This window comes from Triticum urartu, chromosome 6 (genome assembly GCF_003073215.2).
Source record: "Triticum urartu cultivar G1812 chromosome 6, Tu2.1, whole genome shotgun sequence".
NCBI classification, from domain to species: Eukaryota; Viridiplantae; Streptophyta; class Magnoliopsida; order Poales; family Poaceae; genus Triticum; species Triticum urartu.
The window spans coordinates 173,969,689-174,041,777 of record NC_053027.1 but is presented as its reverse complement, the minus strand read 5'-3'; the positions used below and the strand labels follow the sequence as shown (position 1 = coordinate 174,041,777).

Genomic DNA, 72,089 nt, shown 5'->3' with positions numbered 1-72,089 from the left:
GCACAGCCATCTCAACAGTAACCCCGAGTCCATAGGAACAGTGAAGGGGCTCGGTAGATCCAGGATAAGAAGGAAATATCCTGACGGTGCAGAAATATTGGCTTTGATTAAAGTCTCGTAATTGCTCTTCAACGGTGTATTCAGGATACCAACGGTAACCCGTCTCAATCATTACCCGGACTAACATAGCAGTATGACCGGGCACGTCGAGGCACCGGGTCAGGCGAACCACTTGGTTTTGAATACGGTTGGCCATCTGAAAGCACAACCACAATGCAAAGACATCAGAATTTCTAGGGAAAATTGGACAACATAACAGCTGTAAATGCTCAGAAAAAGATTTGAGACATCCACAACAGTTCGCAATACCACTCAACAACATCATATTAAGGTTCTGATCCAATTAGCAACATACTAAGAATAGTAGAAACTGAACTGGGACTTGTAACAACAATCCTATAAGCTACTACGGATTAGTAACACGTGAACCTGATAGAAAAAGAGAGCCTAGTCCTTAACCCACGTTGAATGAGAAGAGAATGACTCAGATCAGAGGCATAGGGTAAAGGAGTAAAAGAGCCTTACGTTCCCTCCCATAATCAATTCCCCTACATATAACTAAAGCATTTCTAGACTCGACATCGACCAGCTTGGCTCAACGAACCTACAGGCAGTCCGGCTCTGATGCCAATGCTGTCAGGACCCCGATTCCAAGTCACATCGATCTAGCCGGTAACACCTCATATCACTTTGTGGCCTCACGCACGGTATCTCACGGGTGTCGCCTTACCATGGCCCGGGACCGTTTGCGCCTTTTGGCTCACGTATATGATAGTGTCGCTAGCATCCATATGACAGAGAACCCGGGCCGACATGGCTAGTCGTGAACCCAAAGCGGCACAGACCTATGGAGACAGGCATACATGAATCACATCGAGCATGTCGGTCATCAGCGAGTGATTCCAGGCTGTAGCACTGGCTAACAGGACTCCGGGGAACCCGGGCTGTAGCAGGCTAGGCAGGACTCTGGATATCGCCGTGTGACATTTCCCCGAAGGGACAGACATAGGAACGAAGTGAAACACATGCCGGCCAGTCAAGTGTCCTGAACAGTAGTGCTGGGCTAGCAGGACTCCGGTGAACCGGGTTGTAGCGGACTACTATGGCTCGAGGAACACTAGACTACATTTCCCCATAAGAAAGGCTGCCAAGGATAAACAACTAGATTGTCGGATCCCACTCATACCAAGCATTTCAATCATACACACAATATGCCCGATATGAGTACATACAACATAGCATCACAACAAAACTCTACAACTCAAGTACTTTATTTAAAGGCTCCAGGGAGCCATACATAACATGTTCATACAGATAGGGGTCACATGACCCGACACTCAAGTCATACAATCATACAAGAACATGCAGAAGCAACTAGTCTGAGTACAGACAATAGAAAGAAAGAAGGCTTCTCGAAGCCTGTCTATCTACATAGGGCCCTCCATGGCCAGGATCACCACCTGGGTGGCTAGTCACTCGTCGATGTCAAGGTCTACGTAGAACCCATCGGAGGGGGCGGTGTTGTCGTCTGAAAACAGTAATTAAGCAAACATGAGTACAAAGGTACTCAGCAAGTCTTACATCAGAACCTACTATACATGCTTATTCTCAAGAAGGTGGTGGGTTATTGCAGCAAGCCAGCTTTGACTCTTGGCTAAGCTATCCTACGGAACTTCACTAGTAAAATAGTTTTCGCACACGAGTCCACTACTCACCAACACAATACTCCACCGGGAATCCTCCCTCGTCATCCTACGAGAGGGCCATCCTCGGTACTCACACTTATCTTGAGTCTTTTAGTAGTATCAATTAACTTGTCTATGAACTGTATAGGCAACCAAGTAGTCCTTTACCGCGGACGCGGCTATTCGAATAGTTTTATACCCTGCAGGGGTGTACTTCTTCATACACGCTTTCACCACTTACCGCCGTTTACACGACATGTACTCGGCAACCTTCAAGCGGAAGCCCAGCGAGGGTGTCCGCAACGGCCTACCTAAACACTTAAGTCTCTAGTCCAGGTTTATCGCCTATCCAGGTTCCATCCGCAGGGAGTCCGGCCGAGGTTTCCACATACGGCCCCGAACGATGTGAACAGGGTTCCCGAGACACCAAACGGGTGACTCGGTACACCGTGCCACGGTGTATCTACCGCAACATAGCCCACCCCTAGGGTCAGCGCTACGCACGGCCGCCAACACATAACCTACAAACACCAGAAACTATTTGCAACTCCTGGACAGAGTACTAGGGTGATTAAGAAGCCGAGAGGGTCCATTGGTTTCGGGCCCAATGTACGGTAGTAACTGCATCTTAAATCACACATACAGATCTCAGTTCTTATGGACGGCCTCAATGAAACAACCCACCATGTACTCCTACATGGCCTCTCATCGATACCTTTACCAAAACATGTTCAACACATCTCTCATATTACCGACATAATCATACACTCTAGCCCATCACCCAGATGAACCAGACCTGACACAACTCTAAGCATAGCAGGCATAGCAAGGTAGGAATCACATACATGGCTCAAACAACTCCTACACATGCTAGTGGGTTTCATCTAGTTACTGTGGCAATGACAGGTCATGCAGAGGATAAGGGTTCAGCTACCGTAGCACACAGTAGTTTGAATCGCGTTGTCTTAATGCAGTAAACAAGAGCAGAAGCGAGAACATGGGTTTGTATCGGAATGATCAATGGGTTGCTTGCCTGATGGAGTGGTAGTGGGATACTGCCCTTCAGTTGGATACTCGTGAATATCCTCGGAGGCAGAACCTACCATGAAGAACACATCAGAACACAATCAACACATGACGATATGCAACAATATGATGCATGCTATGACATGGCAATATGAATGTGTCTTGGCCTAATGCAAGCTATAACAGAAAGGAATGTGCTTATTTGAACCAAAGGTTCAAATGTTAGTTCATTTAACATAGCCACATTAGTGCATTACCTTATTCTGCTTAAACAGCAAGGTTAACTTGTTTTGTCATGCATGAAACCATTACAGATGGATAGAGTTGAATTTTTCTGATCATTTTTCATATATAAATCTTTGCATTTGGAGCTATGGTTGATTTTCTATGATTTTTAGAAGTTTTGATTATTTTCTGGAATTTCCTGTATAAGAATAATTCCAGTAATTTAATTACTGCGTCAGCATTACGTCAGGGTGACGTCAGTGGTCAACGGGGACGTCCAGGTCAAACCTGACTGGTGGGTCCCGCGTGTCAGTAGTTAATTAAACTAATTATTTTTAGTTAAAACTAATTTGATTTAGTTAGCAGAGGGGGGCCCACTTGTCATTGACTCAGGGGAGTCAACCTGGGCCCACCCAGTCCACGTCAGCGGTCAAATCCATCGGTCAACGGGTCAAAGCCTGCCGGCGTTTAGCCGCCGGGGAGGCCAGACGCGGCGGCGTGCTGCGGGATTTGCCCACAGGGCTCCATTTGCTACACGGAGAGCAGCTACGGGCAGCTGGTGCTCGCCCGCATCCAGTCGTGGTGATGGCTTGGCCAGGGAGTGGCCGGAGCATCGCCGGTGACGAGGTCAGGCGGAGGCCGAAGCTCGGGCCAGCTCGTGCGCGTGGCTGCAGTGGCCTAGGCGGTGTGGCGCTAGCACCTACAGCCTCTACGCGGCGCGAGGAGTGTGATGGACACAAGCCCGTGACCAAATGGTCACCGGAGCAATGCCGGCGACGTGGTCAGGCGGCGGCGCGTTCGGGCACAAGAGATGCGGCGTCTACGGTGTTCTAGGGGCGAAACGGAAAGCACGGGGAGGTTCAGCAGCTCACAGAGAAGCCGCAGGGAGGGTCAATGTGCTCGGGGAAGGCTCGGTGCGGTCGGAACGGCGACGGCGATCTGGGCGGCCCGAGGTTGAAGACGACGGCGGCGGGGATGATGCAGGGGATCCGGCGTCGTGTGGCTTGGCTAGTCGGCGTAGTCGATGATGACGAACCGTCCGGACACGGTGAAAGGGCGCGGGGACGGCGTTGGACGTGGCTGCGGTGGCGGCGGCGACGGTGACGTCTCGGGCGACGTCGGGGAGGGCGAGAGAGAGGGGCCAGAGGGGAGTGCGGGTGTCTGCGAGGTCGGGAAGAGCGAGAGGGTTCGTCCCACGTCGACAGCTCGACGAGGGGAGCGGCGAGGCGGCGGGCAGCTGCGTGGCACGCATGCTGTGCTCGCCGTCGAGCACCTGGCTGCCTGCCTGGCCGAGCCAAGCAGCTCGCTGGAGCGGTGGCTGGGCTGAGCCGGCAGGTGGGCCTGGTGGGTGGCGCCAGGTAAGCCTTTCCCTCTCTCTCTTTCCTGTTTTGTTTTCTTTTTTCTATTTTTTCTGTAGCTTTAGGGCTTTATTAAAATACTAAAACGTTTCCAAAAATCCTGAAAATAAATGTGGGCTCTGTTTAGAATATATCCAACAGCAAACATTTATTTCCAGAATTATTTGAGCATTTAAATTATTTTATAGCATTTAAATGCCCAAGTTCAAATACTTATGATTTAATTCAATGACCTTCTGTTGACCTAGAAAATTGTGCACCAATTTTGCCAAAGGTTCTAACCCAAGACAAAGAGGGTGAACTTTTTAGAAGGGCATTTCAGGTTCATTGAAAATAATTTTAGTAAACCCTAGTTGTTTCCGAGGGGGTGCTGGGGGTTTCTGCCTTCCCCATTTCAAATTTAAGAGGAATTTAAACATGATGCACACTCTAATGCTTGAACTAGCTAGGGTGTGACAAAAACATCTCATGGTGTGAGTTGGAGTAGACTGAAGCACCGATTTAACCAGTACCTCTCTTACTGCCTTAGGTAGTCCTTGACCATTCCATCCAGATACCTTACCAGTTGCGCATTCCCTAACATATCTGAATGTGCCTTCTTTTGACTTGCCAACCAGTGTTGGAAGTCCAAGGTACCGCTCACTCAAAGCCTCGGAGTTGATCCCAATAGCTTGCTTGAGTCCCACCTTATCCTCATCTTTGCACCCTTTCCCAAAGAAAATAGAAGATTTCTCAAGGTTTACCTTCTGGCCCGAGGCCATCTCATACTCTGCCAAAACATCCCTCAGTGTTCATAATGTTGTTTGAGAACCTTCGAAAAACACTATACTGTCATCAGCAAAAGGCAGGTGTGTTACATGGGGGCCAGTGCTCCCAAATGACACTCCTTTGATCTTGTTCTCTCGCTATGCATGCTTCAGAAGAGCAGAGAAACCTTCCACACATAATAGAAACAAATATGGGGAGAGCGGGTCGCCCTGCCGTAGGCCCCTAGATGGCAAAAAGCTCCGAGAAACTCCCCCGTTGAGCTTGATCGCAAACCCTGCAGAAGTCACACACCTCATAACCATAGCTATCTATTCCTCCGCGAACCCAAGCTTCCTCAACATTTGCTCGAGGAATATCCACTCCACCCTATCATATGCCTTCATCATATCAAGCTTGATAGTGCATAAAGGGTTTTTCCTGTTTTGTGTCCCGATCGCATGTACACACTCATACGCTACAAGGACATTGTCCGTGATCAACCTCCCCGGCACAAAAGCACTCTGTTCCTTTGAGATAAGGACCGACAAGATCACCTTCAATCTATTTGCAAGAACCTTAGCAGCAATCTTGTATAGGACATTGCATAAGCTAATCGGACGGAAGTGTGTTAATAACTCCGGTGAGTTAACCTTGGGGATCATGATGATTACCGTATCATTAAAAGAATCTGGTGTCACCATGCCGCGTAGGAAGTCCTGCACGGTAGTGCACACGTCCTCCCTGACCAGCCCCTAGTGGCGTTGGTAAAAAAGCGCCGGAAGCCCGTCGAGGCCAGGGGCTTTCGTTGGACCCATTTGGAATAGAGTTGTCTCTACTTCCGTCTCCGATATTGCAGCCGTAAGCATCTCATTCATGTCATCTGATATCACCCCCACAAAGAGATGGAGTAAGTGGTCCGCACGGTTAGACCCCTCCGAAGTGAATAAGTTGTGGTAGAAAGCTGCAGCCATCTCCCTCATCTCATCATTTGAACTGCACTTGGACCCATCCTCCCTTCTTAGAGCTCGTACTGTGTTTTTCCTCTTCCTGTGAGATGCATGATTCTGAAAGTATTGTGTCTTTTGGTCACCCTCTTTCAGCCACCCTACTCTGGATCGTTGCTTGTACATAATTTCCTCGCGCTCATAAACAACTCGTAGCTGGTCCTCTGTTTCTCTGACGTCGGCAGTTTGGCCAGTGCCAAGTGCCCTTTCCTTCGCATATTTTAGCTGCACTTTCAGTTTCAAAATCTACCTTCTCACTGATCCAAACACGCGGCGGCCCCATCGCTGCATATCCCTCGAAACCCCTTGGAGTTTCTCACAGACACTCGCAATATTTGTACCTCGGCCGCCAGCCTCAGTCCAGGCCTTCTGCACCATCTCGTCATACCCATCATGCCTGATCCACATTTCTTCAAACCTGAAAGTCCTTATCCCCCCATGTGCCGTGTCTGGAGATGTCTCCATAGCACGAATAAGTAGCGCTACATGGTCGGACTCCTCCGTTATTACATGTTCCACCGCTACCTCAGGGAAAATTGCCAAAAAAACCGTTATTGCATGTAGCCCTATCCAGTCTGCATTGTATATTATCCTCATCATCACGTTTATTGTCCCACGTATAAGGATATCCTGAATAGCCTAAGTTAGCTAGCCCGCAGTCGGACAAGCATTCATGAAAGCCTTCCATTTGTGTGAAACTCCTCTGGTTCCCTCCTAGTTGTTCAGCTTGCTCAAGAATCTCATTAAAGTCTCCTGCACATAGCCATGGTAGCTCATCCTGAGTACGAAGGAACCGTAGCGCGTCCCAACTCTTTTTGTGCAGCTCCGTTTTCGGCTCGCTGTAGAAACCAGTGAATCTATAGGCTTTGCCATCAATGTTAATATGTGCATCAATGAAATACTGATACCATGGTCTGATTGTAACTTGAACGTTTTCTCTCCACCACATCGCTAGACCACCACTCAAACCCAAACAGTCAACTGCTACCCCATTCCTGAACCCTAGACTCCACTTAAGCCTCTCCATTGCACGAGCCTTCTTTTTTTGTTTCATATAAAAACACCACCGCTCGGTTGTAGGACCTTATCAGGTCTCTGAGTTCGCCAACCGTCGAGTCCAACCCCAGTCCTCGACAGTTCCAGGCAAGAATATTCAATGGGCCCGGCGGCCCTGTGTGACGCCCGGATAATCAAGCTACAGTAGACCTTTGCTAATGGTGCCACGTCACCTCGGGTACTGTTGATAAAATCGAGTTAGTTCAAAAAGATTCAAATAAAAATTTTAAATATAGGCAAACAGTAAAATTTTCAAATATCAAAACTAAAATGTTCGGGTTGTGTCAAATAAATCGTAAGTAATTATGGTGGAGAAACCAAACTTTGATAAAATGTTTAAAGGCTCTAAAAACAATTAAAACAGTAGTGAAAACAATTAAACAAATGCCTATTAAATTTATAAAATGCTAAAACTATTTTATTATTGGTTAAGAATTAATCTCACAATAGTTTGTTGATAAATACAAATTTAGGCACTAGTGGTAATTTTTTTAAAACTAAAGATAAAAGATACTACAAAAAAGGAAATAAGAAAAGGAAAAGGCAAAACAAATAAAAGCAAAGGGGGCAAACACCCCCCCTTGCTGGGCTTCGGCCCAGCTGTTCACAAGCCCAACTGGCCTAGCCGGCCGGCCCATCCACCCCACTCCCTCTCCATAACCCCCTACCCACTCCACCGGTCAACCCACCGACACCCCCACACTCTCCCGAAAATATCTCCCCTCTCTCCCCCGATTGGATCGAGATCGAGAGGAGGAGGCCGCCTCGCCGCGCATCGCCGGAACCACGCCGCCACGACTTCGTCACCACGCCGCCGTCGTCTCCATCTCCTCCCCGAGCACCGTTGCCCCGAACCCTATAAACCGCCGTGAGGACCGCACCACCCTCCCCCTTTCTCCTCTGCCCAGCGCTCACGCTCGCGGCGCCCCGCCCACGCGGCCCGCGCCGATGGTTGCCTCGCGTCCGTGGCTGCGCGCGAGCTCGCGACGCTCGCAGTCCGGCCCCCCCCCCCCCCGTGTAGCCGCCCGTGTCGTTCGCCCGCTCCTGCCGCGCCCCTGCCGCCCGTGTCTGCCCGCCTCCTCTGCCGCTGCGCTGCTCACCCGCCTCGCGCCCCACCCGCTCGTGCTAGTCTGTCGCCGCACGCCTCTGCAGCTGCCCTTGCTCGCATCGCCACTGGCCACCGCCCCCACCCGCCGATGCCCGCCTGCCGCTGCGGCCTCGTCGTGCCGGCCATCCCCGTCCGCGCGCGAGCGATGCCGCCGCCTAGCTCCCCACCGTCGCGGCCTCGGTCCCCTGAGCTCGAAAGTGAGCTCGGCCCCGTGCTCCTGGGGCTCCAAGGGCCCCATAAGCAGACCCACGCCGCTCGCCGTACCCCTTCCCCACGCACCATCGCTCGCCTCGTTCGCTGCTGCCGACCCCTGCAGCTCCTCCGCCAACAGCAGGGCCCCGCCTCCGCACGCCACCCGCACCGGCGGCCGCGCCCCTACCGCCGCCGTCCGCTCCACTGGCCGGCCCTCCCCTACCTCGCCGGCTCCGGCTAGCCACGCCGCCCCTTGCCGCGGCATGCTGCTCCGGCCGGCCGGCCTTGCCCCCTCGTGCTGGGCGCTGGGTACGCCCCGCCCGGGGCCCGCAGCCCCGCTAACGCTAGCGCCCGTTAGGGCCCCCTCGGGCCTATGACATGCAAGCCCCACGCCCCTGTTAAAAAAAGAAGTTAAAAAAATAAGATTAAAAAATATTAATAATAATAAATAATTAGTTGGTTAGTTAATTAATCAATTAATTAACTTAATTAAAGTTTGCTTAATTAACCTAACCTGCTAATTAACTACCTAATCTTTAATTAGTTAGGTGAGTGTATGACAGGGGGACCCCACCCCTGTTGACTAGTCAACATTGACTGGTCAACTGGGTCCCTCTGGCCCACCTGTCAGTCACTGGGTACACTTTTGTGTACACTGTGCTGGGTGCGCCTAGCAATTTAGCAATTATTTTTCGAATTAAAAATAATTTCAGAAATTAATAAAATCTTTAGAAAGTCATATCTTTTAATCCGTAACTTGGATTAAATTATTTTCAACATGAAAGTTGCTCAGAACGACGAGACGAATCCGGATACGCAGCCCGTTCGTCCATCACGCATCCCTAGCATAGCGAACACGTAACTTTCCCCCTCCGACCCATCTGTCCGAAAATGCGAAACACCGGGAATACTTTCCCGGATGTTTCCCCCTTTCACCGGTACCACCTCGTACCGCGTTAGGGTACACCTAGCATCACGCTTTGTCATGTCATGCATCGTCTTGCATTTGTTTGCATTATATTTATTGCTTCTTCCCCCTCTTCTCTCGCTAGACACCGAGACCGACGCCGCTGCTACCCAGTTCGACTACGGTGTTGACGACCACTCTCTCTTGCCAGAGCAACCAGGCAAGCCCCCCCTTTGATCACCAGATATCGCCTACTCTTCTCTATACTGCTTGCATTAGAGTAGTGTAGCATGTTACTGCTTTCCGTTATTCCTATCCTGATGCATAGCCTGTCCTTGCTACTACTGTTGTTACCATTACCTGCTATCCTACTGCTTAGTATAGAATGCTAGTGTTCCATCAGTGGCCCTACACTCTTGTCCGTCTGCCATGCTATACTACTGGGCCGTGATCACTTTGGGAGGTGATCACGGACATATACTATATACTTTACACAGTTACATTACCTGTGGTACTGTTCGGAGTTGGGGGCTGAAGGGGCAGGTGGCTCCATCCCGGTAGAGGTGGGCCTGGGTTCCCGACGGCCCCGGACTGTTACTTTGTGGCGGAGCGACAGGGCAGGTTGAGACCACCTAGGAGAGAGGTGGGCCTGGCCCTAGTCGGTGTTCGCGGATACTTAACACGTTTAACGAGATCTTGGTATTTGATCTGAGTCTGGCTATTGGCCTATACGCACTAACCATCTACGCGGGGACAGTTATGGGCACTCGACGTCGTGGTATCAGCCGAAGCCTTCGTGATGTCAGCGACTGAGTGGCGCGCGCCGGATTGGACCGTAAGCCTGCTCTTGTATTAAGGGGGCTAGTTCTGCTTCCGGCCGCGTACGCAACGTGCAGGTGTGCAATGGGCGATGGGCCCAGACCCCTGCGCCATAGGATTTAGACCGGCGTGCTGACCTCTCTGTTGTGCCTAGGTAGGGCTGCGACGTGTTGATCTTCCTAGGCCGGGCATGACCTAGGAAAGTGTGTCCGGCCAAATGGGATCGAGCGTGTTGGGTTATGTGGTGCACCCCTGCAGGGAAGTTAATCTATTCGAATAGCCGTGATCTTCGGTAACAGGACGACTTGGAGTTGTACCTTGACCTTATGACAACTAGAACCGGATACTTAATAAAACACACCCTTCCAAGTGCCAGATACAACCGGTGATCGCTCTCTCACAGGGCGATGAGGGGAGGATCATCGGTTAGGATTATGCTATACGATGCTACTTGATGCTACTTGGTGAACTTACCATCTACTCTCTCCTACATGGTGCAAGATGGAGGTGGCCAGAAGCGTAGTCTTCGACAGGATTAGTTATCCCCCTCTTATTCTGGCATTCTGCAGTTCAGTCCACATATGATACCCTTATTCCATTTGATACCCATGCATATGTAGTGTAGCTCCTTGCTTGCGAGTACTTTGGATGAGTACTCACGGTTGCTTTCTCCCCCCTTTTCCCCCTTTCCTTTCTTTCTGGTTGTCGCAACCAGATGCTGGAGTCCAGGAGCCAGACGCGACCGTTGATGACGACTACTACTACTCGGGAGGTGCCTACTACTACGTGCAGCCCGCTGACGGCGACCAGGAGTAGTTTAGGAGGATCCCAGGCAGGAGGCCTGCGCCTCTTTCGATTTGTATCCCAGTTTGTGTTAGCCTTCTTAAGGCAAACTTGTTTAACTTATGTCTGTATTCAGATATTGTTGCTTCCGCTGACTCGTCTATGATCGAGCTCTTGTATTCGAGCCCTCGAGGCCCCTGGCTTGTAATATGATGCTTGTATGACTTATTTTATTTGTAGAGTTGTGTTGTGATATCTTCCCGTGAGTCCCTGATCTTGATCGTACACGTTTGCGTGTATGATTAGTGTACGATTGAAACGGGGGCGCCACACCCTACCTCGCAGGGTCCACCGCTCTGGTGTCAGTCTCGTCAATACGGTCAAACACACTAGACGTCTTCTGTCTAGTATCACGAATGAAGGTATCATTGCCCACTTGCCTGTCAGGATCGCCTTTAGCTACCCAATGTTGATTTGGCCTCCTCTTCCTGTCCTTACGATCATGCTGATCCGGGATCCTCGAAGATCTTGGCACATATTCCTGTCTAGGTAGCCGGACGTACCTACCACTGACCAGCTCTTTCTGCCTATATCTGTTGTGACCATCGAAGCCTTCATTGTCCCTCTCCTTCTGCTGCCTATATTGGTTGCGAAGTTCAGCCTGTCTATATAACTATCGTTGCTTCAAGTCATTCCTCAGATCCTTCTCCCTCTTCTCCTCCAAATCATCACGCAGGTCCCGTCCCCTCTGCCCAGCTGGCTAGTGCCGATTTTTGCTAGGGTTGTTCACCTCATGTTCATCTTGCCTGATATTACCGCCAGTGCGGGAATCGGCCGATCCATAAAATTCCTTATTCAGATTCCTCTTCGCTGGTATGTCCCGAACGAACACACCACTTTTCCTTCCCTTGTCTCCCTTCCATCTCATATGTCCATCAGTAGACTGTGCACTGTTGTAACTAGTGGCACTATGTGTGCCTCTAGAAGGCCCCTCCTTGAAAGAAGAGGATCTTCCCGGCGATGCCCGCAGCCACTCGCCCCACTGAAGATCTAATTGCACCGGGGGTAGGTATCCTTCCACCACATGTACCAGCCAACTGCAGTCAAAACAAAAATGTGGGATCTTCTCATATTCCAAGTCATACCATACTCCTCCATATCATCCTCCGACTCCTTCAGGTTAAAACCTCGCACCAGTGGCTCAAAGATCGACAGTTTGGTCCAAATTCTGAGTTGCGTTCCTTTTGCGAAACCGTCCTTCTCCACATCCACACGCACTGTTTTACCGATCCAATTACCCAGCGCCTCTCCAAAGGCTTTGCATCGCTGATCTAAAGGAAGGTCAGTGACACGAACCCAACACTCCACCGTATCAAAGACCATCTCCGATGGCCTTACCTTTCCTTCATAGTCCTTTAGCACCAGTACATTGAAATCGTATTGCCAAGGTTCGTTGTTTAAAGCATGCTTCCAGTCCCCCTCGCTGCCAAAGTGCACCTCAAACATGTTCTTCCCTATCTCTTTGAATTTTGCCTCACGATGCAGTCCCCATGCCTTGTACATGGCCTTCTCTAACCCCTTGAAATTCACAGCTCTAGGGGTGAAAGCCTTCCCTACCGCTGCCCACTTTGTCGTTCTGGGGCGCTCCTGTCCAACCGCGCTGAAGATAAACCCTGCATCTTCTTTCTATGTTAAGACCAGGTCACCCATCCTTGCTACCAGGCGCGTTGCCTCCTCCGATCCCTTGCCCTCCACCAGTGACTTTGACGCGTTCCTGCTTTGCGAGCCTTGTGCCGCCCTCACGAAGGACGCCGTCGCCTCTCGTGGTGTGGTCGCCGCCTTTGGGGTCGAAGCTACCTTCGCTGCCGCCGCCGATCTAGTAGTCGCAGTACCACCACGTTTTTCTTTCTCCGCCATGGCTCCGCCACAGATCAATCAACACCGATCTGCTCATGCAAGGAAGCGTCATCGCCCCTTCACCAGCAACCAGAACCCTCACCACCACCGCACAGAAACCCTAACCCTAGCGCCTGATGCGATCGCCTCGCAATCGCCGCAGTCGCCTCTCCTGTTACCGCTTCGAGGTGGACCCGCGTGTTGAAGTTGCTATCTCGTGACAGGTGATTTGTTACAGCCAACAAAATCGGTTGTATCCCCCCCCACCCCCGCAAAAGAATAATATAAAAACGGTTGTATCCTACCGGATCCCTGACAAAAGAAAAACAACTACGATGTTCCTACCGCATGCACCTCGTAGGGTCCACCAAGAAACAGCATGCCAATCTTTTGGCGAAGCTCTTGCTCGCCCACGCCTTCGCCTACGCATCGGTGAAATTTACACGAAGGGACGCCCATGTCGTAGGGCGAGCCAAATCCCTGGCATCAATCCAAACAACCACCAAATCTCATGGGCTAGCCAAAATTTTGGCATGGTCGGTTTTGGTAGTAATCCAAACAGCCCCGTAAGCTTTGTATCAATGGAGGAAAGAGGAATGAACTCATCATCCACTTACCCCCTTTGAAGAAGAAGGGTGGTTTATATAGTAGTCGTTTTTTAGGTTTTTTGTTTCTTTTTGTTTTTTTGATTGTGTGCATCCGTCATGTCATTAGGACACTGCGTTGTTGCAGAGGCTAGGTGTAATTGATATCTTTACGATATTAATATATACTCTTCATCAAAAAATACACACAACCCAAAAAAATCAGACATAAGTTGAACACTTTGACTTGTCAGGTAGTCTGGGCTAGTTTCCCACCTAGTGTCTGGCCTTATCCAGAGCATGAGTGCACCGTGGGTCCGATGATTGTTCCAAGAACTGACCCAAGGTGCATCCCCTCTTTATAGTGTGGTGTACCTATGGAAATTCAATATAGCTCATACGTCTATATGTTCTCATTATCCTAACCCATGGTCTGTCTTGGGATATGAGCTCCCACTGATATTTCCTTCCGTATTTTGGTTTTGGGTCAGTTCTTGGAATAGTCATCGGACCCACTCCTGCTCACCATTTATTGTGGGAATAGCGGTTTGCTGTTGTGTTGTTCATGCATTTAGGACAGCTTCCTTGCTATTATCTGGACCTGGGTGTGAGTTGGATGTCGAAGGGCAATTTTGCTTAGAGCATCTTCAACCGTTGGCCCCTCAGGAGGCGCTAAAAATCGTTTATGGGGGCGCACCGGCGTAAACCGCGTGCTGGGGGCGTGATGCCCTCTAGTCGCTATCTCCTTCAGGGCCCGGCGCTGCCGGACCATTTCGTCGCGGAGGTAGTCGTCTCGCGCCCACCGTACGGTGTCCTCGTCGGAGAAGTCGTGCCGGCTATCTTCTCGTACTCCGCAGGGAGGCCGGGCTCCGGCTTCGGCCTGACGAGGACGAGGTGGCCAGAGGCGGGGGCGGAGTCATCGGTGCGGACGCCGGAGCTGCGGGTGCGCACGCTGACAAGCGTGTCCTGGGGCTCCGGTTTGACGGGACGGAGGTTGGGAGAGTCGGACGAGCAGCCGGACGAGGAGGAGGACGCCCCCGGGTCTATGCGCCTCGGCGTCCACGAGCTCCCACGTTGACGAGAGATGGACGGGGGAGCGGGGTACTCCAGCCTCAGCATGTTGCCGCCCTCGATGTACTCGAGGACGGCCTCCAGCGTGCGGCCGGGCACGCCCCACCATCGGCGCCGGCCTTCGGAGTTGAGCCTTCCGGAGGGCACGACGCCGTTGGTGGCCTCGAGCTGCTCGGCGTTGCGGCGGCGGAAGTATGGCTCCCAGAGCGGGCTGTCGGGGACGTAGCGTGGACCTTCCCTCGCCGCCCGCGGCAGAGAGGTGCGGATACGCGCGATCCCCGCACGCCACGCTGCCCCAGTGGGCGGTGGTGGCACCGGGACCCTGCCGGCGTTGATCCTTCACGACCCGGGCACCCGCATGTCCGGCGGGACCGAGTACTCGGCCTCGAAGAGGAGCCGAGTTTCGTCCTCGTGAAGGTGGTGGTGGTCGAAGCCGTTCGCCGCCGCACCGTCGCCTGGGAAGTGCTCGGCCATGCTTTGAACTGGAGACGGTGAGAGGAGAGGGAGGAAAGGGGGAGAAATGGCGTTGTGGCGGTGGAGACTCTGTGCGTGTCACCAGCGCGCTGGGGGTCGGCTTATATATGCGCGGCCGCCGCGTGTACGCGTGGCGGGCGGGGGACGCGCGTCGTCCGGTCACTCCGCCGCCCGTGAGGCATCAATGGAGGAGGCTGATCGGCGCGGCAGCGCGCGACAGCTTTGGCATTGATTCGCCGCGGGAAACGAGACAATGAGGACGACGAAGTGGCGAGAAGAGAGACGAGTCGCTGGCAAGAAGGGCCCGTGGGTGTTTCGCGCCAAAAATGATTCGCCCGGCGCCCCCGAGCGTCCCCAGCGCGCCGGGTTCAGGTTGGGTCCGCCGGCGCCAATTTCGGTCCGAGCCGGCGAAAAATGGACCCTTGAGGACGCGACTGGGCTGATTTTTCGACGCCGGCGGCCAAAAAATTGCCTGAGGGGCCTTGTTGGGGCGCGGCTAGAGATGCTCTTAGCATGTTGAGAGCAACTTAAATTATATTAAGCCAGACCTGTTAAGATTCTTTTTAGGTGCAGCTCCGCCTAACATACTTTTGTACTCCATACACTTTGAAAAATGATTGTTTATACTAGTACTACTTACAAACAACCTAAAATACGGTGATAGTGTACATACTCCTTCCGTCTGTTGAAAAGTGTATATTTAGAAATTTTAAGACAAATTATGAAGTTGAGTAAAAAATGTATTGGAAAGATGCAAGTCATCATTTCTCCCCTCTTTAATTACCCAACCCCCAATGATCTAAGTGCTTGTAGAAATTAAGAAGCCCATATGTAGATTGCTATTTGTCTTGATTACCGTGTGACGAGGGAGAAGTATTTTTTTTCTCACTTTAAAATGCATTGGGAAGATAGAAGTACACTCTTTTATGGATAAATTTTAAAAATAGATGTACACTCTTCACCGGACGAAGGGAGTATGTACAACTTAAAAATGATTGTTTATGCACTTTGAAAAATGATTGTTTATACCCTTCGCTCATGCCCACATGCGAAACTCCAATCTAGGGTTTACTTGCCTCTCGCCGGCGCCGCCGGTCCGCCTCATCTCCTATGGTCCTTGGACCATGGAGGCACGATGGATCCCGGCCCTTGCCAGCGGGAGGGCTTCGTTTTTAGATGATTTTTTGAGTTTTGTTAGGGTTTGTGCCATGTTCAAGAAGACGAGGCGGCGGCGGCTTCTTGAAGATGGAATAAGGTCCTCCCCGTCTAGCCCATGTCGCGGTGATGTTTCAAGCATCGTCGGAAGGCGTGTGGAGGTTTGTCTCCGACTGATTTCGTGGGATCCGATCGGCGTTTGCCTTCGGTGGATCCGACTGGATCCGGTCTTCGTTCGTCTACATTTGTGTGTCTGCAGGTTGGATCCTTCCGGTTTATGCTTCTCTTCATCGGCGGCGGTTGCTGTTCTGATGCGCTGGTCCTATGGGGCCTTAGCACGACGACTTTCCGACTGTCTACTATAATAATATTTGTCCGGCTCCGATGAGGGAGGGGCGATGATGACGGCGCGCCTTCGAACCTGGATGTAAATTTTACTTCTAGTGTTCTTTGTACTATCTTAACAGTTGATGAATAGATCGGAAATTTTCTCACAAAAAATACCTAAAAGACATGTTGTACAAATTTGTTCTATACACGTTCTGATGTCAAAAAAAAAAACTTGTACTGCATCCTGCTGCTACCGGCCGTCCACGACAGATTCTTTACCCAACTCAATCTGGTTGGACCCTGCACAAGAATTCCGGATCCTTGGCACAAATCTCATCGAAAACCTCTATGGCCTTTCTCACATCATCTGCCTCGTCTCTACTGATCTGGCTACACAGATTGCTAAGAGATCAGTACAGGCTCCAACTTATAACCATCAAATCACAGTGAGATGAGGCATTAAGAAATAAAGCTGAATTCCCACTTCCAAAGAAAAATTGATGGAACCTGATAACATAGTACCAGTATAAGTAGACCACTTGACTGAGATTGATTCTAAATGTTCATTCAGAAATAGCCACAAGCAAAGGTCGAGCAGTGAGAATATTCTGGCACTTATTGTAAAATGAGCAAAAAAATCAAAGTAAAGCTATCTACAGAAAATGAGAAAAAAGAAGCATCATAACCTTTATTCTAAAATGAGCAAAACATCAGAGTAAGCTTATATAATTTGCAGTAATCTGCAAGGAAAATGTGGCATACAATGCTTAATTTGCAGGATCCAAAATTTACAAGCTACTTAATTTGCAGGATCCAAATTTTACAAGCTTATATAATCAGTGGGGAGAAAAGAGCAAAGATGTAATCACCTGCAGATAAGGGACGTTAAGCCTGGACCTATGATAGAACATTAGGCACAATGGTGTTTAGGCTTCAGCAGACCAAGTCAACTATAGGCATGCATTAGTCAGTGATGGTTATTAGGTTCACGTTCACCTCAACATCCATCTTAGGAGCAATCTTCTTACCAGCGGCCAGCGGGTCTGTTTGGACAGACATTGAGGCTTCCTCACCATGGAGCCCCAAGATCTCCAGAGCCTTGGTCCAGAATCCATACAGATGCGAACCGTCCGTGGAGTGGGCCATGACTCCAGTCGTCACACCCTGAGCCACGTGCGTCAGATGTACATACGTATTATCACTGTATTCCGGCGAGCCACCAATTTCCCCAGCTCGCACCCATTCGCATTAACTGCTGCTGCACAGTTCATCATGCTGCTACTTGCGGCCAGATAATATGAGCAAATGCCGATACGAGCCATATCGCTGCTCTCGATGTACCTACAACTCAAAAATGATAAATTATTGGTGCAAATTAGGCATGTCGTTTTTTTTTTGTCCTTTAAGCTTGGGGTCGCAAACCATATGTTGCACTTTCGTAGATGTGTAAACTCAAACATGCTCAAAACATAGTTAGCCGTCTAATCACTATTGTCATTAACACCAAAACTGTTACTAGGGGCGGATATCCTTTTAGTAACATCATGAGCTATCCATTTGCGTAATTTTGTGACCATATTTATCACTGTTGTCAACAAAACGAAAATAATATGCTCTGTGTCCAATCTCTTGAACTGAAATTCAGTGAAATGAACTTGCATAACCCTAGTTTTTACTAGATCGCCATAACCCTAGTTTTTATTAGATCTCCATAACCCTAGTTATGTATGTAGCATCACCACAAAGTTATTATGCCCCTTTTCAGTATAGCCCTCCAATGGCCGACAATTTGTAGGTTCACACCATCCAACAATGAACATCTTCAATTTTTCCATAATTAAAGAAGGCCGGTACATAGTGGCGCCGCCCAGATGTCTTCCAATGATTCGTCTCCTCCCTATTCACGCTCATGAACTCATACAACAACATAACATCATCAATGCTTCCCTAACATATTTTTTTAATTCATCTCTCAAACCATTAATACAAGTGACGATTTGCTTTCAATTTGCTTCCTCACAATGAGATCTTCGAAACTACGTTCAATTGATGTATTTTGACAACCTTTTTTTTGAAACTCGACATATTACTATCACTTACTTATCAGTTATAAACCACATAGTTGTCAGATAAAATTAACTTTGTAGTCAGGTTACTAAACGTCGATCTACATCAACATAACACTAGCTTCATGGTACTGGTATAAGTTGATGCCATTGTTAAGTGTTTTTAACACTTGAATACTCACTCTCTAGCTCTATGTAAGGTTGCAGAATGTCTAGAAACATAAGAAACTATTACCTGGTAACTTTACACAATCATCGTGGAAACTATTCAATGTTAAGATGGCAACTATGTTGGTATAATTTCGCAACTAGTGGCAACAAAAAAATACATTGGAACGTGCTAACATGGGATCTTGTTTAGAAGCCTCGTCAATACGAACTCAGCGATGAAGATGGATCATGAATCGAACTGACTTTTTATGAGATAAACCATTTTGAAAATGTGAATTTAGCAATGGAATGTGATGAATTGATGATGTGAGCATGAGGTGGAGTCAGAATGGCAAAGGGGAGAAACCCGTTGGGTATTACCATGTGATCCTTGTACTCGCCACACTTGTCCTTGTCCCCGCTCTTGGGCAAGTTTTCACCCATCCCCTTTACCGCCGGCTATATTTTTCCGTGGGGATTTTTCCCCATCCCTTTGAGTTGTGACAATATGCAAAATTAGTTAGCCTACAATGGGGAGCTTAGGGAGGTGGTCATGGTGTCGTGTCGCGCAAAGGCTAGTGGGGTCGGGTGATGAGTAGTTGACACAGAGCTCGGAATAACGCTGCCAGCGTGATATGCAGGACGGTCCAGGCACACGCGATGAACAACTGATGAGTAGTCAGAGCTTCGCTGCGCTTGAAACAACTGGGGAGGCATGAGATTGATGCCTCGATGGAGAATCTTGGGAAGGGTCTATCAATGGTGGGGTGAAGAATAGTGGAGCCCCATTTTAGTGGTGGCTAGCAAGCAGCGGTTTGCACCAATGCGGGTGGCTCGAGCCTTCAGTCTTGTGGAGAAGAAAGGCGGGGGGGGGGGGGGGGGGGGGGGGAGATGATAGACATATAAGAGAGGGTTGGCAGCAGGTAGGCTTTGTAAATGACCGAGAGAGAGGTTGGGTCGTGCTTCAAGTTGAGCTATGCTGCCACAACAATAATGCAGGGCCCACATGTTAGGTCACTACCATGGGCAGAGTCGGGATTGGGGCTCTGGAAGGGGAGAGGATGATGACCACACAATAGGTCTAACATCACACTATATCAACCAAATCCTAGATATTAACATATGTTTTGTTTTTAAAAAAGCTACATATGACGATCAGTGAGCTCTCCAAACAAATCAATAATGTTATCACTGATGAATTTGGCAACTATTTTCTTCCTAATTTAGGAAACATATAGTATTAAAACTTTTTATTTCTAATTTCAAAAGTGTGTCTTCACAAGTTTCATCACATGGATTCACAGCTAAAAGGGAACTTGTTATTTGTACCGTCCTCTTCTGTACGGCCCTGCCAAAGTGAACGTCTGCTTTTGTTGTTGATAATACGTATTGGCCCAACATGATGTGACGTATTGGCCCAACGTGACGTACGAGCACACCAATTGATCTTTGTAACACTGGCTTCTTGCTGCACGTTTATGTGGTTGACGCAAGTAAGGCTAGCTCCTCCTTTCTAATGCGTGTGTGTGCACTTGCATGGCCCATGCAATCTTCAACATCTTCGTATTACTCTCTCCGTTCCTAAATATTTGTCCTTTTAGAGATTTTAAATGGACCACCACATACGAATGTATATAGACATATTTTAGAGTGTAGATTCACTCATTTTGCTTTGTATGTAGTCACTTGTTGAAATCTGTAGAAAGACAAATATTTAGAAACGGGGAAAGTATTTTGCAGATGCCTTCAAGAACTCTGCACAAGAAATAAAATGGTGTAGTATTTTTGTCCCTCATAATAAAATATAATATCATATAATGATTAATAGAAATTACCTGAAAAATGTGTCGTGTAATATTTGTAGACATATCTATGCCCACATTATCTTCACTTAGATTTTTATTTTGAAATCATGCATTGATAATCTTTTCAACAGTGATGTTTCAAGAAGATAAAAGATAGATCAGACTTTCAGTTAATCCTACCTTATGCCTACTCTCTTTATTCTCAAAGCACCAAAAACTGTACACGGGGTTGAAATGAAAATAGGACATCATTTTCTACAGTTCACTCGTACTTGTAGTTTCCCACTGGAGATACAACAGACTCGCCGGACTTAGTGTCGACAAGATGATGAGGTCAAGGTGGTGGTCCCAAGCCCAATACATGGGTGAGTCCAGGAAGCGGCGCTACTGCCTATGTCGTTGATTGGCGACTCTTTTGCGGCGATTGCTGAGCTACAACCGATTGAAATGACCTAAAGAGTGGTTAGTTGACAATAAAGATCAGAGCAGCGGTTTCGAGTTTTGGTGTGACGATCATGCATTATGGATGTTTTTATAGTACAACGTGGACTGCAGGATGGCTGGCCCATGCAGCATTGCAGCTTGAATGATAGGCGAGGAAATTTGAGGCGGCAACCTTGAAACGGAGTGAAGGCAAGGCACTCAGGGTGTGGTAGGTTTTCGGACGTCCGGGCAGCAACTAGATGCTTAGGGTCCTCAGAATGTCGGATGTCGTGAATTTCAGAGTTCTGCGGGTGCACCCACACATCCACCTTTGTAAGGCAACCCAATTCCGCTCCTCGCTCTTTTCCAAAAAAAATGCACGTGAGAGAGGTCCGAAGGATCTAGAGCTACTTTACAATATATGAAGCATAGTTCAGCTAACCCAAATACCTAAAAGGCGGAAATTATAGAAAGGTCTAAGAACTTGGCAAGAAGGATCCCAAACACAGGATTGCAAGTGCAATGTGATCCTTCTCCTAGACGATGATCGTGTTCGATATCTCCCAATCAATCTCTCTGTGCGATTTCACAAGGGGCACAAGCGCACAAAGATCACTAAAAACAGAACACTTGTTCTAATCCTTCAATACTCAATTCATTAACGTTTCCGGAAAACTTCGGTAACAGGTATCCTAAAGTCAAAATGGTGATAAAGAAACCTTCAGGAATGTTTCTAATTTGCAACACTATTCCCATGTATTTATATCTAAGATTTTTTAATTTGAAATGTTATCGTTCTGGTAAAAGAAATGTTGACCTCCCAATAGATTGGTAATGATCTCGATTTATTGACGCGGTGATTAGGTCCTATGAAAGCGGATCCTCTGACATACTGCCGTCTGACATGGCGTCACTGATGTGTGGGCTCGGGTCCAGATGCAAGTGCACGTCGTCAGGAGAGCTGTCCTATGTACCCGTCATTTGTCCTTAAAGTCATAAGTTCAATGATACTCAAACCCATGACCATCTGAGACATGTCGATATTTAAAGCATCTCTGATTATATGTTCTGTGAATGTTGCCACTGTATTTAACTATACATTTACCATTTAAATTCAAAAGTTTCAAAAAAACTGGTTTTGTTTTGTGTGTGCGTGCGCGCACGCTTTGGCAAGGGGAATTCCCTTTGAAGCTAGCTACACGGCCACCGATTTGCATCAGGAGAGCATGGAGGACTGAGCATGATCAGAGAGCATGGAGGACTGAGCAATGAGCAACGGGAAGATGTGATCTCTTGGACAGAAAATGAAAAGGGATCCTACTCCACAAGCTCTGCCTACAATGCCCATTTCAAAAAGCTGCCAAACAATGGAATGAAATCGGTCATTTGGAAGGTGTGGGCTCCGGGCAAGATCAAAATCTTCTTCTGGCTGATTCATCACGATAGAGTTTGGTGTAACGACCGTCTGCAACGTCGACGATGGCCAAATCCATATTTCTGTCAGTTTTGTCTCAAAAACCTTGAGTCCTTCGTACATCTCTTCTGGAACTGCCCGTTCACACAAGCAACCTGGGCAAAGGTGGCAGAATGGAATGGATGTTCGTCGCTCGCCCCGCCTCTACAAGATCAGGGATGCACACCCTCGGCAGTTACGACCATTCTAAACGTAATAAGAGCAGAAAACAGGAGGGGCGTGAAGACTATGATCATGGCTACCACCTGGGCAATTTGGATGGAAAGAAATAATTGCACCTTCAGATCGAAGAAAGCTGTTTTGAAGGACGTCATTGATGCCATTCGACGCATGATGGAGCACTGGCGGCTTGCCGGAGCAAAATCATTTGAGCCCCCCTTTGGGGATCTGGATGTGAGATAACCGCTTACGGTTTTCTTTACTAGGAGCTGCAGGCCAAAGGCCCGTCCTCTGTTGTATCTCTTTCCTTATTTTCCCTCTAATCGCTTGATCAAACCTTGTCTTCCATATGCTCTTTTCTAAATCAATCAATGCCAGCTAAGCTGGATCTTTCAAAAAAAGATTCGCATCACAATTCACAACTCGACGTTCAACACTACTTCCGGTGGCCGTTCCAGCGGGGTGAACACGCTGCACCGGCAAATAGGGCACGTAGCGTGCGAGCGCAGCCACCGGTCGATGCACTCGGTGTGGAACACGTGCAAGCACACCGGCATCCGCCGCACCGCCTCCCCCTTCTCCACTTCGCCGAGGCACACCGCGCACTCGGCGGCGCCCCCCGGGTGCTCGTAGCTCGGGACGAGAGCGGTTCGCAGGTCGTCGCGCTCGCGCCCCATCACGGCCTGCTCAGGGTGGCGAAGCTGCAGCTCGTGCGACGACACCTCCGTCTCTCGGCCGTCCTGCTGTTCAAGATGGCGCGCTTCGGCGGACGCCGACGACAGCCACCGGGGCCAGGGCGGCCGCTTGAGCTCGGCGTAGAACTTGCAGCAGAGGATGAGGCTGACGGCGGTGCAGAACGCGGCGAACGCTGCGAACAAGATGGTGGCGCCGGAGTAGGGCCGCTTGACGAAGTGCACGATGGCGACCGGCGCGGTGACGAACCCGCTGGCGAAGATGGCGTGCGCGCACGTGAAGTCGCTGCACCAGTCGTAGCAGGAAGCGCGCCTCCCCTGGACGGACATGCGCCTCCCCTAGTACCGTACACTCCGCTTCAACTCTTGGATTGGTGTGAACTTAAACCGGGAGGAAAATAATTAACGTGTGAGAATCGACATAAATAGCAATTAAGCCGCTTCGACATCTCAGCGCGCGTCATTGTACTATGCGCGGCATAGCTGGCAGATGTAAACGATGAAGTTCAGCACGTTAATTGACATTGTTAAGGTTGGATCTAGTGATGTTGTTACTGTTGTTTTGTAGGAGTATGCGTCTTGTAGTTGTAAAATGCGCGACTAGTTGTCACAAATGAAAATTTCGTTCACACTCCACGTCTTCCTTGCTTCGCTCCTTAGGAGCAACAAAAAGATACTCGCCTCTCCACCTCCCCCGTTGCATCGCGAGGCTCCTCTCTCCTCCACCCGGCTTCGATGGAGACATGGAGTCGGAGAAGTGGTTTTTCAAACCATCCAACCGACTTTTGTTGGGGGTGAACATGGATCTATGCTTAGACCACTGTGTGGTGGTGTTGATGGCGTCGTGTGGCATTTAATTGTAATGCCGGGAGTAGTTGTCACATGTGGAAATTTTGTTTAGACTCCACTAGGTCTTCCTTGTTTCGCTCCTGAGAAAAGAAAAAGGAAAAAGCTACTTGCCTCTCCACCTCCCCCATCGCATCGCCAGCCTCCCCTCTCCTCCACCTGGACTCGACGAATTCAGGGGAGGGGTGGCGCGGATCTAGGAGTACGTGTAGTTGTAGTCGTAATTTGGGGTTCTCCTTGTAGCTAGGATTGTCGAGTCATCCAGCACCCGAGCCATGGATGTGGTGGCGACGGTGCTCGGAAACAAACCTCCTCCCAAGTCCATCTTCAATGTGGATGATGTTCTTTTTGCGGGCGGTGCTAGGTCTGGGAGGTACATCTTCGTCGCCTTGCTTCAAGGTGTTCGATCCTTTGTTCCTCTTGTTGGACTAGGTTTTCTGAACCTTCCGGTCGGTTTTGTTGGGGCTGGACGCAGATGTATGATTTGACCATCATGTGGTGATGATGATGGCCCAGTCGTGCGTTTAAGCTGCGGTGAGGTTCATTGTGTGGCAGTGCAAAATGCACCTCCCTCTGGCTCGTGGTGCAGCTACGACTCGTTCCATCACCTTCCTCCAGAATTCTATGTGCTTTGTCCAGCCAATCCCCCTCGCCCCAATATGTTGCATGGTGGACTCCATCTTGTGAGCAGATCCAACGCTCATGCGAGCTTGAGCAGCGAGGGCAGTGGCGGATTGGCTTCGTCTGCTTGGCTCCATGCTCAAGTTGATCCTAGTGTGAAGCGTCTGAGAGGTGTGGCCTTAGTGTCCACAGCGAGAGGAGGAGGAAGATCTCTTAATCTTCGGTGCTTTCCCTTCAATTTGACATGTTGTTCTTTTATTCTCACAAGTCCATATGCATCCTAAAAAGTAGTTGCCACAAAACTTCGACATCATATTACTACATATTAAAATAGTAACTCCATAAGATGAACAAAACTTGAACTTCATTTCATGTCAGAGTTCAACATTCCATATGAATCATGAGTCCATACAACTCATAGTTATACAACCCATAGTTCAATGTTTGGTTGTAACCAAAAGAATAAGTCCATACAACCCATAGTCAAACACCACACATGCAATCAATCTTCAATCTCCGGCTTCGGGAAATGTATGCTTCAAACACCTAGCAACCCACAACATCTTTCGAGCGTTCTCCAAAGCTTTGAACTTCGTTGCAATACAAGGATTTTCAACCAAATATGCATGGTAGATTAGTAATTAGCAATAAAATCCAAAACCAACCCTAGGATTTATTTCATGTTCTCCTAACAACCCTTTATAGATATGTCATAGGTATTAAAAAAGGAAGAGCATTTGTGTTGCCCCATTGCTACGAAGTGTTGAAGGATGAAGAGAAATGGAAGAACCTTGATGTCCTAGGGGTGCCAAGAGTCAATTGCACAAAACTACCACATTTACGACTAGGTTTGCAGAAAACCACCAAGTTGCTAATCCGTTGCAAAAATCACTGCTTTTTCACTAAACCTTTTGCAAAAAGCACTGATCATCCACTTTGGCTCGTCTAAGCGTATTTATGACAAATGGGGCCAGATCGTCAGAGCTAACTTGGCAAAAATTTCACACACACACCCCTGAAATCTGAAAAGAAACGCAATCAACTCCTCCCGATGTTGGCCTCGTCCTTCCGCTCAGATCCGTCGTTGTTGAGCTGGGTTGCGACGGGATCCGTCGAGGGGAGGTGCTGCAGCCACGGCTCCTCCTCTGGCGAGGATGACACCATGGTGGCCCAGCTCCGACCGCTGTCGATTTGTGGACCTCTTCCTCTGGCACCGTCCACTCGTCGGCTCTACAGGGTGTCCCCTAGGGTGGGCGGCGTCTCGCCCAGTGCGGGCACGGACGGGAAGGTCTCGTCGCCGGCCGGCGAGGCCCTGGCGCGGTGGCAGGCGACAATGTTGGAGAAGGGAGAGAGACAGCGGAATTGGAGAGGGAGAGGGGGCGGCGGTGGTGCCCGATGCACCGACGAACTGGCGGCAGCGAGCTGCGGGGAAGCCCGGGCGGAGCGGCGCGAGGCTAGATGGCGCGTGCTGACAGGGCGGCTGGGCTCTCCTGCGGGCCTGGAAGAGGCACCGGAGATGGGCGGAGCCGCCGGCGCCGGGAGCCGAAGCGCATGGAGGTTGGGCCCCATCCACGGCGCCGAGCGGCCACAACATCCCGACGGACGACAGGCAAAGTGCGCCGTCGTGGCTTCAAGGACGAGCTCCCGGCGGCCTCCTTTGGCTCCCCGTGCATTCCATCCAGAGAGACGACGGGATTCGATTGCGTTTTTATTTTTTGATCGAGGGGTCTGTATGTAAAGAGATTGGAGAAGAATCTTTTTTTTGCCAAGTCGGCTCTGACGATTTGGTCCCATATGTCATAAACACGCTTAGACGAGCCAAAGTAGATGATTAGTGCTTTTTGCAAGAGGTTTAGTGAAAAAGCAGTGGTTTTGCAACGGATTAGTGACTTGGTGGTTTTCTGCAAACCTAGCCGCAAATGTAGTAGTTTTGTGCAATTGACTCGGGTGACAAAGAAACGCAAAGAATGATTATTGGAATATGAGAAGTACTTGTTCTTCATGAACACATCTAACCTCGATGATAGACAAAAGGAGTACATCAATCTTTGTCGTGATCAAGTCTTGGTCCAAAAAAGATTGATGGGCATGGGATGCATGGGAGGCATGGGAGCTACCATCGGAGGCTTGGGAGGTATGAGAGCTACCATGGGAGGTATGGGAACAAGCATGTGAGCCCTGGGTGCCATGGGCGGCATGATAGGCATGAGAACACCTACGAGAAGCATGGGTGCCTTGGGAGCTACCATGGGAGGCATGGGTTTTGAGTCTCTCATGAGAGGCATGGGAGCACCTCCGGATGACATGGGTGGACGCATGGCTTCCGGTGTGCCTCACATGCCTTCGCATGATGCCTTTGAAGGTAGTGCCAAAACCGTCCGAGTTTTCAAGGACGAAGAGGAGGAAGAAGCGGATGAAGAAGAGGAGGAAGAATATGGGGCATGATTGTTGATGTTTCATTCGTTTGTGTGAACTTGTTTGTCATGAACTTGCTTGTGGTTTGGTGATTTTGAACTATGCCATGAATTTGAACTATGCTATGTTGCTTAACTCATGATTTTGCATATTTTTTAATGTTTGCGATCATCTTGTTTCGTACTGTAAAATTAGTATGTGGTGTTTCATATTTGCCAAGCGCAGGCTGAGCACGCGCTAGATTTTACCGCGCCTGGTGAAGCGCTACATCGGCGCGCTAAATTTTGCAGCGCCTGGAAAAGCAACCACCCTCCCCCGCGCGCTAAAACACTATTTCGACGCTGTAAAAAAAGTTTTGGCGTGTTACCCTATCGCGTGTCAGTTGGAGATGCTCTAAGGCATAAAAGAACTCATTTAAGCAAGTGTCTGGACATAATAAAGATACTCATTTCAACAAGTATTTTGGATAAATATACCCATTTCAAAAATATTTATCCATGAGAGAATTCACTTCAGCCGATATTTGTTATACAAAAACCAGTTAAGCAAACAATGAAAAAATTAATGGCAATAAAATGGATGCCTTAGTATGGTTTGTGTAATGCTCCAAACAAAGAACAATCACAGTCTTTTATCCATACGCATCAAATTACGTTAGTTCTATTAGAGCATCTACAGTCGGGCACCTCAAACCCATATCATACGCGTGAGTGGGCCGCCCGGTCACTATCCGCTCATGAAATTTCAACCAAATCGACGCCTCAAACGGGCCTCAAACGCCCCAGTTGACCGGCACACCTTATATCCAGCTGAAATATCGGACGGATATGGACACGCTCGCCACGTCGGACCTGACAGTCCGACCACACCGCAAATTGCGCCAAATCCACCCCCAGACCGTCATGCAACTACACCGTCAACGGCCGACACTAGAACATGGTGTTGGAGAACGCAGTATTTCAAAAAAAATTCTATGATCACGCAAGATATATCTAGGGATGCATAGCAACGAGAGGGGGGAGTGTGTCCACGTACCCTCGTAGATCGAAAGCGGAAGCGTTAAGTAACGCGGTTGATGTAGCCGAACGTCTTCGCGATCCAACTGATCAAGTACCGAACGCACAGCACCTCCGCGATCTGCACACGTTCAGCTCAGTGATGTCCCTCGAACTCCAGATCCAGCTGAGGCCGAGGGAGAGTTTCATCAGCATGACGGCGTGTTGACGGTGATGATGAAGTTACCGACGCAGGGCTTCGCCTAAGCACTACGACAATATGACCGAGGTGAAAATCTGTGGAGGGGGCACCGCACACAGCTAAGAGATCAACTTGTGTGTCTATGGGGTGCCCCCCTCCCCCGTATATAAAGAAGGGGAGGAGGGGAGGGCCGGCCTCCTATGGCACGCCCCAAGGGGGAGATTCCTACTCCTAGTAGGAGTAGGTTTCCCCCCTTCCCTAGTTGGAGTAGGAGAATTAGGAAGAGGGAGAGGGAGAGAAGGAAAGGGGGGCCGGCCCCCCTCCCAATTCGGATTGGGCTTGGGGGGCGCGCGCCTCCCACTTGGCCGCCTCCTCCTTTCTCCCACCATGGCCCATTAAGGCCCATTAACTCCTCGGGGGTTCTGCTAACCCCTGGTACTCCGGAAAATGCCCGTACCTATCCGAAACCTTTCCGATGTCCAAACATAGCCTTCCAATATATCAATCTTTATGTCTCGACCATTTGGAGACTCCTCGTCATGTCCGTGATCATATTCGGGACTCCGAACTATCTTCGGTACATCGAATCACATAACTCATAATACATATCATCATCAAACGTTAAGCGTGCGGACCCTACGGGTTCGAGAACTATGTAGACATGACCGAGACTCATCTTCGGTCAATAACCAATATCGGAACCTGGATGATCATATTGATTCCTACATACTCTACGAAGATCTTTACCGGTCAAACCGCATAACAACATACGTTTGTTCCCTTTGTCATCGGTATGTTACTTCCCGAGATTCGATCGTCGATATCATCATACCTAGTTCAATCTCGTTACCGGCAAGTTTCTTTACTCGTTTCGTAATGCAACATCCCGCAACTAACTCATTAGTCACATTACTTGCAAGGCTTATAGTGATGTGCATTACCGAGAGGGCCTAGAGATACCTATCCGACAATTGGAGTGACAAATCCTAATCTCGATCTATGCCAACTCAACAAACACCATCGGAGACACCTGTAGAGCATCTTTATAATCACTCAGTTACGTTGTGACGTTTGATAGCACATTAAGTGTTCCTCCGGTATTCGGGAGTTGCATAATCTCATAGTCATAGGAACATGTATAAGTTACGGAGAAAGCAATGTCAATAAACTAAACGATCATAGTGCTAAGCTAACGAATGGGTCAAGTCAATCACATCATTCTCTAATGATGTGATCCCGTTCATCAAATGACAACTCATGTCTATGGTTAGGAAACTTAACCATCTTTGATTAACGAGATAGTCAATGTAGAGGCATACTAGTGACACTCTGTTTGTCTATGTATTCACACATGTAACAAGTTTCCGGTTAATACAATTCTAGCATGAATAATAAACATTTATCATGATATAAGGAAATATAAATAACAACTTTATTATTGCCTCTAGGGCATATTTCCTTCACATGGGATATTATCTTACGGATGGTATCTATCCTTAGTGGGCGACGTTTGTGAAAACCGTATCCGAACCGCATGGCAATAAACAGAGCCGCTTTGCAACAATGCAGGAAGCGACTAGGAAGGATGTGGAGAAGGCATTTGGTGTGCTTCAAACTCGTTGGGGAATTGTGTGTGGCACTGCAATGGTGTGGGAATAGGAAACTTTGTGCCAACTGGTGACATGTGTTATTCTGCATATTATAATTGTCGAGGATGAGGGTGATGGTGTAGGCCAGACCAATTAGTTTGAAGCATCTGGAGAACAAGTTGAAATCCCGAAAGACCAAGATGCAACTCAGCCGATGAACTTTCTGTGGATGCATCAAAATTTTTGAGATCATCAAGTGCACGCGCAACTACTTAATGATCTTGTGAAGCATACGTGAACCCACAATAGAAACCGAAGAGCTAATGTTTGAGTTGTGCACTTAAAATAAATTTTATGTAAACACTATTTATGTTCGGTATCAACATTTATTATTTACGTGCGACATCGACTTGTATGATCAACGTGTATGGATTTAAGAATCCGAATGTGAGATATGTGAATGTCGAAAACGAAATATAAGGGTCCATTCAGATGCGTTCGCAGACGTGTCCGGTCCATTCAGATGCGTTCGCAGACGTGTCCGGGTGTTTCGGCGCACGTATAGAGGTCGAATTTGTGAAGTCGGCTATAGATGCAATTACTTTCACACGTGCTACGCGTTTGGAAGTCTCAAATGCGTACACCGATACACACTGGATACACAGAGTTTGGCACGTCAAATACGTATACGCCAAGTGCTTTTATCTTGCCATGATTTATTAATACCAAGGAGTATATATATTACTCATAACGAACAACGAATGAACAAATGAAATACTGTATACACTACAGGGTTCCTTCCAGAAAAACATAGGAGTATATAAGATGAACCAGCTGCCCCGTCACTGTCTGACCACTGGGAACAGGCACCCATAGACCTGCACAAAACAATTTTACAGTGAGTCAAAAATGCGGTGAACAGTAGTTCAAAAAAAAATGCGGTGAACGTGAAATAGTACAGCGTCGCGTCAAACTGTACACAACGCCGGCGTCAAACTGTGTAGGTACACGCGTACGTACCTTGGACAGGAAGGATTTCTTGGGCTTCCTTCGCGGGTGGCCCCACGTGGGCGCCACCCGGTCCGGCGAGAGCTGCCGCTTCGCGACCGGCGGCACGTCCGGCGCGGCGGCCTTGGCGACCTCCCGGTGCCGCTTCACCTTCTCGAACTGCACCGTGAAGCCCTGCGCCGCCGCGTTCGCGTTCTGCTCGTCCCAAACGCCGAACTTGGGCACGGCCGACGGGGCCTTGGCGGCACGGGCCTGCGGTGGCGCGCCCTGGCCCGGGCGCCGCTCGTTCGCCGGCGGGGACGCGGCGACCCTCGGCGCCGGTGCCGCTTGCTGGTGGTGCCTCGGCACCGAGGCGGCGTACGCGGCGGCGGCCTGCTGCTGCTGCTGCTGGGGCTGGTGGTAGCTGCCGCCGTTGTTGCCGTACCGCGGCTGGTACGGCCTGGGCGGCGAGAACTTGCTGGCGCGGCTGCTGACCTCGGACGCGGCGCTGCTGCCGTTGCTCCCGTTCCGCCGGTGGTAGCCCCCGTGGCCGTGCTGCGGGGGGTAGTGCTGCGCCGGCGACGGGTGGCCGTGGCCGTGCGAGCTCGGCGGGCGCGATGGCACGTTACCGCCGAGGTGGTCGTAATGCTGCGCCGGCGTCTGGTGCCCGTGCGAGCTGGGCGGGCGCAAGGGCACGTTCCGGCTGAGGTTCTCGTAGTACTCATACGGGTCGAACTCTTGGTCGTCGTGCCCCCTGGGCGCTGGCGCCGGCGCCGCCGTGCCCGGCACGGGCGCGGCCTTGTTCTCGCGCACCTTCTCGAAGAAGACGGTGTAGCCGATGTTCTCGGCGTCCCAAGAGCCGAACTTGGGAACCACCGGCCCTTTCCCCTGCACACGCACCACGCCAAATCTTTAAAACGCGACATATAATTTTACAAAGTCCTGAGCTGTTTCTTTAGACATTTTCTCGTTGCTTAAAAATTCAGACCAGGTCGAACCTTAATAAGTTCCAGGTTGTAATTAGCGGCGCTTAAAGATGAGGAGGAAAAATTAGGTATGGCACGTATGTATGTCAGCAAGCTCCCAGCTAAGGCCAGCCAACGTACACGTCGTCGGAAAGCAAAACCAACACCATGCTGGTGCTGCTGCTCGCGTCGTCAGCTGTCACATTACAGATATGTCAAACCCAACGACAGCTAGCTAGCGGGTAATGAACACCAAACTAGACCGGGCAGTGCCAAATGCACCGGATAGTAGGCATGAGAGAGAGGAGTGGCTTGGACGTCTAATTCTAAACACTCAATCGTCCATCCCAAGCAAAGCAAAAGCTCGGCCTCCTTTTCCCCATTCTGAAGAATCCTTGTGCTCGAGGATGAGAGCGATCATGTTGGATGGATCTGAGGACGGAGCATGCCATGTGCCGGAGCCCTCCATATCATGCCCAGATCCGTGAGCCCTAACTCCTTGTCTGCTGCCGCTGCCTAACAATAACCATGTGTTGCCAACTTGATGCTCGCACATGGGGACGGCGGCACCGCCCCATGATCCATCATCGTTCCACACCCACCCAACCATGGTCAATTCCATACGGCCATACGTGTACTACAGAGTGCTTGAAAAATATATAGAGAAACCATTACGCAGACGCAGCAATCATGAGCCAAAATTATAAAAACAAAACAAATGCATGATCAATCGGCCATAACAGTGTCGAAATCATGCGTGCATGCATGCACTGAGTAGACAGTAGTAAAGCATCGGTAACCACAAAAGAGGAGATGTGAACGTAGTGAGATAGGTACTCACGGCCATTAAGAAATAATGATGATGATGACGATGATGATGCCTGGCGATGAACTGATCAGAAAGAACCTCTTGGGCGATCCTTGTTTCTCCTCCCCGCCCTTCTTCTCTATCGCTGCCCTCTCGATCACAATTGACGAGAGGAAACGAGGAGGAGAGAGAGAGCCGGAAGGGAGGCAGGCAGGAGCGATGGAAGGGGCAGGGTGGTTCTTATGATTGGAGTTTCAGAAGCCTGCTGGAGCTGACAGCGGCCTAATTAAAGGGAAGCGCACAACGGAACAGAAGAGTTCACGGGGCAGCACACACAGCTGTGAGGCGACGGAACGCGGCGGAGCAAGGTGGCAGTTGGAATGTGCTGTGCTTTTTATGGACTGGAAAGGAGGATGGAGCCAAAGGAACAGCTCAAAGCTTAAAAACCTAATCTCCCACCTAACTTAACCACAGGGGAGGGGAGAGGACGGTGGTTGTTGCGGCCATGGCCGCTTCTTAAATGAATCCTTCTCGCCAAGTTGTCATTATACCATCCTTCCTCAAATGGGTTGACCTGGTCAAGGCAGGAAAACAAATCGCAATCATCTACCCATACGCCATTTACTTTGTTATTGTAGGATCTCTGTTGCGTTGTTCCTCAGAGAATTTTCTTTCAGGTTCGCAGCTGACATCGTATCTGTTGTCGACCAAATCTGTTCTGGCTTCTATGTTTTGTTTAGTACCATATGAGCTGGACATAACAGCAACAAGTTTGTGGTAGATGGAATTGATCACTCAGACCAACCGTAGCTTGCTTACTACTGTGGAGAAAGGACGAATGGGGGCAAGAATTAGATAGATCAGAACTTCCTCAAGACACACCTAAGCTTCAACAAACGCTTCTCCACAACACGCATCATACTTCCAGCGTATTGACAAGAGCATCTACAGCCGGACTCCTTAAATTAACCAGCGGATACAAGACCACTGACGGGACAAGAGAAAGAAAAAAAAGTTAACACAACCATACCCCTCAAAGCCTCCGCCCTCCTCATATATGAGATGACTATGAAAAGTGTCAGGTGTGTCCGGTCAGTGGTACTGTGTCCCTCATATATGAGATGACTATGAAAAGTGTCGTCCGTGTCCGGTCAGTGGTACTGTGTCCGCTAGATAGGATTTGGCCCCACCAAGGAGCATCTTTTTCTTTATTTATTTATTTTTTCTTTCTCTCTTTCCTTCACTAATCACAACGTGGATGGACAAATAGGGAGTCAAAACGGATATGTCCGGACACAGACCAGACGCTTTCGTGACGTTTGGGTGCCAAATTTGCCCAGTCCAGCTATAGATGCACTAAGCACCGGTGCATAACAAACAAGCAGAAATAAAGGAAGACGTAAACGAACCGTCGAGAAATTTATGTACAAACAAAGTAAGCAACAGAGCGGTACCCCTTTCGGCACAGCAAAACTGCAGCCAGCACAGCGTGCAGAGGCCCGCGATTAGCTGGCTCACATTTCATCAAACAGCTGATGCATTAATGGCGACCCAATCGGAAAGGGAGAGACGGACGATGGAGAGAAGAAAGACGCACCGCGGGGGCACCGAGAACCTCAACATGGGCTGGAAACGGCGCCATGACCAAAGCTTTATTGCGCCCAGAAACGAGTCCAGCCCTGCAATCCACAAGCACGATCGCCACCGTCTCTGTCAGCCGATTAGCACACGGAATTGTGCGCGGCATCAGGCACATCACATGGGAGACCCTTGCCTTGCATGCTCATCAGCAGACACCGAGCGCGCAGGATCTGGGGGCAGCTGAAACAAAGGAGCAGACCAATAATTTAGTCAAGAAGAAAGAATCTAATCAAAAGATCACCATTTTTGTAGATTAATGGCAGCAATGTCGGAGCAGATGCTGCGATAAGAGGTCAATATTAGTTAGTAGTGCCCGCTAACCCTGCACAAGCGTACATATTATCACGGGAAATGGTGCTGCTGTGCGCGCAAAATTTGGGGCACCTTTGGTGGCTATCAAGTAGTACTACCAGCTGCTAACTTTACGTTTTGGAATAAAAAATAGATCTAACGTATTTTGAAATAACATGGCGGGCATCGTTCGACAACAATGAACATGGAAATCAAAGTACTACTCTCTCCGTTTTTATTTACTCTGCATTAGATTTGACTAAAGTCAAACTTCATAAAGTTTGACCAAATCTATAGAGAAAATATGAACATTTACAATAGCAAATCTATATGATGTGAAAGTGTATTCAATAATGAATATAATGGTATTGATTTGTTATTGTATATGTTAACATTTTTGTCTATAAACTTCGTCAAAATTTACAAAGTTTTGACTTTGACCAAAGCTAATATGCGGAGTAAATAAAAACGGAGGGAGTACAAACTAATAGTAGTAGAACAAGTGCCATCAACAATAGTAGTAGATCAAATTATACACAAATAAGATGCATGTGAGACCAGCAATCATTGCATGCCCCGAGAGATTTAGATTGGAGAGAGAACGTAGATGCCCCCAAGAGAAAATAAGAGCAGGCATGTGAGCACATGCACCCAAGAAATTTGCACGGGGTGAGAAGTAATATGTATGGATAACCCAGAGCCTCTGAGCAAAATTACTGTGGAGTATCAAGCATGATCCAAATAATAATTATTACAAATTTACAAGTCTTCTGAGTGACAAGATTGAGATGAGCCAGATACAGAGGTCACCGGATTTTTAGTGTTTTCTCAAGAAACTTAATCCCAAGGGAATAACATCATATTCATCGCATCAACAGTAACTCGGCAACAGTATGAAATTTTGGTTTTTAATTATAGCCTACCAGATATTCTACATTGCACTTTTTTCCTTAATTCTACAATCAAATAGAAACTGATATGAGAAAATGAGAATGACATGGTATACTTTGCTTGAGTAATCCTCATCAAGTGTTAATTTAGGATAGAGACATATAGGGCAATAGTTTACTCTTCACACTTGCCGTATCTCCGCTTTCACTGAAAATCGCATCAATAAAATGATCAAAAGACACCAGGTCGAGTTTGCTTCTCCCTTCCTTTTGGTGGTTAGGATGTGAAGTTGGAATAAGAGAGGAAAGGGGAACTGCACTAAATGAATAATTTCATCCTGGTGATGGGCTATTCCAATGGGCATGCATCTGAGATATGGGCTTTGAGCGTAGGAACACTCAGCTTTACAAGAGCTCGGTTCTATAGATTGTTTGCACGCATGCACCACTACTATTCTTTCTTTTCTTGTTATGCATCCGGTCCTCCTCCCGATAGGTACTCCTGCCACAAGAGAGATGGTTCAAGGTAACGGTTTTTGGTTGTTCGGTTGTTTGTAGTTAACAACAAGATGTTAGGAAATTGATTGTCTGAAGGTTTTCGCCGTCCTCCTAGAATTGGTTATAAGTGAACTTGAATCTGGCAGTAAAAAATAGTTCTGGCTACCATTGTAACTAGCAGTGTGCCTGCTAGAATGTCAGTGATATCAGGATGCGCCCTGATGTCCTAAAGTATATTGTGGCAGTCCGGCTAACAGGGGATTGTGCTGCGAAGTACTAACAGTATAGCAAATAAGCAAATCAATCCAACGATATCTCCAGATACTATATTCCTAACGACACCCCATTTTTAGAGAATTAAACATCGCTCAACAGCGTTAGCATATTAGAGTACCGTGTTCACAACTAAAAATAAATAGCCTTTGTGCAATTGTTGACAGCTAGGAAAGAAGCACTCACAAATTGGCAACATCCCACATGTACCTTAGTTGGCTCCAAACCCTGCTGTCCAGCACAGATCACTCCCAAGATGCAACAGATGTCCACTGCTTTGTTGCTGGCACTGCTACTTGGTTAGAGTAATTCACGAAGCTGCTGACTTCAAAACATCACCTTTCTCCAATACTTGAGGTTGGTTAGGTAAGTATCCCTTGCTGAATGTACCAAACATGAAGGAATGACAGTGCACTGTAAATATTTTGCCATTGGAACCCCAAAGCTTCCGATATAGGAGTAATAACCATATAATGTTGCACATATCAGGAGGTGTCTCACATGATTCTGAATTATTTTCTTAATGCCTGTTCATAAATACAGTACTTTAAAGACGTGATGCGACATGCGACAAGGCCAAATCGCATGACAACACGTAATAATGTAAATTTCATGATACCATAGAATTTGCCAAACTAATAGCACGATAAGGAATTTCAATCCACCTTATAAGCATCAACTGTAGAAAGTATATGACTGGAGAAAGACCAGAAGCACATACTTAGCAACTGAGCAACATTGCTTGAGTGCGGCGCGCCATGGTCCGTCACTGCTGCTTAGGAGAATAGCATGAAAATTATTTGTGAATAACAATCAACCGCTTGCATAATCAGATATATTATGATAAAAAATTGCAGAGCATGTTTCCTAGAAGACACCCGGAAAAAATTCCACGTCAACTAAAACATCAACACGGTTACTAAGGGAAAGGATGCAGTGCATTCTTGCATGTATCCAAGCACATATTCATAGGCAAACCCAATGCACCTGCTATCATAAATTTACCATCTGAATGGTCATCCAATTTGTCCTGATGGATGCAAAAAACAGGAAACTGGAATATCCAGAAGAACGTGGAGTTCCAGATGTCTTCCATAACAAAATCAACTTATCCTAATGATAATATCACAGAGTGCTATGCATGTAATACGGTAGTCAAAATACTATTCATGTGGAACTCTGTCACCACATACAAATAAATTACTGTACAACAAAGACAATGTGATTATTAAGCTAATAAAAGTTCCTTCTATTCTCTAATTATAAATAAAGCCCTGAGTAGATAGATGTATGCTCATATGAATGTAACAAAGATATACATAATAGGATCGGTGGATCACCATTGCTGCGCCAGCCATATGGAAGTTGCAAGAAATGTGAGGTTTGTGGGTAGGCTTAAGCTAATAAAAGTTCCTTCTATCCTTCAATTACAAATAACGCTCTAAGTAGATAGATATTTGTTCACATGAATGTAACAAGATATACATAATAGGATCAGTAGATCACCATTGCTGCGCCAGCCATATGCAACTGCCAAGAAATGTGAGGTTTTTGGGTAGGCCTCACAACCAATTAGCAATCGAATATAATCTCGTTAGCATACATCAAACAGAAACGAAAAATCTACGGATACAAGAGTATATTCAAAATCCTTTTACTTTCATGTTACTCGATAACAGTTTGCTGTTAGCATATAACTTTGCTAATTGTCAGAACTAATCTTGTTAGCATCTTGTGTCATCATGATCAGTTGTGTTGTCTGTTGATTTCAGCTCAGGAGTATGCCCAATTATACATGCTAATGATTCAGCCTAAATTATGCCAGATGCATTAATCATAGCTGAAGGTGTCCACAACAAATTAGTTTGTGAACTTACTTTATATGAATTAGAATAGGACAAACATCCCATCATCTTGAGCAGCCAAAGTAAACTTCTCTTCGTTCTATGACAGACATCTACATCAGTGTGAGACTTGATTTAAGAACCAAAACTACATGTCAGAATAAATCACATGTTAGCAACATAAGCATTATGAGAACCATAGTAAGGTTAGTCTATTTACAGTACTCGAAGAATAATGGGGGTATTCAGGTAGAAGGTTGTACCAAGGTTGAAATTAAGATCAAGGTCATCCCTCTAACACAACAACTTTTAGCTCGAATTTTCTAGCATTTAAGCACCCAGTATCATTCTCATAAACAAAACTTTGTTTTCCATTGTTCTCAATTCGAAGCAAATGAGCCTAAATGAGTAACAGTAACACATGTGGCTACAAAAGAAAATAAGTTACTTTAGGTGTCTACTTCCACACAAGAGGAAGCAAGTAAAATGTTGCTATATTACAACAACCACGGCGAGCTGCCGGCGGTAGTCGGCAATAATCACCGCTACCAGCGGCAACAAGCAGGCCGATTCGTAGATCAGGCCATATTAATCATCATCAGATCACGTAAACAGCAACAGCAACAACAGCGTGGAGGTGGATCGTGCTGGCTATGGAGAGAAGGGAAGAACCAAATATTTTTCTCCTTATCCTTTTTCTCTAACCACCACCGGGTGGTTCTGACTTCAGAGCCGCAGCGCCGTCAGCTTCAGCTCGTCGTCGTCGTTACATGCAACGCCGCCAAACTCCGGGGGCAGGTTGAGGTCGAACGGGAGCAGGAGACCGCAGGACGGCGAGGCGGCGGCGTCCGCGCAGTCGTCGTCCACCACCGAGGCCGAGGACCCGCAGTCGCTATGGCAGTCGCCGTCGAGGATCGGCGGCGGCGGAGGCCGCGGCGGGAGCACCGGCCGCGCCCGCGGGCCGCCGAAGGACTCGACGGTGGAGCTCAGGCTGCTGCAGGCTGGCCTGGCCGCCGCCGCGGCGACCGACGTCGGGACAGCGGCGGCGGCGGCGATGGGGTAGGGCGAGTAGCTGGGCGGCAGTTGGCGGTGGTGGGGAAGGGAGAGGGGGAAGTTGGTCTTGGCCTTGGGCCCGCGCAGCATGCGCGCAGCGGCGTCGTAGGCGCGGGCGGCGTCCTCGGCGGAGTCGAAGGTGCCGAGCCATACCCGCGCCTTCTTGGCCGGGTCGCGGATCTCCGCCGCGTACCGGCCCCACGGCCGCTTCCGCACGCCGCGGAACCGCGCCCCCGCGTCCCCCTCCGCCTCCGCCGCAGCCGCAACGGCCGTCGCAGCGCCGCCGCCCCGCCGCATGCCGGCGACAGAGCCGAGCCGAGCCTCGGGATTCCTCTAGCGGGATCGGAATCACGTGGCGTGTGCTCGTGAGCTTTGGTACGGCGCAGGAGGGCTCGTTGAGACGGGAATCGGGAATTTTGAGATTTGGGGAAGGGGGGAAGGAGGAGGTGGAGGAGGATGGGAAGGTGGGGAGGAGTAAATTGGAAGGTTTGCTTGTTTGTGCTGCCACCGCCCACGACGCCCACCCCACCCGCGCGCGCCTCCCACCACCACCAGCCCGCCCTGCCGGCTTTTTCTTCTCGGTCTCGCGGGAGAGGTTTCGCCTTTTCTTTTCTCCTCTTTCTTCTTCCGACTTTTTCCTTTCATTTCAAACGGCTGTGTCAATGCCTCTATGGGCTGCTTTTGGGCCTCTTCTTTTCTTCCCTCTTTTTATAAACTTCCCTTTTATTTCTTTGATTTGAAGATTTGTTTCCTTGGTTGTTTCTCAAAAAATAAAGTTTCCTAGGTTAAGCAAATATTTGACGAATAGTCTCGTGTTTTTGGCTCGAAATTCATCCAAATTAGCTCCCTAAATGCCAAAGTTAAATTTGACTCTCCTATCCTTGTGACGTCATAGGATTTGTCTTTAAAAGGCGTTTGAACAACGTCTCGGGCAATTTGATATCCGGCGCAATGCGATGAGGCAGGATGATCCTCTATCCCTTGTCTCTTCCTCATCATTGCAAACATTGTACAAATGATTCATTCTTAAAGCCAACACATCAGGACTCTCCGATATTCACCATCTCGTTTACCATGAACCGTCACCTATTATCCTACTATATTCTTATGTGCAACCTAAATGCCGCCTCGCTATCAGCATGCATGAACTTCGTGTTCTTACATGCAACATTTATCTTCGGTTTAGCGCCAGGGATAATTATGAGTTATCTATGCATGCTCTTTCTGATAGCTAAAATTATAATCTTTGTTGTGGTGTTATTGCCACTTTGTGTGCGGTTGAATGCACTTGACACCACAAATAATTATGAAGCGTCATGTTCTGAATATTTTGATGCCCTCGCATTGAAAAATCATTACTACTCAAAATTTTGAAGATGTGAAAGGACCTTATGTATATACTTTTGTTACTAACGGAGACAATTGCTCTTGGACTATGCCACTTCCTTGCACATTCTTCTTTCATGTTCAAACCAGGGAAGATGGAACATGAATAACACAGACATGACAGAGTATTATGAGGAGGAGGAACTAGACCAACACGCGGCATATCAACCACATGCACTGTTTTACTACCCGATGGTCCAAGACAGTGAGATTGCCAAGCCTTGGACAAAAGCCGGCCTTGGGGGAATACGTATGCCTCCATTTTTCGTCATCTTTGATATACTTTATCCTTTGGTAAACTTGTTGTGCTTTTTGTTTGTGTCACAACCCTAGAACAAATAGTGTAAATAGTTGCATTTAGAAGCATCCATGCATCATGTCTAAGTTCATTGAAATTTGAATTGAGGAATTTAAAAGCCTCAAAATTAAATAAAGGGCTAAAACCCTAAAACAATCTATTCAGTGAACCTAAAATGCCCTTCTTAAATGTTTGATAGTCTGTTGGTCTAATCATTTTTCAGCCTACATGTTTCGTTATAAAAATGATTTATATTGCTACTAATTTTGCTTTCTTTCTTTTCATTCTTGCACTTACAAATTACCAAAAATATTTCATTATTTGGTTCTTAGTTGCTTCTTATGTTTCTTTAAAAAGAAAATTCCAAAAACATTTCATTCATTCTTCTCTTGTTCTCTTTGGTTTGACTCATGATCTTTTGAAATAAGAAAAATATTCATGTTCCTTGTGTTTATTTGGTTGTTCTTGTTGTTCTAAATGTTTAAGAAAATAAAAAAAATACTATTATTGCTTTCTCCTTTCTTCTTATTCCTTTCAAACATACAAAAAGAATTGATTTTATCTTTTCTCACTTAATTTTATTCTTAGTTCTGCTTGATGTTTCTTTGGTTCTTTTTGAGTCTTTTTCTTTGCTTTTTATCCAGGTGTAAAAACAAAACAAAATTTCCAAAAAGGTTTCTCTTGGTTATTGTTTGGTTTATCAGTTGTTATTTTTGATTCTTCTTTGTTTTTGAAGTGCTTTTCACTCGCTTTCTTCTCTCTTGTATATAAGTTATTTTATTTTTGTTAACCGAAAAATCCAAAAAAGATCATTGTTCTTTGTATTGTTATTTTGCCTTGCAGAATATAACTCCTTGTGGTCCTCGTTACACTTGCTTATTATGTTTCAAAAATTATTCACTGGAGCAACTGGGTAATAATGATGAGATCTGATGAGTGACCATGACGGTAAAGCTTGGATGAACATCTTGCTTAACACTTATTTATGGTTTACCAAGGTGCTTTACTTATAATACCATACATTTATATGCATGCACATTTTGAGGGTTGGATGGTCTATCTTTCTCATGCTAAAATCTTTACCGACTAGAGGATCATGCAAATATAGGGTGCCAATTGGACTACGTTAAATTTTGAAAACGCTTACTAATTAAGTATTTCCCTTTGGAGTCTGGGTGATTGATACGTCTTCAACGTATCTATATTTTTGATTGTTCCACGTTGTTATATTATTATTTTTGGATGTTTCACAATTATTTTATATCATTTTTTGGTACTGGCCTATTGACATAGTGCCCATTGCCAGTTGATGTTTTTTTGCATGTTTTTTACATCGTAGGAAATCATTACCAAACGGAGTCCAAATGCAGCGATACTTTTTGTAGATTTGTTTTGGACCAGAAGACATCCAGTGGGCCAAAGAAGTACCAAAGAGTGAGCCTGAGGTGAGCACAAGACACCAGGACGCGCCTGGAGGCCTGGGCGTGCTCTGGTGGGTTGTGCCCACCTCGGTGGCCTCCTGAACCGCCTCTTTGCTCTATATATACCCCAATATTCCAGAAACCCTAAGGGAGTCGACGAAAATCAATTTCAGCCGCCGCAAGTTCGAGAACCACTAGATCCAATCTAGACACCATCACGGAGGGGTTCATCATGTCCATTGGTGCCTCTCCGATGATGCATGAGTAGTTCATTGTAGACCTACGGGTCCATAGTTAGTAGCTAGATAGCTTCCTCTCTCTCTCTCTCTTTTGATTCTCGATACATTGGTCTCTTGGAGATCCATATGATGTAACTCTTTTTGCTGTGTGTTTGTTGGGCTCCGATGAACTTTGAGTTTATGATCGGATCTATCTTTTTATCCATGAAAGTTATTTGAGTCTTCTTTGATCTCTTATATGCATGATTTCTTATAGGCTCGTATTTCTTCTCCGATATTTGGGTTTTGTTTGGCCAACTTGATCCATTTATCTTGCAATGGGAAGAGGTGCTTTGTGATGGGTTCGATCTTACGGTGCTTGATCCCAGTGACAGAAGGGGAACCGACACGTATGTATCGTTGCCATTAAGGATAACAAGATGAGGTATATTTTTACATAAATAGATCTTGTCTACGTCATGTCATCGTTCTTATTGCATTACTCTGTTTCTCCATGAACTTAATACACTAGATGCATGCTGGATAGCGGTCGATGTGTGGAGTAATAGTAGTAGATGCAGGCAGGAGTCGGTCTACTAATCTTGGACGTGATGCCTATATAATGATCATTGCATGGATATCGTGATGATTATTTGAAGTACTATCAATTACCCAACAGTAATTCGTTTACCACTGTTTGTTATTTTTCTCGAGAGAAGCCACTAGTGAAACCTACGGCCCCCGGGTCTCTTCTTTATTATATTTGCCTTTCACGATCTATTTTTATTTTCTTTTATTTTCAGATCTATTAAACCAAAAATACCTTGTTGCACTTTATTTTATTTGGCGATCTATCTATCAATTTATTACAACTTTCTCACGTCCACTTGCCAATTTTTGGCGTCGTTACCCGAAAGGGATTGACAACCCCTTTAATACGTCGGGCTGCGAGTATTTGTTATTTGTGTGCAGGTGCCATTCACGTAGTGTTGCGTGGTTCTCCTACTGGTTCGATAACTTTGGTCTCATCACTGAGGGAAATACCTACCGTTGTTGTGCTACATCATCCCTTCCTCTTTGAGGAAATACCGACGTAGTTCAAGCAATCATCAAAAGGAATTTATGGCGCCTTTGCCGGGAAGACATCATCAACATCTACCAGGTTCCTAATCACAAATCTCATCTCCTTACAATTTACATTATTTGCCATTTGCCTCTCTTTTTCTCTCCCCCACTTCACAAAAATTTGCCGTTTTATTCGCCCTCTTTTTCGTTCGCCGTTTTCTCGTCAGATGTGTTTTTGAGTGCAATCTTGTTGCGTAGTCACAATGACTCAAGAGAACACCAAGTTGTGTGATTTCTCCAATACCAACAACAATGATTTTATTAGCACTCCGATTGCTCCTCCTGCCACTAGTACAGAGTCTTGTGATATTAATACCGCTTTGCTGAATCTTGTTATGAAAAATCAATTTTCCGGTACTCCTAATGAGGATGCCGCGTCCCATCTTAACACATTCGTGGAATTATGGGATATGCAAAATAAAAAAGATGTGGCCAATGATGTTGTGAAGTTGAAATTATTTCTGTTTTCTTTGTGAGATCATGTAAAAATTTGGTTTTCTTCTTTGCCTCGCAATAGTATCGATTCTTGGGATAAGTGCAAGGATGATTTTATTACTCAGTATTTTCCTCCCGCGAAAACTATTTTCCTTAGAACTCAGATCATGAATTTCAAGCAACTTGAACATGAGCATGTTGCATAATCTTGGGATAGGATGAAATTGATGCTAAGGAATTTCCCAACTCATGGGTTAAATCTTTGGATGATCATACAAAAATTTTATGCGGGGTTGAATTTTGTTTCTCGTAATCTTTTATATTCCGTCGTGGGTGGTACTTTTATGGAAATTACTTTGGGTGGAGCCACCAAATTGCTTGATAATATCATGAAAAATTATTCACAATGGCATACCGAAAGAGCTCCTACTAGTAAAAAGGTTAATTCGGTTGAAGAAATTTATTCTTTGAGTGAAAAAATTGATGCTCTTATGAAATTGGTTGCTAATAGAAATGCTCCTATTGATTTTAATGATGTGCCTTTGTCTACTTTGATTGAGCAAAATAGTGATACCATGGGTGTGAATTTTATCTCACGAAACAATTTCAATAACAATGCTGATAGAGATAATTTTAATCCTAGGCCTTTTCCTAGTAATTCCTCTAATAAAAACACAAGGTCAAGAGATCTAGTACTGCCTTTTCCCCTTCAGAGAATCGCATACGAAGGTCTTTTTCCTCTCTCCCTAGGCGCTCCCTCTCTCCCTAGGCGCTCCTAGGGCCTCCACGCCGCCGGTGGCCACTCCGGCCCCGGCGTCCACCCCCCACTCCGGCATCCCCGGCCCGGTCCCCGGCGATCCTCAACCTCCTCTCCATCATGGCGCTCGCTAATCTTAACTTCGACATTGGCCAAGATATTGCCGCTGAGGTTTGGAGAAAATGTGGTGTCCCCATTAACTTCGAAGATGGTAAGGAGATGGAGGAATTCCTCCTAGTGGCTGAATTCACACGATCCAAGATCCGGCTCACTGAGGAATCTATAAGCACCATTCTCCTATCTTGTTTTGGGGGTAGAGCATCTCTCTTGCGTGTTCAACGTCTTCAAAATTGGTCTTTTAAGTTTTCGGTCTCCTCTAAGGAGGTGGGTTTCTCCATCATCAAAGGTGGAAACATCTCTATTCCCATGCTCAATGTCAACTTTTTGCTCTGGGGTAGTGGTGGACTGAACTCCAGTTGCGAGCTTGATCAATACTTACAAGAAAAGGAGGATGAATGGACCCACATCTTTCGTAGGCATCCTAAGAAATCCTACCTTCAAGCTCTTAGATCTCCTGCTACTTTCGATGATTCGCGCATTTCCAATCTCAGATCTTCGCCGGTTCGTCAAGAGCGTGATCCTACGGATCCATCAACGTTGGCTCATTATCACCCGAATACTAACCCAATCAATGCAGCAGTTTCTGATCGCAGGGCAGGATCCCCGCAAATTCAAACATGACCATCTGCCTTTTGTGTATGCTGCCTCTTAACGGGCCACAACAGGCCTGCCTACACAAATCGTATCAAATGTCGACAGTGCAAAAAGTGGGGACATATTGAGAAGGACTGCTTTGCACCGGCCAGTCGAAGCCCAATCAAGGAGCCCAACCCACCAAATCGCCCGGCGATCGCAATTCCGAGGCAACCCGCCACTGTTCCCGCGTTTGAGACTAATCACGTCGTCGCTCCACCGACCCAATCAGTCCAATCAAGTTATTTCGCCTCTGCTTTCACTCCGAGTTGGTAGCATTCATCGCATTTCTCCCCTAGTCTCTCATCGTCTCCAAGCAGCGACCGCCCGCCCCTCCACATCCCTCCCCACCCCATCCACTCCTCCACCGGCGCAGAGTCGTAGTGCTGCGGCAATGGCCACCTTCCCCTTCGATCCCACGCCGTTCCTCCCACCCAATCATCACAGTATTGAAGTCGAGGGTAGACCTGCAAGGATCAAGATCATCAATGGAGCGGCGCCAGCCACTCATGAAGAATGGGCGATTGCATCTATCGTTCCCATGCCCAATCTCCCTGTTGCTTTTGACACCGTCAGAGAGGTACTTTCTGATTTTCTCACAGATAAGCAAATTGGTTTCTCAAAGATTGAGCCCTGTCCTTTTGGTCAAGCGTACATCAAACTCAATAGCGTATTTGACTGAGATGCTCTGGTTTCTAATGGACAACATCAATTTACTGATGTTCATGTAATCATCCAACCGCACAACAAGGGTTTGAACTGGAGAAAGTTGGTGATGAACAGAGATGTCTGGATCTTGTTGTGTGGCTATCCTTTTGATAGGAGGAATATTCAGGAGGTCAACAATGATGTTAGTAAGTTTAGAAAATTCTTAAGCTGGGACAGAGTGCGGAGTACTAGGGCTAACCTCATGGTCAAAGTGCGTGTGGAAGAATTAGGGGACATCCCATCTAGCATTGTCTTTGGAGAGGGCTATGATTTTCACAGATTCATTAACAGTGCCAGTGGTTATTTTACAGCAGCAGATTTTGGGTGTTGAGGCACTAGATGAAGACCCTATTGATCTGAAAGTGCAACTATCCCTAGGTGGTTTTGGTAATTCATAACAACATATAGCTCATTGAGCTAATGCTATTCCAAGATGATTATTTCAGGAAAGCTCAATGATTGGCATGGCATGGATGTGAAAGTGGAACCCTCAAAATGCTAAGGACAAAGGATTGGCTCAAGCTCAAAAGCTTAAGACTCTTCATTTTATATTTTAGTGATCCAAGATCACATTGAGTCTTTAGGAAAAGCCAATACTATTAAGGAGGGATGAGGTGTTGCTTAATGAGCCTCTTGCTTCATGTGCTTAGTGATATGCTCCAAAACCCTCAACTACTTTCCCATATCCACATTTGACCTAAACCCTAAGCCAAACTCGGTCCTACCGATTCTTCCTATCCGGCGCCACCGAGTTTTCACTTGTCATTAGCCACTGCCAAACCCTAGCAATTCGGTCCTACCGATAAGGATCTCGGTCTCACCGAGATGGGGTTGCAAACTCTCTGTTTCCCTTTCGTAACTTTTTGGTCTCACCGAAAGAGCGAATCGGTCCCACCGAGATTGCAATGTAAACTCAGTGTTTCCCCTTTGTAACTTTTCGGTCTCACCGAGTTTCACTCGGTCTCACCGAAAGAGCAAATCGGTCCCACCGAGTTTGCCTGACCAACTCTCTGGTTAGCTAATTACCAAATTCGGTCTCACCGAGTTTGTGTAATCGGTCTCACCGAGATTACGTTATGCCCAAACCCTAACCATATCGGTCCTACCGAGTTGCATGTCAGTCCCACCGAAAATCTCTAACGGTCACTAGGTTTACATTTTCGGTCCAACCGAATTTATTGATTCGGTCCCACCGAGATTGGAAAACTGTGTAACGGTTGGATTTTGTGTGGAGGCTATATATACCCCTCCACCTCCTCCTCATTCGATGAGAGAGCCATCAGAACACACACATCATTCCAACTCATATGTTCTGAGAGAGAACCACCTACTCATGTGTTGAGATCAAGATATTCCATTCCTACCATATGAATCTTGATCTCTAGGCTTCCCAAGTTGCTTTCCACTCAAATCTTCTTTCCACCAAATCCAAATCCTATGAGAGAGTTGAGTGTTGGGGAGACTATCATTTGAAGCACAAGAGCAAGGAGTTCATCATCAACACACCATTTGTTACTTCTTGGAGAGTGGTGTCTCCTAGATTGGCTAGGTGTCACTTGGGAGCCTCCGACAAGATTGTGGAGTGAACCAAGGAGTTTGTAAGGGCAAGGAGATCGCCTACTTGGTGAAGATCTACCGCTAGTGAGGCAAGTCCTGTGTGGGCGATGGCCATGGTGGGATAGGCAAGGTTGCTTCTTCGCGGACCCTTTGTGGGTGGTTGCTTCTTCGTGGACCCTTCGTGGGTGGAGCCCTGTGTGGACTCGCGCAACCGTTACCCTTGGGTGGAGCCCTGTGTGGACTCGCGCAACCGTTACCCTTCGTGGGTTGAAGTCTCCATCAACGTGGATGTAGGATAGCACCACCTATCCGAACCACGGGAAAAACATCCGTGTCTCCAATTGCGTTTGAATTCTCCAAACCCTTCCCTTTACATTCTTGCAAGTTGCATGCTTTACTTTCCGCTGCCTATATACTCTTTGCATGCTTGCTTGAATTATGAGATGATTGCTTGACTTGTCCTAAATTAGCTAAAATCTGCCAAGAACTAAAATTGGGAAAAGGTTAAGCTTTTATTTGGTCAAGTAGTCTAATCACCCCCCTCTAGACATACTTTCGATCCTACATGATCCTAATGGAAATCCACAGCCGGCTTCTCCTTTGGCTAATTTTCACCCAAATCAACATAACCATTTCCTTGGCCCTCTTCAGCAGCATGAGAATTATGATGTTCATGGAAAATTTCAACCTCCAAGCAACCACCTGAATCTATAGCTTGGCCTTAATGTTCTTGCTGATGTTGCTATGAATGAACAACCAGAGGATGAGAATAACAATGAGAATGATGAGAAATGGGATTTACCTGGCTGGGGCCACTGGGCCATGCCCCAAGAAGTAGACATTGAACTTCATGTTGGTGAATTCTTGGAGTTGCAAGAAATTATGGAACCTCTGGAGGAGGAGAATCTGGCTCTTGTGGCTCACAGCAGCATCACTGCATCCATGGCACCTTCTGACAACAGTCATAGTACAGATGCATCTGCCAATGGCCCTTTGGCGCCAAACGAGCAACATATCCCTGATTTAAACCTGGATGCTTTTCCCAATGGGCCAGATATTGCTCCCTTGGCCCAACAGCTCTTGGAAGACAATGAAGCCTACCTGCCAGTTCTGGAGGCAGCCCACTTTCCTATTATGGAGGCCCATCAACAAGACATGGAGGCAGCCCCAGTTCTGAATCTGTTGCCTGATCCACATCTTGAGGCCATTCTCCCTCAAACTGACACTTCCTACAGGGATTCAGAAGATGATCCTATGCTTAATGAATTCCTTGCTACTGTTCATCAACACTCACCTTCCACTCTTTGTGGAACAATCAACAAGTTAGCAACTGAGGCCTCCATTTTAGGGGTTGCTGCAACATTTCCTGAAAAAGAAGAGCTGACTCAACAGTTAAAGGCTGCCCAGGCTGAGGTTACTGGTAAAGAATCTAATAAAGTGCAAGCTGACAATGGTGAATTGTCTCTTTCAGATATGACTGCTCCTCTTGGCTTTCCCATGCCCATTTATGCTAATCAGGCACACTCTTCATCCCCAGGTTTTCAGAGCATAGACATGGATCAAAACCCTGATTAAGGTACCAGCGACCCCAAATCAAATCTTGATGAAGAAGCACTCTTGTGCAGAGAAGGTGCTCTGATCTGGAAGAAGCATTTTGCCCCTTGTCGGTGTCAAAACCGGCGGATCTCGGGTAGGGGGTCCCGAACTATGCGTCTAGGCCGGATGGTAACAGGAGGCAGGGGACACGATGTTTTACCCAGGTTCGGGCCCTCTTGATGGAGGTAAAACCCTACGTCCTGCTTGATTAATATTGATGATATGGGTAGTACAAGAGTAGATCTACCACGAGATCGGAGAGGCTAAACCCTAGAAGCTAGCCTATGGTATGATTGTATGTTGTGGTTGTTGTTGTCCTATGGACTAAAACCCCCCGGTTTATATAGACACTAGAGAGGGTTAGGGTTACACAAGGTCGGTTACAAAGGAGGAGATATCCATATCCGTATTGCCTAGCTTGCCTTCCACGCCAAGTAGAGTCCCATCCGGACACGAGACAAAGTCTTCAATCTTGTATCTTCATAGCCCAATAGTCCGGCCAAAGGATATAGTCCGGCTGTCCGGAGACCCCCTAATCCAGGACTCCCTCAGTAGCCCCCGAACCAGGCTTCAATGACGGCGAGTCCGGCGTGCAGTATTGTCTTCGGCATTGCAAGGCGGGTTCCTCTCCAAATTCCGTGTACCTGTTGAAATAGTGTCCGGCCCCTTGTGAATGTTGCACTCCTTGGCTTCCACGCCCCATAATGGCCACTTTACACGTGTCGAGTGAATGTGAAGGGCCAGGGTGTTTTTATGTTTACCCCCCTAGCTGTGCAAATGAGCCGCCTATTAAAAAGACGAGGATTCAGATCCAAATCACACCATCCTCCCTTGGCGAGCCTTCATCGGAGCGCACCCGACAGAGATCCTTTCCATCATGGCCAGTCGACGCAGCTCCTCCTCTCGCTCCCCTAGCCCCAAGCCTGGAGATTGGGGGAGATGTTCTATCCCGCACAGCAAATTAGTGATGCTTCAGACCAAGGGATTTCTTCCCCCAGCGTACATGGTCCTGGTTCGAGCCGGGCTCACCACCTATAACGGCGGAGAGCAAGCGGAGAGCCTTCCCAATCCCTCCAAGGGAGAGCGGGTATGCCTTGTCCCTCATTTGGTAAGAGGGCTCGGATTTCCAATTCATCCATTTCTCCGGGGGCTCCTGGAGTTCTACGGCCTCCAGTTACACAACCTTACGCCTGCCTCCATATTGCATATCACGGGATTCATAGCCCTTTGCGAGCTGTTTTTAGGCTGTGAGGCTCATTTCGCGCTGTGGAAGAAGTTGTTCTGCCTTGTGCCCCGTTCCCAGAAGGGGTCAATATATCAAGTGGGCGGAGCCGAAGTGTGGCGTGTTGCTGGGACCGGATATCTGTCCGAAACCCCAAAGAAGACGTCCGAAGACTGGCCTTCAGAATGGTTTTATATAGAAGACGTCCCCCTCCCGGATCCTATTCGAATCGGTCTTCCTGAGTTCGACAACGCTCCTTTGAAGAAGCACCGGAGCTAGCGTCCATGGAGCTCCCTGGAGGAAGATGACAGGGACGTCCTTTACCTGATGAGCCGGATAAGTTTTTTAGCTCGATCCGAGTTGACCATGATTGAGGTCATGGCCATATGTATCATGCGGGGGGTGCAGCCGCTTCAGTATAGAGGCCACCCCATGTGGGATTTCAACGGGGAGGATGACGCCCACCCGCTACAGCCGTAAAGGGCCGGGATCGGTTGTTGATCTAATAAAGATCTTATCCACTTTGTACAAGGGAGAAGAGGAGGAATTCCTCCATGTCAACCCGCGGGGCGGATTTTCTATGTACAATCCTCCGAGCTGGGTAAGCGGAGACTTTTTCTCGCCCATTCGTTTCATTTTCCCATAGTTAAGTATTCAGTCTAGAGATTTCAATGCAGGAGCTGCGTCAGGCTATAAGGGAGATAAACAACCCCCCTCCACAACCCGAGGACCCTGGACGATCCCTGGACCCGGCCACCCAGGAGGATCCGGACATATTTGTGGAGCTGATCGATGGGGTATTTTACCAATTGAGCAATGACAACGCTTTGATGGCCATTACGGCCGATTACCCGGGGCTACTTCCAGCCTCACAGGTAACTGAGACCGAAATCCTAGTACTTTGAAAAGGGATCCGTCCTTGCGTGTTTCTGATTACCGTATAACAACTGAGTTTTGCAGGGGAGGTCCTCGAGGCGGAAGGCCGAGCCTGTGGCGACTAGCCAACAAGGGGCCACGGGGCCAGGCAGGCTGAAAAGACCCGCGGTCCGGATTGAGACACCGGCACAGCGGTACGGTGTGCCGTCTCTTATTCCAAGACATTATTTTCGGGGGCATATTAACGCCCATGCCTTCTGTTTAGGAGAAGGAGCACTCGCCGGACTATATCCGGAGAGGCTACTAATCGCGCCTCCACCAGCCAGGCTCCAAGGCCGGATTCGGAGGCGGGAATGAATACGAGGCGTGTGACGGGTGCTCCTCCGACAGAGGATGCGGATAAATTGTCCGCCACCAATTTCGAGGTGGAAAGTGCCATGAACCACAGGCGTTGCCGGACTGTTCTTCGTGACGCTTGTTTCTCCCAAGAGGCATTGGATGCCTTCAACTCGGGAGATGCGTACCTCCGTGATGCTCAAAATGGTCTAGCCAGAGCCACAGAGCAGTATGTAAAAGACATACGGGTGAGAAAATTTGGTGGTTATATATATCAGTAGCCCCTGAGACTTGAAACAGTTAGAATAACTGATTTAAGGATCATTTGTTATGCAGGTTCTTACAGAAAAGAATACCCAACTGTCCCAGGAGCTGGAAGAGTGCAAAGCCCAACTTCAGGCCGCACTAGCCGCAGCAGGGGAGCCCAAAGAGACCCCCTCTGGTAATATATCCTTCGAATGATAAGTATCATATAGAATGCGGCGTATATGCAGATCTGACGATAAAGTTGCAGATGTTGCTGGGGTAAATCCTGATAAGCAACAGCTCCAACGTCAGTTGAAGGCCGGTGAGAGCGTGCTTACGAGGGTGAGGCAGGAGAAGAATGATCTCCTAGATGCCAACACCAAGCTAGGCGTGGAACTAAAGGATGTTCGTGCCCAACTGTTGGACTCCGTGAAGGAGAATCGGCGGCTTCGACGCGACATATTTAGTAAGTGCTTGAACGAACTTTGAAAAATAGTTCGGCAAGGAAGTCGATTAACAGCGTTATGTTTGTAGGTATGCTGACGGGTCGTCCCGCCAAGGAAATGCCCGGGTCTACGGGTGATCTTCTGTCCGAGCTGTCACATCTGCACGAACAAGTTCGGCAGGTGATGCAAGGTGTTGCCCAGGCTTTCTGGCCATCTGTCTCCTTGCCAGAGGGCGTTGCAGAGCTTACGGAGAAGCTCAAGGGAGCACGGCGGTGCGTTCGATTATGGAAGATATCGGCCTGCTGACAGGGTGCCAGAGAGGCCTGGGCCATGGTGAAGACTCGGTATACCAAGGCAGACCCAAATAACATGGCCGAGGTCGGACCTGTGGGGCCCAACGGAAAAGAGATCCTCGTTAGCTTAGTTTATGGGCAAGTAGAATTAGCCGTAAAGTATTCCCAACAGGATTGTAAGCTAGACCGCCTGTTGGATGGTATAGAAGAGGAGTTTAGTCAGTCTGTATGACTATGTAATTAAAGTGACATGTATAATGCCTTCTAGCCGGATTGTAGATCATTTGTCGTTGTAGACCTTTTCGCTTCAACCTCCGGGCCCGATAGTCCGGAGTGAATCCGAATACCCACTTAGTTATATAAGAACTGGGGTATGCGTGGAGACAGGGCGTAGGGGTCATTAGTGCTTTATCAGACAAGTGCCCAACTAGTTATGTTATATTACATGGGTAGTAGGAAACATCTTCCAGGGAGAATAGTTCCGTTAAGGGTTCCTTTCCCTGGGTAAGCATGCCCTAAAGTGCATGTCCGAACTACGATAAGAAGCGCAGAAAAAGCATCTGGGGGCAGATATGGATAATAAAAGTCATCTTTTGTTCACCGACCAAATATTCCCTTAAGAACACTAGCTTTCGGCTTCACCCAATCTGAGGTACACATCCGGCTGACCCGTCAGTAACAATCGCAGAGGTGCTCCCCTTATGCCCTAGCCGAATTAACGGGAACGTAGGGCATAAATACAAGAGCCAGGCAACCCAGCTTGGCCAAAACTTAAGTCATATCGATGCATATAATGGTGAAAAAAGGTACATGCGAAAGTATAACACATGTGTTGGGCGTGAGGCCCAGATAAATAATTTAAGCTTCTGTGAAAGAAGCCCCCAGGTATGGAGAGTGCGGCTAGCGCATCTATAATGTACAAGTGAGGCACAAGGTGACTCTTGAAGGCCTAGAGGAATGATAAGAAAAAGAAAGAAAGGGAAACAAGACAGATGATGCATATGCAGAAAATGGACAAAGGGAGGGGACTAACATAGAGTCCGGTGCTAGGCATAGAATCTTCGGAGCCTGGCGGCGTTCCATGGGTTCGGCTCGAGTCGACTAGTCGATGCATCCCGCAGTCGGTACGCTCCACCGGTCAGAACTTGGTCGATAATGAAGGGACCTTCCCATTTGGGCTCGAGCTTGTTCTTTTTGTTATCCGGCAGGCGTAGAACTAGTGCGCCAACGTTATAAGTTTTGGCCCGTACTTCTCTGCTTTGGTATCTGCGAGCCTGTTGCTGGTAAAATGTGGAATGGGCTTTGGCTACGTCGCGCTCTTCCTCCAAGGTGTCCAGACTGTCCTGTCGATCGAGCTCGGCTTCTCTTTCTTTGTACATGCGCACTCGAGGTGAGTCATGAATTATGTCACAGGGCAAGACTGCCTCTGCGCCGTACACCATAAAAACGGTGTATATCCGGTACTACGATTCGGTGTGGTCCGCAGCCCTCAGAGTATGGAGTCGAGCTCCTCTACCCAGTGCGTGTCAGACTCCGTTATGGAACGCACTAATCTGGGTTTAATGCCGCTCATTATAAGACCGTTTGCTCGTTCGACTTGACCGTTGGTTTGTGGGTGATAGACTGAAGCATAATCGAGCTTGATGCCCATTTTGCTGCACCAGAGTTTTACCTCGTCGGCCATGAAGTTCGTGCCGTTATCAGTGATGATGCTGTGGGGGACGCCATAACGGTGTACAACCCCGGATATGAAATCTATCACCGATCTGGATTCGGCTGTTTTAACCGGTTTAGCCTCTATCCATTTGGTGAATTTATCCACCATTACCAATAAGTATTTTTTCTTGTGGGTTCCCCCTTTAAGGGGCCCAACCATGTCAAGCCCCCAGACCGCGAAGGGCCATGTAATGGGGATTGTTTGGAGGGCGGTGGGTGGCATGTGGCTTTGATTTGCGAAGAGCTGGCAACCGGCGCAACGTTGGACCAAGTCCTGTGCATCTGCCCGGGCCGTTGGCCAATAGAATCTTGTATGGAAGGCCTTGCTTTCAAGAGCCCGGGCTGCGGCGTGATGACCGCCGAGTCCGGCATGAATTTCTGCCAAAAGATTCCGCCCTTCCTCTTCGGAGATGCACCTTTGAAGGACTCCGGTAGTGCTTTTCTTGTACAACTCTCCCTCATGGACCCTGTAGGCCTTGGATCGCCGCACTATGCAGCGTGCCTCATTTTGGTCCTCCGGAAGTTCCTGTCTAGTTAGGTAGGCCAGGAATGGTTCTGTCCACGGGGCAATAATGGCCATTATTTCATGGGCTGAAGGTGTTATTTCGGTGGCGGAGCCTCCGATTGTGTCAGAGAGTTCGGTATCGGGTATTTTGGCCGGATCCGGACTATTGTTACCGGTGTCCCCTTCCCATTCTACGGATGGCTTGAAGAGCCTTTCCAGAAATATGTTGGGAGGGACCGCGTCGCGTTTTGCGCCGATGCGGGCGAGGATATCCGCTGCCTGGTTGTTTTCCCAAGCCACGTGGTGAAATTCGAGTCCCTCGAACCGAGCTGACATTTTGAGGACGGCGTTTCAATAGGCCGCCATTTTTGGATCCTTGGCATCAAAATCTCCATTTATTTGGGATATTGCGAGGTTTGAATCCCCACGCACCTCCAGGCGTTGAATGCCCATGGAGACTACATCCGAAGACCATGCAACAGAGCTTCGTATTCGGCTGCATTGTTGGAATCTGTATATAATATTTGCAATATGTAACGAACGGTATCTCCGGTTGGGGACGTCAGGACGACGCCAGCCGCTAGACCGGCCAACATTTTGGAACCGTCAAAGTGCATGATCCAATTGGAGTATGCGCCGTACTCTTTAGGGAGTTCGGCCTCCGTCCATTCGGCGACGAAGTCGGCCAGTACTTGCGATTTAATGGCTCGGCGAGGTTTGTATGTTATGTCGAATGGGAGGAGCTCAATGGCCCATTTGGCAATCCGGCCCGTAGCGTCACGGTTGTTGATAATATCATTAAGTGGCACTTCCGAGGCTACTGTAATCGAACACTCTTGAAAGTAGTGTCGCAGTTTCTGTGATGCCATGAATACCGCGTATGCTATTTTTTGGTAATGCGGGTACCGTGATTTGCATGGAGTGAGGACAGTGGATACATAGTATACCGGCTTTTGAAGAGGGAATTTGTGTCTGTCCGCTTCACGTTCGACAACGAGCACCGCGCTTACAACTTGATGGGTTGCCGCAATATACAACATCATTGGTTCGCTGATGTTTGGTGCGGCCAGGATCGGGTTGGTTGCCAAAATGGCCTTTATTTCTTCCAATCCGGCTGTGGCCGCGTCCGTCCACTCAAAGTGTTTGGTGCGCCGAAGGAGGCGATAAAGGGGTAAGGCCTTTTCTCCCAAGCGGGAGATAAAGCGGCTTAGAGCCGCCACGCATCTAGTTAGCTTCTGGATTTGTTTGAGGTCTGTTGGGGTAGCCAACTGTGACAACGCTCGGATTTTGTCCGGATTAGCTTCAATACCTCTACTGGAGACAATGAATCCCAGGAGCTTTCCGGCTGGTACACCAAAAACGCATTTTTCCGGATTGAGCTTGATGTCATATGTTCGGAGGTTATCGAATGTGAGCCTCAAGTCGTCTACTAGAGATTCAACATGCTTGGTTTTGACGACCACGTCATCTACGTATGCCTCCACTGTTTTGCCGATCTGGTTTGCCAGACATGTCTGAATCATGCGCTGACATGTTGCGCCGGCGTTTTTGAGCCCGAAGGGCATCGTGTTGAAGCAGAATGGGCCGTATTGTGTGATGAATGCCGTTGTGGCTTGGTCTGGCTCTGCCATTTTAATTTGATGGTAGCCGGAGTATGCGCCGAGGAAACACAATGAATCGTGTCCCGCGGTAGCGTCGATGATTTGATCGATGCAGGGGAGGGGGAATGGATCCTTTGGGCAGGCCTTGTTAAGGTCCTTAAAATCGACGCACAAGCGCCAGAATTTGTCCTTCTTTGGTTCCATCACCAGGTTCGCTAGCCAGTCCGGATGTTTTATATCTCTGATGAATCCGGCCTCCAATAGCTTGGCTAGTTCCTCTCCCATGGCTTGTCTCTTAGGTTCGGAGAAACGCCGAAGAGCCTGCTTGACTGGCTTGAATCCTTCTAGGATATTTAGGCTGTGCTCGGCCAGGCTGCGTGGGATTCCTGGCATATCTGAAGGGTGCCAGGCAAAAATGTCCCAGTTCTCGTGTAGGAACTCTCGCAGTGCGGCATCGACATCAGGGTTTAATTGTGCCCCGATGGAAGCTGTTTTTATAGGGTCCGTTGGATGGACTTGGAATTTGACTATTTCGTCCGCCGGTTTAAAGGAGGTGGACTTGGATCTTTTATCGAGTATCACGTCGTCCCTGTTCACCGTGGAGCGCAGCGTAGTTAGTTCCTCGGCTGCTAGGGCTTCGGATAGTGCCTCGAGGGCCAGTGCGGCTGTCTTATTTTCGGCACGGAGTGCTATGTCCGGATCACTAGCAAGAGTGATGATTCCGTTGGGCCCGGGCATTTTGAGCTGCATGTACCCGTAATGGGGTATGCCTTGGAAGATTGTAAACGCCTCCCGCCCTAATAGAGCGTGGTATCCGCTGCTGAACGGGGCCACTTGGAATGTAATTTCTTCGGACCTGTAATTATCCGGCGTGCCGAATACCACATCTAATGTGATTTTCCTAGCACAGCGTGCTTCCCGACTGGGAATAATTCCTCTAAAGGTTGTGCTACTTTGCTCAATGCGGCTCCAGTCTATTTCCATCTTTTGAAGAGTTTCCTCATAGATGAGGTTTAATCCGCTGCCGCCGTCCATGAGTACCTTGGTGAGTCGAAAGCCATCCACGATTGGACTAAGGACCAGCGCGGCTGGTGCTCGGGCTGTTCGGAATTTAGGTTCGTCACTGGCGTTGAAGGTAATAGCCGTGTCACTCCAAGGATTTATTGCTGCTACATGGCAGATTTCGGCCATGCTGCGGAGTGTTTGCTTGCGTCTATTATTTGATGAGAAGGTCTCAAAGACCGTTAACACCGTATTGTTGTCCACGGGATGGTGCTCTGTGGTATTTGGAAGGAGTAGATCCTCACCACTTTTGGCCACCCGCCGGAGTATCCAACATGCTCTAAGGTTGTGCGCTGGTATTGCATCCGCCATACTATGAATTTTGCAGGGTCCGTTGAGCCATCCCTCCAGTACGGTTCCTTGCCCCGTAGAGGGCTTTTGCTTTTTGGTAGTTAACCCAGGTGTATTGTGATAATGCACCCTTTTATTTCGGACTGGGTTTGTATTCAGGGCCGGATTATCCCAAAATTTTATTTCGGTTTTCCAGGCGCTTTCCATCGCACAGTACTTCCGTACTATGGACACCAAGTCGGCAAAGCGTCTAATTTCGCAGCGACTTATGGCGTTGAGGATTCCCTTGTCCGTGCAATTATTGCAGAAGAATGAAATTGCGTCTTCCTCGTGGCAGTCCTTTATCCCGTTCATGACCAGGAGGAATCTGGCCCAGTAATGGTGTACTGTTTCTTCGGGCTCTTGCCTAATTTGGGATAGATCGCTTATGTTTGGGTGGGTGGGTGGAATTGAACCCGAATCCTCACCCAATCTGAGACTCAGGGGCCAAGGAGTTTCCGAACTCGGAAGTTTGGATTCTCGAATGTTTTCCAATAAATCTAGCCCGCTGCTTGACTCTAGGTTCAGGTCTTGAGTGACGTCCTCCCCTCCGCGGGTATCCGGCTTGGAGGGATCGGGAATCCGGACATAGCTAGTCCTTAAGATAGATGAAGTGTTGCCGCATTGTTCCTCCACCACTGCAACGTGATGGGTGACCTGGGGAGAGTTGATCTCTCTTAGATCAGGTTTAGGCCCAATTTGATCATAGTCTGTAGCGACTCCCAGGGCGGCGATGTGATCCAAGAGCTCGTTCAGGGAAGAGAGCTCCATTGGATCTAACTGCTCGGCGAGTTCCGAGTTGACATGAAGATTGCTTTCGATGACCCGAGAAGTCATCGTCGGCGCAGCGGCCGAACAGGCGGTCATAAGAAAACCACCTAGCCGGAGAGTTTGGCCGATAGCCAAAGCTCCCTCAGCAACAGTGCCGTCTTTAAAGACGGGATGAGACATCCTTCCTGCTGGCGACGACACAGCGGAACTCTCAATGAAAGCACCAATGTCGGTGTCAAAACCAGCGGATCTCGGGTAGGGGGTCCTGAACTGTGCGTCTAGGCCGGATGGTAACAGGAGGCAGGGGACACAATGTTTTACCCAGGTTCGGGCCCTCTTGATAAAGGTAAATGAAGGAAATATGCCCTAGAGGCAATAATAAAGTTATTATTTATTTCCTTATAATCATGATAAAATGTTTATTATTCATGCTGGAATTGTATTAACCGGAAACATAATACATGTGTGAATACATAGACAAACAAAGTGTCACTAGTATGCCTCTACTTGACTAGCTCGTTAATCAAAGATGGTTATGTTTCCTAACCATGAACAATGAGTTGTTATTTGATTAACGGGATCACATCATTAAGAGAATGATCTGATTGACATGACCCATTCCATTAGCTTAGCACCCGATCGTTTAGTATGTTGCTATTGCTTTCTTCATGACTTATACATGTTCCTATAACTATGAGATTATGCAACTCCCGTTTACCGGAGGAACACTTTGGGTACTACCAAACGTCACAACGTAATTGGGTGATTATAAAGGAGTACTACAGGTGTCTCCAAAGGTACATGTTGGGTTGGCGTATTTCGAGATTAGGTTTTGTCACTCCGATTGTCGGAGAGGTATCTCTGGGCCCTCTCGGTAATGCACATCACTTAAAGCCTTGCAAGCATTTCAACTAATGAGTTAGTTGCGAGATGATGTATTACGGAACGAGTAAAGAGACTTGCCAGTAACGAGATTGAACTAGGTATTTGGAATACCGACGATCGAATCTCGGGCAAGTAACATACCGGTGACAAAGGGAACAACGTATGTTGTTATGCGGTCTGACCGATAAAGATCTTCGTAGAATATGTAGGAGCCAATATGGGCATCCAGGTCCCGCTATTGGTTATTAACCGGAGACGTGTCTCGGTCATGTCTACATTGTTCTCGAACCCGTAGGGTCCTCACGCTTAAGGTTACGATGACAGTTATATTATGAGTTTATGCATTTTGATGTACCGAAGGTTGTTCGAAGTCCCGGATGTGATCACGGACATGACGAGGAGTCTCGAAATGGTCGAGACGTAAAGATTGATATATTGGAAGCCTATGTTTGGATATCGGAAGTGTTCCGGGTGAAATCGGGATTTTACCGGAGTACCGGGAAAGGTTACCGGAACCCCCCGGGAGCTATATGGGCCTTAGTGGGCTTTAGTGGAAAGGAGAAAGGGGCAGCCCAAGGTGGCTGTGCGCCTCCCCCCTTCCCCTAGTCCTATTAGGACTAGGAGAGGTGGCCGGCCCCCTCTCTCTCTTTCCCCCCTCAAGGAGTCCTATTCCAACTAGGATTGGGGGGGGGGGAATCCTACTCCCAGAGGGAGTAGGACTCTCCTGGCGCGCCTCCTGTGGCTGGCCAGCCTCCCCCCTCTAATCCTTTATATACTGAGGCAGAGGCACCCTAGAAACACACAAGTTGATCCACGTGATCTATTCCTTAGCCGTGTGCGGTGCCCCCAGCCACCATAGTCCTCAATAATACTGTAGCGGAGTTTAGGCGAAGCCCTGCTGCTGTAGTACATCAAGATCGTCACCACGCCATCGTGCTGACGGAACTCTTCCCCGACACTTTGCTGGATCGGAGTCCGGGGATCGTCATCGAGCTGAACGTGTGCTCGAACTCGGAGGTGCCGTAGTTTCGGTGCTTGATCGGTTGGATCGTGAAGACGTACGACTACTTCCTCTATGTTGCGTCAACGCTTCCGCAGTCGGTCTGCGTGGGTACGTAGACAGCCCTCTCCCCTCTCGTTGCTATGCATCACATGATCTTGCGTGTGCGTAGGAATTTTTTTGAAATTACTACAAAACCGAACTGTAAAACCCTACGTCCTGCTTGATTAATATTGATGATATGGGTAGTACAAGAGTAGATCTACCACGAGATCAGAGAGGCTAAACCCTAGAAGCTAGCCTATGGCATGATTGTATGTTGTGGTTGTTGTTGTCCTACGGACTAAAACCCTCCGGTTTATATAGACACCGGAGAGGGTTAGGGTTACACAAGGTCGGTTACAAAGGAGGAGATATCCATATCCGTATTGCCTAGCTTGCCTTCCACGCCAAGTAGAGTCCCATCCGGACACGAGACGAAGTCTTCAATCTTGTATCTTCATAGCCCAACAGTCCGGCCAAAGGATATAGTCTGGCTGTCCGGAGACCCCCTAATCCAGGACTCCCTCACCCCCACTTCAGATAATTTCAAAGTCATTCAGGTACCTGCAGAATGGGTCAATTTCTTATCTGTCATCCTTCTGTAACCTGATAAATTTGAATGGGCTATTAATTTCATTTCCTCCTATATTTGGGATATCATCAAGACATCTTCCTCTTGCCAAACATATTTACCTTTTGTTGTCCCTGATCTATGTCCTAGCCTCCTAGGGATAACTCTCTTGCTTGCATTCTTACCTCTCATTCTCAGGATGCACAAGGGGTCGAGATCTCCTCATCTGATGAACAGTGTAGCACTGAAGTCACTGCTGCATCCTCCACTTCAGCACTTCACAAGAACAGAAAGAGGAAAGACAAAGTCCCATTGGTTGAGATAGAGGTAAGAAGGAGCTGTAGGTTGCAGTAACTTTCAAAAGGTTTCAAGAAATTTGTATGTAAAGGCAAAGAATGTCTTGCCTGTCATGCTGCCCCATCTATCATTTCAGCTAAAATCATTAAAAGTTTGAATACATCGTTTTGCAAGGTTGCTTGTAAGGACACCACTGAGGAATTACTGAGCAAGAGAGATAGAAAGGGGAAGATTGATGGCCCACCACTGGAGGGAGCTAAGAAGACTCAAGACAAGAATTAGATGTGCATGTGTAGGCCGGGCACCAAATGCTATTTGAGAGTAGTTTTCTTTTGTGTTAGTAGTGTCAGTTATCCTTTGCACTCTATGTACTTAAGACTTTATGGTCCTCTCCTCTATGCTCAGCATCTCTCTTTTGTATCAATGCATGGGAGATCCACTTTATTTCTCCATGAACAGAGCAGCTATGTTTGATTATCTGGGCACAGTTCTGTGGTTTTACTCATGCCTGTTATAAACAGAAATTGGAACATCCTCAACTGGAACATTAGAGGTCTTAACAATCCCAAGAAATGTTCAGCTCTATCCAACAAAATTGAGGAGTCCAAATGCTCCATCATTTGCCTGCAAGAAACTAAGAGAGAACTCATTGACCCCTTCTACATGAAGAATTTCTGTCCAAGGAGATTTTCCAAATTCAAATTCCTCCCTTTTGCTGGTGCCTCTGGTGGTCTTCTTGTGGCCTGGAATGACAATGCCTTTTTTGGGCAATTAATACACTCTAATGCCTTTTCATTCTCCATTCAATTTTCCTCTCGGCATAATAGAGATTCTTGGATTCTCACAAATGTATATGGGCCTTGCCAACCTGAGGAAAAAGCACTCTTTCTTGATTGGTTTCAGAACACTCAATTGCAAGATGGTACTGAATGGATTATCCTGGGGGACTTCAACTACATCAGGTATCCACACAATCGAAGCAGATAGGGAGGTAACATAAATGATATGCTTTCTTTCAATGAGGCCACTAGTAGACAAGCTCTTGTTGAAATCCCACTCAAAGGCAGAAAGTACACATGGAGCAATACGCAGGATGCCCCTCTGCTTGAAAAACTAGATTGTTGTTTCACTTCAGAAAGTTGGACTCTTAAGTACCCTGCCACTTTTGCATTCCCTCTTGCTAAAACTACATCAGATCATATCCCAATCAAGATATCTATTGGCTCTCACATTACAAAATCTAATGTCTTCAGATTTGAAAACTTCTGGCTGGACCATCATCAATTTAGGGACATTGTTCAGACTATCCAGGCCCAGCCAGTGGCTGAAGTTGACAGTGCTAAAGTGATTGCTACCAAGTTTAAAAGATCGAGGAAAGGTCTAAAGAACTAGTCAAAGGAGATTTCAGACTTGAAGAAGATTATTGATAACTCCAACTTCCTAATCCTGTGCTATGATCAATTGGAGGAATACAGAAACTTATCTATTAAAGAAGCTAATGGCAGAGACATTATTAAGGAACACCTGGCATGTACTTTGGAGAATCAGAGGAAATACTGGAAGCAGAGAGCTACAATCAGGAAAATTAAGATGGGTGAAGCTAATACCAAATATTTCCAAGCAAAAGCCACCATTAAGTATAGAAATAAATACATTGCAATGCTAAAGGATGACTCATGGTTTGAACATCATGACCATCATGCCAAAGCTGCAGTTCTGTACAGAGCTTTTAAAGACATGATGGGTACTGAAGCAAAGACCCAAAACCCACTGTTTCTTGAACATCTTCTCAGCCGATTGGATAATCTTACAGACTTGGAGTGCCTTTCACTTAGGAGGAGATTGATAAGGTTATTAAGCATATGCCTTTAGACAAATATCCAGGACCTAATGGTTTCAATGCTGCATTTCTCAAACACTGTTGGGACATTATTTCTCAGGACTTCTACAAACTCCCTAATGACTTTCCTGATGGAAGAGTCAACTTACAGAGTATTAACTATTCATACATCACTCTTATCCCAAATAATGATAATGCATCCTGCCCCACAGACTTTAGGCCTATCTCTCTATTAAATTATACTTTGAAGATCATCACCAAACTCCTGGCCAATAGACTACAGAAAGTTATTCTGAAGCTGGTGCACAAAAATCAGTATGGATTCTTGAATAACAGATGTATCCAAGATTGCTTGGCTTGGGCATATGAGTATGTTCACCAGTGTTTTCACAGCAGGGAATAACTTTTCCTTCTAAAACTGGACTTTGAAAAGGCTTTTGATATGCTTAGTCATGATACCATAATTCAAGTTCTTCAGGCTAATGGCTTCGGAGCCAAGTGGATACAGTGGATTAAGATGATTTATGGCACTGGCTTTTCCTCTATCATGCTTAATGGGGTCCCTGGCAAGCAATTCCTTTGTAAGAAAGGTGTCAGGCAAGGGGATCCCCTCTCACCTTTGATCTTTGTCATTGCTGCTGATGTCCTTCAGACCATGATTAATGAGGCCATGCACAACTCCATTGTCAGCTCCCCCTTAAGTCACAACACTAGCCGTGACTTTCCTATCATCCAATATGCAGATGATACCATCCTTCTGGCTCAGGCAGATATCATGCAGGCCCAACAGATCAAGAACCTGCTTAATTACTATGCAGATTTCACAGGGCTCAAAATCAATTATTCAAAATCCACTTTGGTCTCTATCAACACTCCTCCTGAGAAAATGCAAGAGCTATCAACCCTCCTAGGCTGCAAGATTAGTTCCCTCCCCCACACCTACCTAGGGCTGCCCCTTTATACTGTCAAGCCCAAAATTGAAGACTTTGTGCCAATACTACAAAGAACTGAAAATGGGCTACTGAGCTGTTCCACTTTGCTATCCTTTGGGGACAAGCTTACCCTAATCAAATCAGTATTCACCAGCATGCCCACCTTCTGCATGTGCACTCTGATGATTCCTAAAACTATGCTCAAACAAATCAACACCTACCTCATGAACTGGTTCTAGAGGAAATATGGAACACAAGATAGAGGTGCAGCACTTATTGCATGGGAACAAGTTTGCAAACCAAAGTCTCACGCCAGCCTTGGGGTTCTTGACCTGCAAACCCACAATAAAACCCTACTAATGAAATTTCTGCATAAGTTTCTGAACAAGGCTGATATTCCTTGGGTTAATACTATTTGGGAGGCACATTACCACAATTCACTACCTGGAGAAAGAATGATTGGCTCTTTCTGGTGGAAATCCATTCTCAAACCGCTCCCTACTTTCAGACAACTACATGTATGCAAAGATGGTCCTGGTGACACTATTAGGTTTTGGGCAGACCGATGGCACGATTCCCCTCTCCAGAATCAATTTCCTGAGTTGTACTCATTCACCATTAAGAAAGAAGCCACTCTTGCCCATGTTCAGCAGCTTGAGGATCTCAGTGAGCACTTCCATTGGCCTTTATCACTGCAAGCCTTCAATCAATTCAATTCTGTGCAAACCCTCATCATGAACAGAGATAACACTGCTGTTAGTGATGTCTGGTCCTTGGATGGCAACGCAATGAAATACTCCTCCATTAAGTTATACAAAGCAATCATGGGTCCAAGCACTGCTCACTGTATCTTTAAGATGCTTTGGAGAATAGCCTACCGACTAAGACACAAAATATTCTTTTGGCTCCTTCTTCATGACAAACTCAATACGAGGAACATGCTACACCATAGAAATATGTACCCGGAGGACTACCACTGTGCTCTCTGTGGGGAAAGTACTGAAGAGACCATCACGCATCTATTCTGGGACTGCCAGTTTGCCTGGTCTTGTTGGAACACAGTCATCCCCAACAAAGACAGAGGCATTTCACCTTTTGATGAGATTCTTCTAACCCTGTGTAAACTACCAACTGATATTGCTATGGACATTGTTATAATGGGATGTTGGAGCATTTGTGTAACTAGAAATGACAAGATCTTTAGGAAAGCACCAATCCATCTTAATTCCTGGAAGTTTCATTTCAAGGAAGGCCTTCAGATTACAAGTACCAGAGCTAAGCAAGAGAAGGCCACTCTGATCAATAATTGGATAGTTCAGCATATGTAATTTTTCTGATGTTTCCTAGAGCTGGCATTGGTTGACCCTACAGGCTAGGGAATGTAATATATTTGTACCATATTAATTAATGAAAGTTACCATAGAACGATTGCTCTATGGTTTGGGCTTAAAAAATTCCTCTACTAATTATGATAATTTCTATGGTAATCCTTCTTATTATAATAATAGGAACACATCTGATCTTGAGAATAATGTTAAATAACACTCAAAAGGTTTTCAATGCTATAATAGAAGAAAAGTTGAACAAGATTGATGATTTGTCTATAAGTGTTGATAGAATTTCTCATGATGTGGAAAATCTCAAGATGAAATTTTTTGTGCCTAAGGTTGAGGAATCAATTAAATCTCTTTATGTTTCTATGGATGAAAGTAAGAAAAGAACCACTATGCATAGAGCTAGAAGAGAATTTTTAGGGAAAACATTTTCTAGTGATTGCTTTCATAAAAATGATGAAGATCTTAAAATGATTGGTGTTTCTTCTATTGATTCCTTGTTTAGTAAAATTAATATTGATGAAAAGGGGACTGGAGAAGAGTCAACTTTAGCTAGAAGGCGTCCCGATAATCCGGAGGGTGAAATTTTGTTGAGAAAATTGCCAAAAGTGGGTTTGAAGAGGTCAAAACTTTAACTAGTGATGTGCCCACTCTTTTGGATTACAAAGACTTTAATTATGATAGTTGCTCTTTGATTGATTGTATTTCTTTGTTGCAATCCATGATAAATTCACCCCATGGTTATGAACAAAATAAAGCTTTTACTAAACATATTGTTGATGCTTTGATGAAAGCTTTGGCAGAAAAATTGGAATTAGAAGTTTCAATTTCTAGAAAATTACATTATGAGTGGGAACCTACTATCAAACTCAAGATAAAAAATATGAGTGTTTTGCTTTATGTGACTTGGGTGCTAGTGTTTCTACAATTCCGAAATCTTTATGTGATGTGCTTGGTCTTACCGATATCGAAAAATGTTCTTTAAATTTGCACTTGGTGGATTCTACTATTAAAAATCCTATGGGAAGAATTAATGATGTTCTTATTCTTGCAAATAGGACTTACGTGCCCATAGATTTTATTGTTCTTGATATTGATTGCAATCCATCTTGTCCAATTATTCTTGATAGACCGTTTTTACGCACTATTGGTGTCGTGATTGATATGAAAGAAGGCAATATTAAATTTCAATTTCCACTAAGGAATGGTATGGAACACTTCCCTAGAACAAGAATTAGGCCACCATATGAATCAATCATGAGGGCATCTTATGGATCTAGAAACAAAGATTACAATACTTAGATAATTGCTTTATGCCTAGCTGGGGGCGTAAAACGATAGCGCTTGTTGGGAGGCAACCCAATGAATAAAATTTATTTTTGTATTTTGCTTTCTGTTCTTGAGTGTTTTCACAATTATTCTACTATTATGATTGTGTTTTTTGTGTTTTAATTCGTGTTTGTGCCAAGAAAAGCCTTTGGGGTCATGTTGAGTGATTGTTGATTTGATCTTGCTGAAAAACAGAAACTTTTGCGCTCACTAAAATAATTCTCATTTTTACCAGGAGCACGATAAAATACCAATTCTTTTTGCATAAGATTAATATAAAAATTTCTCACGTGTTTCTAATTTTTCAGAATTTTTGGAGTTACAGAAGTATTCGAAATATCCAGATTTCTACATACTGTTCTGTTTTTGACAGATTCTGTTTTCTTTGCATTGTGTGCTTGTTTTGATGATTCTATGGGTTTCTTTGAAGTTTTTGCCATAGAAAAGTTGGAATACAGTAGATATAATGGAAGAATAAAATATGAATGGGTTTTCAACAGTACTTATAGTAGTGATTTGTTTTACTATACTAACGAATCTCATGAAGGTTTTGTTGAGTTTTGTGTGATTGAAGTTTTTCAAGTTTTGGGTGATGTTACGATGGATGAAGGAATAAGGAGTAAGAAGAACCTCAGCTTGGGGATTCCTGAGGGAGTCCTGGATTAAGGGGTCCTCGGACAGCCGGACTATATACTTTGGCTGGACTGTTGGACTATGAAGATACAAGATTGAAGACTTCGTCCCGTGTCCGGGTGGGACTCTCCTTTGCGTGGAAGGCAAGCTTGGCAATTCAGATATGTAGATCTCCTCCCTTGTAACCGACTCTATGTAACCCTAGACCCCTCCAGTGTCTATATAAACCGGAGGGTTTAGTCCGTAGGACAACAACAATCATAATCATAGGCTAGCTTCTAGGGTTTAGCCTCTATGATCTCGTGGTAGATCAACTCTTGTAATACTCATATCATCAAGATCAATCAAGCAGGAAGTAGGGTATTACCTCCATCGAGAGGGCCTGAACCTGGGTAAACATTGTGTCCCCCGCTTCCTGTTACCATCAGCCTTAGACACACAGTTCGGGACCCCCTACCAGAGATCCGCCGGTTTTGACACCGACATTGGTGCTTTCATTGAGAGTTCCACTATGCTGTCACGTAAAGGCTTGATGGCTCCTTCAATCATCGGCAATGATGCGATCTAGGGTGAGGTTTTTCTCCCCGGACAAATCTTTGTATTCGGCGGCTTCGTACTGCGGGCCAACTCGCTTGGCCATCTGGAGCAGATCGAGAGCTACGCCCCTGGCTATCAGGTCAGGTTTGGAAGCTTGAACTATACTGCCGACATCCGCGGAGACTTGATCTTCGATGGATTCGAGCCCATGTCAGGTGCGCCGCATAGTCACGACGAGCATGACTTAGCTCTGCAGCCGGACGGTGTTCGGGAGATCACACATGTGGCTACTCCGGCCCTCAATCCGGAGCATATCGTGCCGTCCGAGGACGGGTGGATGGACCCCGCCACGGAGGCCGCACACTCAGCGGTGATAGGGCCGAATACTGACTTCACCTCCTACGAGACCTGTGTTACCGGACCCTTGGATTCGTCCCCGGCCACAGGCTTGGAACCGCCTGCGTCCGTGCCTATCGAATCTGATTGGGCACCGATCATGGAGTTTACTTCCGCGGATATCTTTTAGCACTCACCCTTGGGCGACATGGTAAATTCATTGAGGTCTCTCTCCTTGTCAGGAGACCCTTGGCCGAACTATGTCCGACTTGAGTGGGAAGCGGGCGACGAAGAAATTCATTCCCCACCCACCACCCACTTAATAGCCACTGTCGACGAATTAACCAACATGCTTGATTTCGACTCCGAAGACATCGACGGTATGGACGACGATGGAGGAGAGAAACAGGAACCACCGCCCACAGGGCGCTTGTAACACCCTCAATGCGAATATAGCTCCCACGTGTCGAGGCACGACTTAGAGACATAATCGCATTGAAGGCATATGTCGCAAGTTAGGCAATCTTCACAACATCCCATGTAATATAGATAATAGAAGGGGAGATAACATAGTTGGCTTACACTCGCCACGTCAATCAAGTACATAAATAACATTACATCATCCAAACACTCATGGCCCGACAATGGTGCCAAAATAAAAGATAACCCAACATGCGACACGGTCCCGATGACCCCCACTGGGCACCACTACTGATCATCAGGAAAGGAAACATAGTAACATTGAGAGTCTTCATCGAACTTCCACATGAGCTCAAGCGCGTCACCTGGAGCGGAATCATCAGGCCCTGCATCTGGTGTAATAGTAATCTGTGAGCCACAGGGACTCAACAATCTCGCACCCTCGCGATCAAGACTATTTAAGGTTATAGGTAAGGTAAGGTAAATATGTGGAGCTGCAGCAAGCGACTAGCAAATATGGTGGCTATCCTGTTCGCAAAAGAGAGCGAGAAGGGGAGGCAAAGCGCGAGCGAGAAACTAGAGAACAACCTGCGCAAGCATTACTCCAACACCGTGTTCACTTCCCGGACTCCGCCGAGAAGAGACCATCACAGTAACTCACACTGTTGATTCATTTTAATTAAGTTAAGGTTCAAGTTATCTACAACCGGACATTAACAAATTTGCATCTGCCCATAACCGCGTGCACGGCTTTCGAAAGTACAAATCCCTGCAGGGAGTCCCAACTTAGCCCATGACAAGCTCTCACGGTCAACGAAGGAATAGACCTTCTCCCAAGACGTTCCGATCAGACTCGGTACCTCGGTTCTTCAAGACACTTCGACAGGTTAAAACAAGACCAGCAACACCGCCCGAATGTGTCGACAAATCCTGATAGGAGCTGCACATATCTCTTTCTCAGGGCACACTCAGATTGTCTAAACTTCCTGTAGGCCAGCCCAGAGTTGCCCCTGGTAGCCACCGGCGGCTGACGAGTTGGACCAACACTCAAAGGAGCACTGGCCCCGGGGGGGTTAATATAAGATGACCCTCGGGCTCCGGAAACCCAAGGGAAAAAGAGGCTAGGTGGAAAATGGTAAAACCAAGGTTGGGCATTGCTGGAAAAGCTTTAATCAAGGCGAACTATCAAGGGGTTCCCATTATAACCCAACCGCGTAAGGAATGCAAAATCCGGGAACATAAACACCGATATGACGGAAACTAGGGCGGCAAGAGTGGAACAAAACACTAGGCGAGAGGCCGAGCCTTCCACCCTTTACCAAGTATATAGATGCATTAAGATAACAAGATAATATAATGATATCCCAACAAGTAAATAAATGTTCCCAACAAGGAACGGCCTCCAATCTTCACCTGCAACTAGCAACGCTATAAGAGGGGCTGAGCAAAGCGGTAACAAAGCCAATCAATGGTTTGCTAGGACATGGTGGGTTAAAGGTTTTGACATGGCAATTTGGAAGGCTTGAAAGAAGTTGGCAGACATCGTAGCATTGGCATAGCAAAAGAGCGAGCAATCTAGCATAGCAAAGATAGTAGTGATTTCGAGGGTATGATCATCTTGCCTGCAAAGTTATCAGAGTGACTGGATCCTCGAAAGCAAACTCAACGGGCTCCTCGTTAGCGAACTCGTCTCCCGGCTCTACCCAAACAAGACAAACAAGCAACAAGGACACAATCAACCACGTGCAAGGATCAAACAAGATGATGCAAAGATATATGCTATGCGGGATGCATATGCAAGATTTGACAAGGAATGCATGAACCTGGCCTCAACTTGGGAATCCAAGTGTGCCACTGGAAAGATGAGATGAAATCTCTTGAAAACTATATAAAGAACGCCGGAATCGGAGTTACGGTTTGGAAATGGCAAGCGATTCAAATATGACACCGGTCTGCGATTTACAACAAGTAGCCATCTAAATGCAACGAGATAAACATGCTACAGCACCCAAACATGGCATAAAAATACATGGCAGGGATGCATTCATGATGCTTAACAAAAGTCTAGCACTGAGCTACGGCCAATTCATCCATTAACAGGTTCAAACAAGCATGGCAAAAATGCATATGACAAACAGATTTCAGACTTAGTGAAATTAACACTTGTCTGGAATTTCAGATCAGATAGCACTCTTCGGAGCAACAAAACTACATGCTACAGGACTTGAACATGGCAAAGTAAAGCATGGCATGGAGCTACTCAAAGAGCTTAACAAAAGTCCCTTAGTGACCTTGAGCCAAAAGGGATCAGAAAATACAATTGCAAGCATGTGAACATAGCAAAAACATAATCAGTTCTCAGACAGTGAAAACTGGCACATGCTGAAACATATCTCAAGTAGGCATGTTTACGAGCTCGATGCACTCACCACGGGCAAGTCATGATAAGATAATTATACATCCATCAAGAATACAGAAAATGCAAGCTAGACATGGCAAGAACAATAGCATATCATGCACGGATCAACTACAACATCATTGGCAAAATTGCAAACAAGTTGACAATCTGCCCAGATTCACGAAGTAGCAAAAGTAGAGCTCTATTGACTCAAGCTAGGGTGCTACATAATTGCCAACAAAGACATGGATGGATAGAGCACTACAAGATTAACAAAACATCCTTACTGATCATCCTCAAAAGAGGCACGGATCACTAGGAAACAACATGAACATATGGCCATATGAGATAAACAGCTCAAGGACTTAGTGGAAATGCGAAGTCCCTGAAATCAGAATTACCAAGTGCACCACTTTGCAAGCTCGTGCTAGTCACCACACACATCACAAAAATACATGGGTTGCACCTCTGGAAAGATGAAAAAACCCTTAACAAAACATATGTAGAACTCATGGGCATATCATGCACACATTAATCATGGCAAAAATGACAAATAGCTAAATGGAGTAGCAGATCTGACAATTATCTCAAGTAGCCCTCTTCTAACAGCATTTCGGGCATCAAGATGAACTCAAATGAGAATGATGCAATGTAATGAAATGATGTACTCTCTAAGATGAACATTTTGATATGCTATATGTCCAAAACGG

The 72,089-nt window shown here is 47.0% G+C and overlaps 3 protein-coding genes across 13 annotated transcripts; all 3 read right to left on the bottom strand.

The window, feature by feature from the left end:
• Window positions 1–22,919: 22,919 nt before the first annotated feature.
• On the bottom strand, window positions 22,920–23,745 carry LOC125517631 (RING-H2 finger protein ATL3-like). The gene has a single exon (XM_048682837.1). It carries the CDS (start codon window positions 23,577–23,579, stop codon window positions 22,974–22,976), a length of 606 nt encoding a protein of 201 aa, XP_048538794.1. The 5' UTR covers window positions 23,580–23,745; the 3' UTR covers window positions 22,920–22,973.
• Window positions 23,746–30,598: 6,853 nt separating this feature from the next.
• On the bottom strand, window positions 30,599–38,400 carry LOC125512124 (extensin-like). Of its 11 annotated transcripts, XM_048677198.1 has the most exons (7): window positions 38,148–38,400; window positions 36,992–37,042; window positions 36,772–36,797; window positions 36,481–36,650; window positions 34,275–34,498; window positions 30,938–31,792; window positions 30,599–30,795 (listed from the first exon to the last, which is right to left on the bottom strand). In XM_048677198.1, exons 5-7 carry the CDS (start codon window positions 34,431–34,433, stop codon window positions 30,760–30,762), a joined length of 1,050 nt encoding a protein of 349 aa, XP_048533155.1. In that variant the 5' UTR covers window positions 34,434–34,498; window positions 36,481–36,650; window positions 36,772–36,797; window positions 36,992–37,042; window positions 38,148–38,400; the 3' UTR covers window positions 30,599–30,759. The 11 variants fall into 11 exon arrangements, with proteins under 11 accessions (XP_048533155.1, XP_048533147.1, XP_048533146.1 ...); XM_048677190.1 differs by having other exon boundaries at window positions 36,457–36,797; window positions 36,936–37,042; XM_048677189.1 differs by having other exon boundaries at window positions 36,481–36,797; window positions 36,936–37,042.
• A 61-nt stretch (window positions 38,401–38,461) lies between these two features.
• LOC125512125 (ethylene-responsive transcription factor 3) lies at window positions 38,462–39,736 on the bottom strand. The gene has a single exon (XM_048677202.1). The coding sequence runs from the start codon at window positions 39,462–39,464 to the stop codon at window positions 38,841–38,843; it is 624 nt and encodes a 207-aa protein (XP_048533159.1). The 5' UTR covers window positions 39,465–39,736; the 3' UTR covers window positions 38,462–38,840.
• Window positions 39,737–72,089: the final 32,353 nt, after the last annotated feature.

What these genes read in the sequence shown, in the direction of transcription:
- LOC125517631 (XM_048682837.1), bottom strand. Translation starts at nt 23,579, where the DNA reads ATGTCCGTCCAGGGGAGGCGCGCTTCCTGCTACGACTGGTGCAGCGAC.
- LOC125512124 (XM_048677190.1), bottom strand. Translation starts at nt 34,433, where the DNA reads ATGTGCCTGATGCCGCGCACAATTCCGTGTGCTAATCGGCTGACAGAG. An exon ending in AGGTTCTCGGTGCCCCCGCG is followed by an intron (nt 31,793 to 34,274) that starts GTGCGTCTTTCT and finishes GTGCGTGTGCAG; the next exon opens with GGGAAAGGGCCGGTGGTTCC. An exon ending in AGAAATCCTTCCTGTCCAAG is followed by an intron (nt 30,796 to 30,937) that starts GTACGTACGCGT and finishes TGTTTTGTGCAG; the next exon opens with GTCTATGGGTGCCTGTTCCC.
- LOC125512125 (XM_048677202.1), bottom strand. Translation starts at nt 39,464, where the DNA reads ATGCGGCGGGGCGGCGGCGCTGCGACGGCCGTTGCGGCTGCGGCGGAG.